Genomic DNA, 72,089 nt, shown 5'->3' with positions numbered 1-72,089 from the left:
CTGTAACATCAAGGCTTCGGTTACCTCGCTCGTATCGCAGCGGTGCAGGCCGGGTTTCAAAGCTTGAGGGTCCTTTAGAGGGTCCTGTTTGAAACGGCGAGCAGCTGTCAGTGACGAGAGTCTGCAGATCCATGTTTAACAGCCTCATCCTCATCCTCATCCTCATCCTCATCCTCACCGCAGCTCAAGACACCAGCAACTCATGAGAGAAAGACGGAGAGAAGCCATCACCCCTGTCGACCGCTAAACATTAGCATAGGAAAAAAGCTGTTTATTCCATTAAAACAGCAAATATCAATCTTCTAAATTAATGAAAATTAAAATAACCAGAATTATAGCTGTGAAAAATGTGTTCATTTCAGGACCAGCAGGAACAACAGTTAGCAGACTTTTCCATTTCTGTTCTCTTCTGTTTTATTCTATTCCATTCTGTTCCATTTATGTGTCTTAATGCTTGTGATTGGTGTATTTATCACTGACTGTTTGCTTTTCTTTATTAACATTTGAATGTTACTTTTTTAGTTTTTGCTGGGAAATCAAAATTGAAAACTGAAATTTCTGAAGTTATCATTCAGATTATTAGATTCTAGAATTATTACAATTTGAGACTTCATGGGTCAAAAACAATGAAAATAAACAATTGAGCCCTGAAATAAATAAATAAATAACACTTAGCATTGAGCCCTGAAACAAATTAATGTCTGACTGAATCAATCAATCAATCAATCAATCAATCAATCAATCAATCAATCAATCAATCAATCAATCAATCAATCAATCAATCAATCAATCAAATCAAATCAAATCAACCAATCAACCAATCAATCAATCAATCAATCAATCAACCAATCAATCAATCAATCAATCAATCAAATCAACCAACCAATCAACCAATCAATAAATCAACCAACCAATCAATCAATCAATCAATCAATCAATTAATAAATCAATCAATCAACCAATCAACCAATCAACCAATCAACCAATCAATCAATCAATTAATAAATCACTCAATCAACCAATCAATCAATCAATCCTTAGCATTGAGCCCTTATGTGATTTATAAACAAATTTATTTAAATAAATTGTAACATCACATTTAACACACACACACATTACATACAGAATATATATTTTAACATCAGAAAGTGACACACTTCATCTCTACATTCGATTAGATTTTGAGTTTTTGTACTTTTTACAGCTCAACTTTGTTTGATAAGAGAGTGTTATTTGTTAACACACGTTCTGTGTGAAACTAGTGCAGGAAAGCAGGAAACGCGCCCTGGAGGCTGCATTTCTCGCAGCTAATGCATGTTGATATTAGTGTTTGGATATGTTGGGAACAGGGCCGTGTTTGATTGACAGGCGGCTGCGGCTGGTAAAACACAACATCAGTCCGTCTGTGGCCTGGGGCTTCGCTATAATGCAGCTGAAGCAGAAACACAGCTCTGACAGACACAGCTTCTGTTTCTCTGCTTATTTCTGCATTCATGTTCATCACGGAGGAGAGTTATTGGATCAGTGGCTTTATAAGCCAATACACTAATAAACAAATAGTGTACTAAAATGCACCCTTGTACTATCATGCGTTTTAGTGTTTTTGCATGTGTGTTGACAGGCACTGCACTTTCTGCAGTGTGATGTGCTGCTGTCATGGGTTTGTCTCATACAGGAAAAGTTCTCATGAAAACAATTCCTTTAATTTACAGCACGTGCGCACACATGAATCTGTCCCTAACCTTTCTGTAATATTACACTCTTAATGAGCCACCAAGTGCCTGAAGTCAGTCATTTGCATAAACCCAGACCTCTCCATATAAGGGCTATAATTTTATAATCATCATAAGGCCACCCAGAGTGTGTTACACACATACACACACTCACATACACATACACAAACTCACACACACACACACACACACACACACACACACTCACAGACACATACACATACACATACACATACACACACTCACAGACACATACACACACTCACACTCACAGACACATACACTCACAGACACACACACACACACACACACACACACACACACACACACACACACACTCACAGACACATACACACACTCACACACACACACACACACACACACACACACACGCACACGCACACGCACACGCACACACACACACACTCACACACACACTCACAGACACATACTGTCACGAACAGGCTAGGAGACACGGAGGAGTAAGGTCAATACAGGGTTTATTGGGAAAGGTGCAAGGGTGAATGCTGGGTGGAGGAGCGGGAACAGGATCCAGGAAGGGGAGTCGGCGGTGCGCACTGCCGCGGGGAGGAACAGGACCAGGAAGAGCCAGGAGCGGTGGAGAACAGGAGCGGTGGAGACTAGGAGCGGTGGAGACTTGGAACAGGGGGAATCTGGAGGTCTGCAGGAAGGTAACACAAGGTTAGTAGTCAGGCTAGGTTCGGGTAGTGAACGGTAGACCGGACGAGGAAGGAGTGCTTGTGGTGAGTGGATATAGTGCTGTTCATTAGCCGGTGACAGGTGCGGGGAATCAGTACTCAGGTGATTGGGATCGGGCTAATGAAGGTGCAGGTGACTGTGATTCTCTGACATTACCCCCCCCTCCAGGGGCGGCTCCTGACGCCCTACCACGGCGACGGGGGCGGCCTCGGCCTCTGGGTGCGGGACGACTAGGGTGATTGCGGTGAAACTCTTCGAGGAGCAAGGGGTCGAGGATGTCGTCCCTGGCCACCCAGGATCTTTCCTCTGGGCCATACCCCTCCCAGTCCACCAGGTACTCGAGCCGGGCGCCCCGTCGCCGCGAGTCCAGGATGTTGCGGACCCGGTAGACCTCAGCCCCATCGATCATCTCCGGAGGAGGGGGTGCGTCCGGTCCCGTGGTTCCTGGTGTAGAGGGGGAGAAGGGTTTGAGTAGTGAGACGTGGAAGGTAGGGTGGATGCGATACCTGGGGGGGAGCTGAAGCTCATAGGTGACGTCGTTCACCTGCCTCTGGATCTTAAATGGACCAATGAAGCGGGGACTCAGCTTCTTGCAGGGCAGGCGGAGACGGATATCCTTGGTCGACAGCCAGACCCGATCTCCTGGCTGGTATTGGGGGGGTTCGGACCTCCGAATGTCCGCAAAGCGTTTATGTCTCCGCACTGCCCGCTGGAGATGGATGTGGGCTGAGTCCCAAACCCTCTCACTCTCGCGGAACCAGTGGTCCACAGCTGGAACTTCTGCGGGTTCCTCCGTCCAGGGGAATAGTGGGGGTTGGTAGCCGAGCATGCACTGGAACGGGGTGAGGCCGGTGGTGGATTGACGAAGGGAGTTCTGTGCATACTCGGCCCAGGGGAGAAAACGGCTCCAGCTGTGCTGATCGGGGGAGCAGTATGACCGGAGGTAGCGTCCGAGCTCCTGGATCTTACGCTCAGTCTGGCCGTTGGTTTGGGGGTGATAGCCCGAGGACAGGCTGACAGTGATTCCCAAGAGGCGGAAGAAGGATCTCCAGACCCGGGACACGAACTGAGGGCCACGGTCCGACACGATGTCTTCCGGTAGGCCGAAATTGCGGAACACATGGTGGAATAGGCATTCGGCGGTCTCCAATGCCGTGGGCAAGCCCCTGAGGGGGATGAGTTTGCAGGCCTTGGAGAAGCGGTCAACCACAACTAGGACACAGGTGTGGCCCTCAGACTCAGGGAGGTCGGTGACGAAGTCCACACCGAGATGGGACCAGGGCCTCTGGGGAATGGGCAGGGGAACCAGTTTGCCTGCGGGCAGATGGCGAGGAGACTGGGACATGGCACAGACTGAGCACCCTCGGACGTACCTGATGACATCCGCGGTCATACCGGGCCACCAGTACCGAGCTTGGAGGAGTGAGAGGGTTCGCTGGCTGCCTGGGTGTCCAGAGCCCGGTACTTCGTGAGCTGAGCCCAGAAGGGTGAGGCGTTGGGAGCGGGGCACATAAATTTTCCCTTCTGGGCCTCCCTGCGGGGCGGGTTCGGTGAGAGTGGCGTCACGGATGTTGTCGTTAAGTGTCCACTGGATGGGGCTGACTATGAGGGCTGGAGGGAGAATAGGCTCGGGGTCTGTGGGTGTTTCTGGGGCATGCAAGCGGGAGAGAGCATCGGCCTTGGTGTTGCGGATTCCGGGGCGGTAGGTGATAGTGAAGGAGAACCGAGTGAAGAAGAGGGCCCAGCGTGCTTGACGGGGGTTTAAGCGTTTGGCATCTCTTAGATACTGGAGGTTTTTATGGTCCGTGATGACGGTGAAGGGGCAGGCGGCTCCCTCCAGCCAGTGACGCCACTCCTCCAAGGCTAGTTTGATGGCCAGCAGCTCTCGATTGCCAATGTCGTAGTTTACCTCCGCAGGGGACAGCTTCCGCGAGAAGTAAGCGCAAGGATGGAGGCTGGGAGGCTCGTCGTGGTGTTGGGACAGCACGGCCCCGACTCCTGTGGTGGAGGCGTCGACTTCCACGACGAAGGGGAGCTGGGGATCCGGGTGGCGTAGGATAGGGGCCGTGCTGAAGGCTTCCTTGAGCTTTTGGAACGCTTCGTGGGCTTCGGGGCTCCAGGACAGAGACTTGGGCTTACCACGGAGCATGGAGGTGAGGGGTGACGACAGTCGACTGAATTGACAGATGAAGCGTCTGTAAAAGTTGGCGAAGCCCAAAAAGCGCTGTAGCTCCTTGACCGTCTGTGGCAGGGGCCAGTCCAGGATCGCTTGGACCTTCCCCTGGTCCATCTGGATTCCTTCGGGACTGATGGTATAGCCGAGGAACTGTACCGTGGAGCGATGGAACTCGCACTTCTCCAGTTTAAGGTAGAGCCGGTGCTCTCTGAGCCGCTGGAGGACCTGCTCAACGTGGTGGCGATGTTCGGCCAGGTTCCGGGAGTAAATCAGGATATCGTCGATGTAGACGATCACGAATTGGTGGAGGAACTCCCGGAACACCTCGTTCATGAAGCCTTGAAAGACGGACGGTGAGTTGGAGAGGCCGTACGGCATAACCCGGTACTCGTAGTGCCCAGATGGAGTGTGGAACGCCGTCTTCCACTCATCGCCCGCCCTTATCCTCACGAGGTTGTACGCGCTTCGCAGGTCCAACTTGGAGAAGATGCGGGCCCCACGGAGTTCCTCGAGGGCGGCCGGGACCAGGGGAAGCGGGTACGGGAGTTTGACTGTCTGCTCGTTGAGTGTGCGGTAATCTATACAGGGCCTCAAGCCTCCGTCCTTTTTGCCCACGAAGAAGAAGCTCGAGGCGGCGGGGGATGTTGACTGCCGGATAAAGCCTTGTTGAAGAGCCTCCTTGATGTACTCCTCCATTGCCTTGCGCTCCGGGATGGACAGGGGGTAGATCTTACCCTTAGGCAGTTTTGCTCCAGGCAGCAGGTCAATGGCACAGTCCCATGGCCGGTGCGGTGGTAGGCGAGTGGCTGCCTGTTTGCTGAATACATCCTGGAACGCCTGGTAGTCAGATGGGACGGTACACTTCACCTGGGGCTCAGGACTTTCTACTAGAGTGGAACAGACTGTCAGGGGGGCGGGGTTCGTAGGGATCCTCTGTACTGACTGCAGGCAGGACTGGGAACAAAACTCGCTCCAGCGAGTGACTTCGCATGGATCCCATCTGACTACTGGAGAATGGAGATTGAGCCATGGGCGTCCCAGGATGATATCCACCGTGGGCCCCTCCAGTACCAGAAAGGTGATGGACTCCTCGTGTAGACAGCCGACCCGGAGTGTTACGGGAGGAGAGCGATACCTCACTCTACCACGCCCCAGCGGTTTTCCCTGGATGGTCTCGACTCGGAGCTCCTGGGGTTGCCGCCTCCGGGGGAGATTGAGGTGGGTTAGTAGGGCTTGGGAAATGAAGTTCCCCGAGGAGCCCGAGTCGACCAGGGCGGAGACTGTAAGAGAGGAGTCTGGGGTGAGGAGTTGCACTGGCATCAGTGATAGTGAAGAAATATCTGGCTCAAGTTGAAGGGTACTCACCGCGGGGCGTGGAGGTCGGACGGGGCATTCCCGGATGAAGTGTCCTTGTTTCGCGCAGTAGAGGCATAGGTTGGCCGCGAGGCGGCGCGCACGTTCCATGCGGGAGAGGCGGGCGGTGTCTACGAGCATGGGTTCTGGTACTGGGGAGCTTGCAGCGGGTGAAGCTGACGGGGGGGCGGACTCATCCTCGAGGCAGGCGGTGAGGCGTTGAGAGATGCGAGAAGCGCGTTGCATGAAGGTTTCTAGTCCTACGCTGTCATCGTAGATGGCCATCTGGGCGCGCAGGCGGGGATTCAAGCCGAGGCGGTAGGCACTCAGTAAAGCTGCTTCGTTCCAGCCGCTTGTGGCCGCTAGAGTGCGAAACTCCAAGGTGTAGTCATCCACGGACGCCTCTCCTTGGCGTAGGCGAAGAAGACGATCCTGCACAGAGATGCGTCCCGCGGCGACTCCGAAGACCTCCTTGAAGTGGCTGGTGAACGCTTCGTAGGAGTTGATGATGGTGCTCTGCGCGTCCCAGATAGCCTGCGCCCATAGCAACGCCTTGCCGGACAGGAGGGAGGTAAGAAAAGCCACCTTCGATCTCTCGGTGGTGAACTTACGGGGTTGTGCCGCGATGTACAAGGACACTTGGAGCAGGAAGCCGCCACACCCCGCCGCATCACCCGCGTACTTGGATGGAATGGCCACGGGACTCTCAGAGGCAGGTGGTGGGACAGGTGGCGGAAGAAGGGAAGCCCGGAGAGTATTGACCAACTCCTCCAGCGTGTCGACGGCCGAGGGTGGCCGGGACTCCATGACACGCGGTGCTGTAGTTGGTCCGGTCTTCTGTCACGAACAGGCTAGGAGACACGGAGGAGTAAGGTCAATACAGGGTTTATTGGGAAAGGTGCAAGGGTGAATGCTGGGTGGAGGAGCGGGAACAGGATCCAGGAAGGGGAGTCGGCGGTGCGCACTGCCGCGGGGAGGAACAGGACCAGGAAGAGCCAGGAGCGGTGGAGAACAGGAGCGGTGGAGACTAGGAGCGGTGGAGACTTGGAACAGGGGGAATCTGGAGGTCTGCAGGAAGGTAACACAAGGTTAGTAGTCAGGCTAGGTTCGGGTAGTGAACGGTAGACCGGACGAGGAAGGAGTGCTTGTGGTGAGTGGATATAGTGCTGTTCATTAGCCGGTGACAGGTGCGGGGAATCAGTACTCAGGTGATTGGGATCGGGCTAATGAAGGTGCAGGTGACTGTGATTCTCTGACACATACACACACTCACACACACACACACACATACACACACACACACACACACATACACATACGCACACGCACACGCACACACACACACACACACACTCACACTCACACACACACACACACTCGCAGACACATACACATACACACACACACACACACTCGCAGACACACACACACTGACACACACACACTCACAGACACATACACAAATATACACACTCAAATTAATTGGTATGGTTATAACCATATAGCCTTAACAACTCAGAAAACTGAAATAAGAGGTTGAAATCAGATCAGACCCAGAAGAATTAAGCTCTGATAAAACATTCCTGTTCATTTTAGTTACTTTTTATATAACTTTGTAACAAAATGCTTTCTCTGTGTTCAGGTTTGACTGTAGTAATAATGATTCAAAAACCGATGCTTTAAATCAATATTTCAAACCAAACAAATAAAAAAATCTAAACCTTTACAAAATGTTGTCTAAATATATATCCAAACCCACAACTTAATACAAATAAGTATTTATGTCTAATCTATGGGCTAAACCATGGAATTGCAGATGTTTTTATCTTATTCTCACCAGATGGCACTAATCTGGCTCTATTTTAACATGAAATACTGCCATAATTAAAAAGTAATAGGAAATATTTGAAAAAAAAAAGTATTATTTTCAATGGGAAAATTTGATCATAATTATCGCATAAATATTAATTCGTACAATGAAATTCTCTCAAAATACAAAACAAAAAAACTAGATTAAACAAAAATATGTGTTACATTGATTTTACTGGGGGGGGGGGGGGGGGGGGGTGGGGGGGTGTCCGGCCACTTTTGACCGTGAAGATCACAAGTGTGCCTCCTACATAAGGAGCACCAGAGGGTTCAGGTCATATGGGGATGCATCAAGACACATTTCACAATTTGATTTGATTTTATTCCCAAGCTTTCAATGCGATTCAACTTTGATCTTGATTCAGTTTGGTTTGATTCAGGTGGATATATACGGGCAATTAGGTCCCGTAAATGCCGATTTTATTTATTTATTTATTAATCTCTCTCAACTAATGCTGTAAACTATACAGTAAACCCTGTTAGTTGGTACATTACTAGATTACAGTGACTTGTAAACAGTTTTTTTAAATGTGTTATGCAATAAATAAATGTATCATAACTTTTTAATGATATAATTATGATTCTGCTCCAGTTTGTCGTTTCAAAATAAATATCAAAGTAACTAAGATTATTGTGATTATTTAATGGCAGGAACAACACATAATGTTTGATTAAGCTTTGTTCACACATCAACTGAAAACAGCATAGACTGATTCTTGAGATTTAGAAATTGACATTGGCTCATCAACATGAGAATCAATTAAAATCGAGACATTGATATGTTTAACCCAGCCCTATAGTGTAATTACACACTATACATAAGTTGCTTGCAATTACGCATAATTTACATTTAAGCATTTGGCAGATGCTTTTATCAGCTGAAATGCATTTGAACACTTCTAGTTTTCCCTGGGAATCAAACCCATGACTTTGACGTTGCTAGTGCCAAGATCTGCTGTTTGGGCTAGACGAGGCCAGTTTACTGTTATTACTACAGTACACACATGAAATAAGGACACTGTCCAATAAAGTGTGACACGTCATGATTCCTGCATGAATCTTTTGTGCTGTCTGCTGTTTTCCACAGCTGGAATATGAACATGTTAACAGAGAACACATCAGAGCCTCAGTGTGCCAGAACAGGTAAGTCGAATACACCCTTTACCACGGTAATCTCTGAAGAGCCTCACAACACAATCAACGTGACCTTATCAAGATAGCTATGAACTTACACAACACTCCCTCCTAGCCACAAGCTCATTTGTCATTGAATCGTTGTGGTTTTCTATAATAAAGTCACACAGTCAGGCTTAAAATTCATATGGCCTTTTTTATGAAACCTGAGAACACTAATGATTTATTACTTGTTTAATAAACCATTGATAATAAAACACACCTTAAATTCAGACTTTAATTTGAATTTGTGAGACAAGCATGGCCAATACTGCACGGTTTGCTAGTAATTGTCTGCAGTTTCTGGTAATTGTGCTGCGTTTGCAAAGAGCGACTTCTGGAGTTTGTTTCTGAGAGGGAACAGAAGTGCTGCAGTGTATAAAACACAGTGTTTGATTGTGTGAAATGTCATCGGGATTGATTCTGCTCCTGCATTACCATTCTAATCAGTGGTGTAGAACCACGTGTAGAGAAACACACGCGCCCCGGGCTACCACGGAATTGGACAAGGCCCGGGAAATTGTGTCCGCACTCCAAACAAGTGTTAGGTGATTGTTTACTTCATGTCTTTAAATTGCATTTCTTCCGTTTTAATTCCTGCGGCGTCAGGAGAGTGACGGGCGGGGAGGTTTTCTCTGGCGAGGCGATGCCTCTCGGATGCTTACCGAATGCAAAAGTCACGACCCGAGGGCAGCAGCGACAGCCACTGACACCCGCGAATGCATGATATTATAACTCAATACAGCACTGTTTTCCACTTCAACAGCCGAGAACACGGCTTTAGCAAGGCTGTCCGATCCGCTTCTCATTTACAAGAGTCAAGAAAATGTTCTGCAGTAATATTTCCCTGCCATCACTGCAGCACACAACCACAGCCCATCGCATTGACCTCATGATTATTCCTCCACAGATCCTCTAAAATCATCACAACACCATGAGCAGTTATACTTGTGTCTGATCATGCACCACAGTAAATGTTGAACAAGGAATACTGCGTGGAAGCAAATGTAGTTCTTCTGTATATTCACATATGCTTTTCAGCTGAGAAGGGAAAGGATTATTTTTGAAGCACATCAATACATCAAACACATCTTTGGCAATGAATGAAGCTGAGGATTCAGAGGATTGTGATTCAGATGATGTTGTGGTTCAGGGTTACTTCATCAAAACGATGACTCTGTCCTCATTTACTCATGTTGATACAGACCCGTGGGATTTTCTCTCTTTTGTGGCACAAATAAGAACATATAATGGAAATATAATGCAGAAATGTTATGACCGGACCTTCCACCAACAATATTTATAGTATCCTTTTTAGTTTTGTTTAATAATATAATTTTGTTTTTTTTCAAACTTTTAGTCATTTTGATGTTTTGTCATTTTCATGTTTCTTTTTTTAATAGTTTTTTATAGTTTCTATTAACTTTTATTTCAGTTTTAGTTATTTTAGTACATCAAGTAAAACTAAATGACAATTGGAAATGTTGCAAATAAAATAAAATACATTTATGAAATAATGCAATAAAATAATAAATTAAATAATTTTAGATATTCAAATGTTCCGTAACATCACTGTTTATGGCAGTTTATCATAGTTATGATTTAAGTTCTTTAAAAAAAATAATAATAATAAATAAAGTTTATGTTTAGTTCACAAACAGAATTTAAAAGCAAATGATTGATTATTGAAATGTATGTAGGTTTTGGAGAACAGTCTCCAACTGGAGGCCTGTGTGCACACATCTCTTCTTCATACATAAGGACTTTCTCACAGAGGAAAAGCAAGAAAATATCAGACACAGGGTATCAGTCTATCTGCATGACAACCATTGACTCCGGCAGCTCAAGAGTCTTTGGCACCCTCTTGTGCTGATATTATTGAACCATATTACTGTAATGATCAGAGATCAGCCACAAGAGTGCGCCACAGCCTTTACACTAACCCTGTGAATGACCTGACACTGCAAAAATCACCAGCAGTAACTGTGTAGTTAAAATGCCCTTTAAGTTAATTACTTTAATATTAAACCTTACTAGCTGACAAAAAAAACAAAACCCTGCTAACCCCTGGAAACCTTTATGGGAGGTCTTTCTCCATGTTAACACCAGAGGACACTCTTTACAACACATATATTGGCTGCTATTTTTGATACATTTTATTGAACCTTTAGGCAAAGCATATATACAATATATATATATTTTTAATTGCATATGTGTTTTTGATGATTGTCATATTCGATGCATCCAGCGTTTATGTCTCATATAGTCTGATATAGTGAGAATATGAAGGAAAAAATAAATAACATAAAACCGGTAACATTTTATTCAGAGGTCCAAACTGAGCAAAACTATGATTTTGATGCAGATGCTGATACTGATACTATATGTATATGATGAAATTGTGATGTTTGTAATGTAAATCAATGAGATCCGTATAACAGCAGAGCAGATACTGACATAAGATTATCTAAATATCTGTCGTCTTTCTATATCTCCAATAATATGTCTTAGTAAGATGATATCTTATTGATCCAAACATATAATGCAATGCAATGCTGATTGAGTGATGAATAAATAAACGCTCCTCAGAAGATGTGAGATGAAGATCATTCCTCCGCTGAGGAACAGTGAAAGTAAAGCTTCTGGAAACAAACGCTCCTCAAAAGATCCTGATGATCAGATTTGAGACGCACTGATTTTTCTAGAAAATGATTGATGGAGAATCAAGTAAAGCTGAGCTGCTTCAGTCCAGTAAGAGTTCATCTGGAGATATAACTACAGTTATTCTGATGTTTACTTGATCAAAATCAGTCAAGATTTGACAGAAAAAAGACACTGAAGCAGCAGCTGAAGCTGGACGTCTGTACAGTTACTCATGAAAGAGGAAAGAGGGCATGTAGATTGTGTGCAACAGGTTTAACAGTAATGTTCTGTTCATGTTGATCATTTAGAGGCTGTAGAAATCCATGTATCAAATAGCTTTATATCAATCAGTCACATTTATTTCTATAGCACATTAAAAAATATCATATGTTGACAAAAATACTTTACATACCAGGACCTAACAAGTCATACAGCGTAAAAGCATGAGACAAGAGCACGAAATAAATATATAAATCACACAGATTAACAGATTTATACTTCTATATAGAACCATATCTATAGTTCTATATAGAAATGTTTGGGATTTTTAACTGATGATTCCCTCTCTTTTGGGGCTTTTTCTTTAGAGTCAAGTCCTGTCGTTGTTTTGAAGCAAGGAGATTGGTGCTACTTTCCTGTCAATGTTACATATTTATCTATATGCAGGTGCCTAAGTGTTAACAGCATTGGATTCTGTTCATGGAGCATTAAGGTTTATTACTAATTCAAAAGCCCCGGACCCATCATAGTTTGCTGCACTCTTGGGTTGGATGGCATCCTGTAGACTCCAGCACACATTTATATATTATTATGGGTTTGTTTCCCTCTTATTTGCAGCAGTATATCATTCAAAATGTTATGAAGAAAGATGGTCTTTGCTCACAAGATTGTCATCTTCCAAAACATCCCAAAAGTCAGATCAAATGGGTAAAAGGGCGATTAGTTATAGTTACGCTGCTCTGTTTGATTGGAACCAGTTACAAGATAAATGAGTTGATCTCTCTAAATGAATTTAAGTGTGTTTTAAATGATTTTGTTTTGGTTTACCTGATTGTAATTGTTTTGACTGATATGAGTGTTTTTTGTACAGTATATGTGAATTAATATTTGTGTTTTATGTTCAAATGTTTTCATGTTTTAAGTCCTGTCTTGTCCAGAACCCTCTTGTAAAAGAGATTTTAAAGAGGTAATGGGAAATCAAATCCCCTCGATCTTTTTACATATAACAGGTCATTGTACTATTAAAACATCCTGATCAGAACTCAAAACTTCGTCTAAAATCAGCTTATATTGAAGCCAACCTGCGGCAGCTTGTGGAATGTACCACTTTATGACGTAATAGTGTGGCTAAATCATTTTACCACAGATTCGTTTACAAACAAGGCACAATTCGATGCAGGATTTTCAGAAAGATTGAAATAAAAGACGATGCTGTGCGACTATATTGGATCCGACAGTAATAACTGTTTTCATTACAGGGTCACTATTGCTTTGTCTTTTATGACAGATGGTTTGATATGTATTGAGAGAGTTATGCATTGTTGACCTAAAACACAGTACCGTCCATCTGTGTAGGATGAACGCTGTGAAACATACACAACTATTAGCCAATCACAGCAGTGGGTGTTTACGGTTTAACAGAGTTCCAAGCCATTTAAACCCTTGAAAAATAGTAAAATCAAATACTGAATTCTAAGCCAATGGGGGACACTAACACAAGTGCAATATGTATATGTCCTAGTCAAAAGCCCAGAAGCAGCAGTTTGGACAAACTAGAGACTTGATAATGAGGCAGTGAATTACAGTAGTCCAGTCGAGATGTAATAAAAGCATGCACAACAACTTCCAAACCTTTAAAAGACAGAACAGGTTTATATGCTTATCAGACTTTAACTCAGCATCAAAAACACCACCAAGACTCCTTGCTTCATTGTGCATCCCAGACTTAAAGAGGCCTAGGTGATTCATTTTATGTTTAGTTGAACTCGGAGGGCCAAACAGTATCATGTTGGTCTTTCATTCATTTAGGAGGAGAAAATTGACTGCCATACATTTCTTAATGCCATTAAAGTAACCAAAGAGAGACTGTAAAGCCAAGTTATACTTTATAGGGAGATAAAGTGTCAGCATAAAGTTGATATGATAAATTGGGTTTCTGATAAACATTGGCCAGAGGAAGCATATAAATGGAAAATAATACCGGGCCCAATATAGATCTTTGTGGAACCCCTTCATTTAATGTTAGCAGAAGAAGAAGAACAATTTCCCAACAGAGATAGTTCTCCGTGTAAAATACAAAGCAAACCAGTTAAGATCATTCCCTTGAATCCCTGCCTACAGTCTTAAATGCTCCAGCGATCTTTTCATTTACTAGTGTCAAATGCAGCTGTATGATCATTTCACACTGTCCTGAATCAACAACAGGTTTCAACACACAAACGTTATTATTATTAACATGTAGGTCTCCAAAAAAGTAATGAACTTCATGATTTTCTAACTGTATAAGTGTGAACCTTAAAATATGAAGATGCAATGAGGAAGAAACATTACAAAACAACATTTAGCCCTGGCAACATTGGCATGATTGATATACAGAACAGAGAAACAAGAAGAAATGCTGTTTCATTATATATATCAACACACTACAGGCTCTTACACCAAGTATGAGAATGGCTCACTAACTCAGTTACTATTTTGACAACTCTTTCACTGAATTCATCAGAGAGTCCACTGAGTCAGCACATGACTGAACTGGAAAATCAATGTCAGTGTGTCACTGCTTCAGTGTACACATCCGTCTGATCTTTACTCTGCCACCAACAGAGTTACACAGTATGTACTGTATTCTAATTACTCTTCCTGAAAATAATGTAATGCTTTTTAAATGTATATAATTTGACTATAGTAACTGTCACTAAAATGATGTTACTTTAGTTACAAATGCAGTGATAAGAAAAAAAAATAAGTAAAATCATATTTTGCACAGCAGTGTCAAAGTAATCATATAACGTATAGATGCAATGAAAGTTTGCCTATCATATTTCAAAATGTTGCACTCGATTCCACATATTATAGTGACATCATAGTTTAGGAAAAGTCCAACTAGTAAAATGCGTATACAAGTTTAAGTCACAATAACACTAATATAAGTAATGAGTTACTCATCAGAATGATCTACTCTGCGTGGCATCGCGTTCTTCTTCTGAGGTAAATACAAGGCTTATTTCTCACAGCACATCTTCTTCCAAACAATGAAAAGTAGCCTAGATGAATCTTGCTGCTTTGTTTACAGAGGTGATGTGGTGTTTACATGTCTGTGCATTTCACATGGATGATTAGCACACTGTGTCTTGCTTTGGTTTCATAAGGATTACTTTAGGGTAGAGTGGGGGAAAAACTATTTTTCCCAAAATAACCACAAGATGAATTCAAGATGAATTGTTTACTGTAACTATGGACTATGTTGAGAAGAGTGATGTAGAAGTTTTCACTATGAAGCTTACACTGGTGATGTACCGGAGAGAAAATGAATTTCACAGTAAATGATCTATTTTTCAGCAGTAAGAAAAAAAGTGTTTTAAAGCTTGTTGTTGTGTAGAACATCACAGTTATATATGATATGAGAACAGAAGGGCCTGTAGAGAGTATGTTTTATTAGTGTGTGGGGTAAAATGCCCCAGGGGGCAATGGGCAATTACTGTAGTTATTCTGTTCTGAACAACAAATGTTTTTCCATCAAATCAATTCTAACTGGTTGGTTGAATAAGAATAGTTGAACGTTATATTTAAAAATGACCTCAAGTTAACATCAGGTAGCTAGTTAGCTAGCCAGTTATCATCAGCTAACTTTTCTTATTTTTTAATTTTTCAAATAGACTATTATAATTTTGTAATTCATAATTATTGATTATATTATTTTTTTTTTTTCATTTTAAGCTAAAACTGAATTCTTCAAAACACAATCTTTAATGATCCAAAACACTGAGCACGTAGGAGACAGAGAATGACAATTAATGGTGCGTTCAAGTCATGTCGGAGAGATTGTATTTACGAGTTGAACGCCACCACAAAGTCGTTATTACGAGTGGGACACTCAAAATTGTCTTTAAGCCCCGAGTTTCTGAGTTGGGGGTGTGTCAATGAGAAACACGGCGGAATCGATGGATGCAGTGTCTATAGCTGATGATAGTTTAGTTGTCCTATAAACTTAAATCATTTATTATTATTATTATTTAGTCATTTAGCAGATGCTTTTATCCAAAGCGACTTACAAATGAGGACAACAGAAGCAATCAATTGTAGTATTAAAAAAACTAAAAACAGATCCAAAACTAAAAGCTAAAACTTTATAAATACTACCTATACACATTTAAAAATAAAGACATTAAATAAAAATGACAAGTGCATACAACAAAACTTCAAAACTTAACATTTAAATGAAAAACAAAAAATAAAGCCCAAAAAATGTAAAATATTAAAGAACAAAAGGTTCTTTATATATATATATATATATATATATATATACATACACATTTATAAATTCAATATATTTCATTTCATTTTAGTTTGTTGAAGTATTAAAATAACTCAAATTAAATAAAACTAAAACTTAATAAAAGACCTATACAGAAATAATAAATTCAGACAATTTAACTAAAATTAAAATAAATAACAAACACAAATCAAACGACAGTAATTTCAGTAATCCTTAAAAATAACACTGCCAAACACACATGCTGAAAAACCAGAACTTATTTACACATGGTAAGAAATGGTTATAAAAACTGAAACAGAAGTGAAACAAGTACTAGTAAGAGAAGAAATCAAAAGCGATACTTATATCCTCTGCCGGTGTCCCTGTCCGGTGGAGTCACACGGTAGAGAAGATTGTCTCTCTTCGGTCATCACATCACATCACATCACAAAAAAATAAATAAATGGGGAAGTCGTGGCCTAATGGTTAGAGAGTTGGACTCGTGATCCAAAGGTTGCGGGTTCGAGTCTCGGGCCGGCAGGGATTGTAGGTGGGGGGAGTGAATGTCCAGCGCTCTCTCCACCCTCAATACCACGACTGAGGTGCCCTTGAGCAAGACACCAAACCCCCAACTGCTCCCCGGGCGCCGCAGCATAAATGCTGCCCACTGCTCCGGGTGTGTGTTCACGGTGTGTGTGTGTGTGTGTGTGTGTGTGTGTGTGTGTGTGTGTGTGTGTGTGTGCGTGTGCGTGTGTGTGTGTATGTTCACTGCTGTGTGTGTGTGTTCACTGCTGTGTGTGTGTGTGTGTGTGTGTGTGTGTATGTTCACTGCTGTGTGTGTGTGTTCACTGCTGTGTGTGTGTGTGAGTGTGTGTATGTTCACTGCTGTGTGTGTGTGTTCACTGCTGTGTGTGTGTGTATGTTCACTGCTGTGTGTGTGTGTTCACTGCTGTGTGTGTGTGTGTGTTCACTGCTGTGTGTGTGCACGTTGGATGAGTTAAATGCAGAGCATGAATTCCGAGTATGGGTCACCATACTTGGCTGAATGTCACTTCACTTCACATGAGGAGGCCTTCACACGACAACTGATGTGACCGCTGCTGCGGTAAACTAAGCTTGTTTATAACCATCTAACAAAATACCTAGCAGGCCACTTTCTCCTGAAGCTGAAACCTCCTCTCTATCTTCTGATGGTTCAGCCTTCTTCCGTTCCACTAGTCGCCGCAAGAAGAAAAAGAGTGTTGGTCACCATGAAGTCCTTAATGTTCTCAGGGAATCTGAGGAAGCTACTCAGCGACGTCATGATGAAATCATGGCACAGAGGGATGCATCACAGACAACTTTAGACACACTTATACAAACATTTCTGGAAAAGCAGTAGAATGTGTAACTGTAGTGTGCCAAAATTAGTTTTCCTGCATTTAAAAAACTGCATTTAAAAAGGTTTAATGGAGCACTTTTCAACATTTATGCCATTAAAGGGATAGTTCACCCATTCTGCTATCATTTACTCACCCTCATTCTTCAAAATATATTTTTTTATTTCAAAAGAAGAAAGAAACGTATTCAAGTTTGGAACAACATAAGGGTGAGTAAATGACGAAATTGTAATTTTTGGATGAACATATATTAACCTTTAACCTTGTTAATGAAAGATGTGATATAGTTCACGGTGCTAGACTCAAGTTGTTTTGTCACTTTCTTCAATGTAACTTTGTAATTTACAAGAGCCTTTCTCAAAAATAGTTCAAGCTCAGGCCTTACTCATTTATTGAAGACTGTTTACTTTAATTTCCTTAAATCCATGTTTTGAAAGTGTCAGGTGACACTGGTTTCATTTGTTGGTTTTGCAACATTATTGTTCAATGTTGTCATTAAGAAAATGTATACATTTTCATTTAATTTCATACAAAAGGAAGAATTCCTTCAATGTTTCAGTTTAAATTGTTTAATACATTTGTTTAAAAAAGTGGACAACAGTTGCAAAAATATATATATATAAAATAGTTTCTTGCATGACATAATATTGTTCAGTACCTTTTCACATTCTCATTCTTCTCATTCTCTGCCACAAAACAGATTTCTTGAAAATTCACAGTTCAAAACAATGACATGTTAATATAAAAACACAAATGCTACCCAATAATAAAATAAAGTGATATGTCTCAAAATATTTACATATTTATGCATGATGACAATATGGCGCCGCTGTGTTCGGACGCCGTCCAGGTCGCTCCGCTAAGATTGTGTTTTTATCTACTTTTTTACTTAGTTTTACTTTCTCTTTTTACACATTTCACGTCGGCACTGATCACCTATAACATAGAAACACTTTTGGACATTGGAAACCGCTACACTAACCTGTTCCAGGACACTTTATCCACGAATCCAGCATGGTCTCTGGAGATTCTTCTGAACGCAGAGATGAACAATACCCCCCCGAGGCGACGGATCAAGAAACACCGCGGGAAACGCGCTGGGATTCGAGATAGACTCAGGAAAAGGGCTCACTGTCCTCCTCTCCTGAGCATTCTGCTCGCTAATGTCCAATCCTTGGAGAATAAGATGGACGATCTTAGAGCCAGGATTAGTTTCCAACGGGACATAAGGGACTGCAACATCCTGTGTTTGTCAGAAACGTGGCTTTCGTCCTCGGTCCCGGACACTGCTGTAATGCCGAGTGATAACGTCTCTGTCTTTCGGACGGACAGAACAGCAGAGGCCGGTAAATCCAGGGGTGGAGGAGTATGTTTCATGATCAACAAGAAATGGTGTGATCCCAGGAATATCTCCATTCTGTCGCGTTCCTGCTCGCCTCATCTGGAATATCTTTCCATTATCTGCCGCCCATTGTATCTGCCCTGGGAGTTTTCATCGATCATAGTTACTGCTGTGTTCATTCCACCACAGGCGGACACTGGCTTGGCTTTGTCTAAGCTTCACGATGTGCTCAGCGGCTACATTAACAAACATCCTGACGCTGCCTTCATCATCGCGGGGGACTTTAACAAAGCCAACCTCAGACGGGTCATGCCGAACTTTTATGAACATGTATCCTGTCCAACTAGAGGACCAAACACACTGGATCACTGCTACTCTCAGTTCAAGAATGCCTACAAAGCCCGCTCACTACCGGCTTTTGGCAAATCGGACCATGCCACCATTTTCCTAACATTCAAAAAATAGTGTCAACATGCTTTTAGTAACACTTGTGTCTGTACTTTTCAGTGCCTCTCCATTTGTATGGCTTTTTATAAAATAAAAAATGCACAAATGTATATATTTAAGTCTTTGTTGTCTTATAAAATCACGTTAAATAATATTGGCACCTCATGAAAAGTCTAATTTGATATGTATGTTTTTATATGGTTCATCTGCCTGACTGCCAATCCATATAGGTGTATATGTGTTTTTTTTTCTCTAAGGTGTGGTCATATTTACTGTTGCTTGTCCAATTTTAATCAAATTTTTTTTACAAACAAACAAAGGCTCGTTCAGGATCCCCCGGTGCAGAGAGTAGTGACGCACTGGTCCAGAGGTTCGGAGGGCGCTAAAGAAAGTGAACGTCAGGATAGCAGCTGGACCTGATGGGATAACCGGCTGTGTTCTGAGGGTGTTCTGCGCTGATCAGCTCACTGGTTTGTTAACGTCTATCTTTAATGAGTCCCTTACTACCTCCATGGTTCCCACCTCATTTAAAAAATCCGTAATAATCCCTGTGCCTAAGAACAATAAACCCTCTTGCCTGAATGACTATCGCCCAGTTTCCCTCACATCTATAGTCATTAAGGTTTTTGAGAGACTTGTAAAGAGCCACATCTGCTCCTCCATCCCTGATACTCTGGACCCTCTTCAGTTTGCCTAAACAGATCCACGGACGATGCCATCTCTCACGTCCTCCACTCTTCCCTCACACACTTGGACAGCAACAATGGGAATTATGTAAGGCTGCTATTCATTGACTATAGCTCAGCTTTCAACACTATAGTCCCCATCAAGCTGGCATCTAAACTCACAGACCTCGGCCTAAACTCCTCACTCTGTGACTGGATTCAAGACTTCCTCACCGGCAGACCTCAAGTGGTGAAAGTTGGCCAGTTCACCTCAAACTCCATCACTCTGAACATAGGAGCCCCACAGGGCTGTGTCCTGAGTCCCCTGCTCTACTCTCTCTACACGCATGACTGCGTGTCCTCTCACAGCTCCACATCTATTGTCAAATTCGCTGATGACACTGTGGTTCTAGGCCTCATCTCCAACAACGATGAGACCGCATACTTGGATGAGGTAGAGAGACTCACATCATGGTGCCAGGACAACTGTCTCTCTCTGAATGTGAGCAAAACTAAAGAGCTGATCATGGACTTTAGGAAGAGACAGCAGCAGCCCTACACTCCTCTTATGATCAGTGGGACCCCTGTGGAGAGGGTGAGTAGCTTCAAGTACCTCGGCGTAAACATCTCCGAGAACCTGACTTGGACTACACACATCCAAACACAGGTTAAGAAAGCCAGGCAAAGACTGTACCATCTGCGACAGCTGAGGAAATTCAGGGTCTCACCAGCAATCCTGAAAACTTTCTATTCAGGGACCATAGAAAGTGTATTGACTCAGTGCATCTCAGTGTGGTATGGAAACAGCTCCAATCAGGACTGCAAAGCTCTACAGAGAGTTGTGCGCTTAGCTGAGCGCATCTCAGGGTCTGCTCTCCCCTCTCTGCAGGACATCTACCTCAAACGCTGCAAAAATAGAGCTGTTAAAATCTTCAAGGACTCAAATCACCCTGGTAACCAGCTATTCAATTTGCTTCCATCTGGTAAGCGCTTCCGTAGCCTGATGGCAAAAACTGAGAGACTTAGGAGGAGCTTCTTCCCCCAGGCCATCAGGCTCCTAAACTCTAACTCTGTGTCATAACATCACTTCACTCCATGTTAATATCACTATATCAATAGCTATTCATAATTTTTTTCTACCTCATATGCTGCTATTTAAATACCCTGTACAACTTTTTGCACATTCCTCTTATTACTATTTATGTCAACAACATACTGACCTGCACACTTATATTTATATCTATATTTTTTTATCTTTTATTTTATTCTTTTTATTTTTTTCTACTTTTCTTTTTCTTAATATTTGTATTCTATATAATTGCATTGTCCTTGGAGCGGACCTGACCTACATTTCAGTGCTGGTTATACTCTGTATAATTGTGTATGTGACAAATAAAACTCTTGAATCTCCTGATGTGTTCTGGAAATGTGTCAGGAATGCCTGCAATACAAGATTACAAGTTTTCATCCTGGATACGAGGGCATCCGTGGGAATGTCCTTTACATACATTTGATTGTCCCTCATATAAACTCATGTTGTACAGTGTGCATGCTGCCACAATTATTTTCACCAGAATGTCTATCCTTGTATTTTGGAGATCACGCATCCTTCTCCAGATGCACTTCATCCTCCCGAAGGCCTGCTCGACAGAGACCCTTCCATGGCTGATTTTCACATTTCTTTGCAGTTCATCATCGGTAAGCGCACCATTATCACGTTTGGGCGTAATGATGAAGGGATAGTCACCAGAGATATATGCTGTGTCACCTAAGAGGTAACTTGTGCCCATCTTCTGCTGCCAGTTTTCAAAAAATGTAGACGCTCGTAACATTCTTGAGTCATGTACTTTGCCTGGGACACCTGTAAAAATGTCTAGGAAGTGTCCTTGGTCATCCACAATGCCCTGTAGTAGAAGCGAATAGAAGCCTTTCCTATTCAGGTAATCGCCTCCTCTGATAGCTGGCCTTTGACATTTTATGTGACACCTATTATATGGCCCCAGTGATGGCCCTAATGCCACATAAGCGATAAAACACAGCTGAAATGACTCCTTTGTTGGAATCTGTGGGCCATGTTATGTACATGTGAGCAAGTGAGCAGGTGACTTCCAAAACCTCAAGGACAATATTATGAGCTGATCCACAGGAAACATTGAACTTATCTGAGATTTCTCTGAAGGAATTTTGATTGTACCACAAAAACACAAGGGCTTTCTGAACTACAGGAGGTTGGGCAAGACCTCCAGGCTGCTGGTCATCTGAAAGCCCAGATCTTTTCAGCTGATTAACAAAGTGGTTGAACTGCTCTCTACTGTGGGGATCCATGTTCAAAAGCACTTCCCATTCTAAACCAATGTACAGAACTCTGTGGGAACTGTAGTACTGTAGAACTGCATGTCTAGAGAGATTGCCAACGGAAAACATAAATCACAATACTTATAAGTATTAAGCAGGGACATTGTCAGGCTTTTTATTTACAAAAAAAATAAGCTTTTTGAATGTGACATGATTGTAATATAACAATTAGTAAGTTTGTATGCGATACAGATCAAAGTGGCTTCATAAATAATTTTTTTAAAATATTAAAAACGCAAAACACACCTGATGCAAATTCTTTGGTCTTCATTTTCTATAAGCAGAGTTAATAAACCATGTTGTATTTTCTTGTCATTTATTAAAAGAAGGTACACCGCCATCTTGTGCAGACTAAAATGACTTGAACGCACCTGGCGTGTAATTTTTACTTGTCAACTCGTAAGTGCGGACATCCCAGGAGGACTTGAATGCAGTATAAGACCGGACACAAAGGCAGAGAAGCACAGGACTGATCAACACTGGGGAAAACTAGATAATTAAAGACACAGGGGACAAATAAACTAATAATGAACAGGAAAAAACAAATAAGGACAAACAGGAACTAACCGGGAACAAACATGTGACATACCCTGATTTTGCAGTAAATATTTAAAGCTGCTTTGTCAGACTGGGGGGCGTTTAACCCCCCAAGAAAAACAAAATGCCCTCTTTATCTGTGTAACGAAAACTAGTCTTTCATGTCAGTATGTGTGTGAACTGAAGCAAACTAGTCTTGTTTGACTTTAGTAAACCTATAGAAAGCAACCCATAAATATGGGAACAAGTGGAAAGCACTGACCGGTGTTAATATGAAGATGAGCCCTGTCACCAAACACAGTCCTGCAATGCAGCTTGATTGTGTAACCTGTGGCGTGCTAAAACACCATGCCCACAGGAACACATAGAACAAAAAACATTGGCTGACACATTTGACAATCTGAAGGAAAAACAAAACAAAATAAATAATCGTTCAAAGAAAGGGAGTTGAAGAGACTCAGGAGTATAAAACCTTTTTTTTTTTTTTTACAAATATGCAAATATAATTATTTTTATGGAGAAACAGGAGTAAAGCAATTAAAAAAGTCAATTAAGATGTATCACATAGAAGTTAAAATATATGCATTAATTTATACCAATATTACACAAACATTGTTTCTGTCCAATAGAATTTGTAAATCTTTAATACTAAAACCACACAATTTTTACACACTTTTGCACAATTTGCTAAATTAGGCATACACCTTGTTTGTAAATGACAAGAACATTCCTGTACAAGTGCATCTTATCTTGGTTTTTAGAAATGGGTTTCTACACACACTCTCAGAGTTCATCTCAAGCGGCTCTTGGTTGTTTCTTTGGTAATCCAGTATATTGGGATGATTTATTTGTCATTTGTGCGACGGGCGCTGTAATTGCTGCTTGCAGCTGTTGTGGTGGAAATGAAAAACAGAAAATATATCTTACATTATTTATTGGGTTTCATAGTATTCTCTGGCGTGAAATGAGTTAAATGTGCACCAATTTTCAACATAATTGGAATAACAGACAATAAACAATATTCCACTCACAAGTGAAATTTACATTGATTTTATAGTCCTTTTGTTTTCTTCACGTCTCATATTTCAAACATGCTCTTCACTCTCATTGCTAAACCTTTATTAATTATTAGGTGCAGAATTGTTCAGTGTGGTGAAAAACAAAATACAGTAACTGTGGGCCAGCTGTAACCTTTGAATAATTGATAGAAATACAATAAATATTGAAACACTTTATTAAGCAAACTTAACCATTTTCAACAATTACTCGCGTTATCTCTTTGCCGGAGAGGATGGTGGATCCGCGCATGCGCAGTCACAGCGGAGCATCATATGGCGTGAGCGGATGAGGAGCGGCCCGCGCATGCGCACCGATTCTGTCCCTCCATGACATCCAGCGGGACTGAGCGACTGCTGCTGCTATCGTCAAATACATGATCCGCTTAATCCCGCAGCCCTGCTCGAGCTCCGGTACCGCTAGATAATAACGCGCTCGAGGCAGTGACGGTAACTGATCGGTGTTCGTCGAGGATGAGGCTGATCGAGACGCGTGCGGATGGAGAGGAGAAGCGCGAGCTGCCGCCTCCGTTCAGAAACCCGTTCGCGCACGAGCTGAGGTTCACGGCGGCGCAGAAGCTGCAGGTAGGTGTTTTCTGGAGCAGTGCTGTCCTCTCTGGCCTGCTGCTGCTGCTCTGGAAGCAGAGTTTCCTTCCTGTGCTACATGTTGCGCTCGGGATAAAGAGCCAATCAGGATCGAGGATCCGCCGTGACGAGCCTCACAGGCCTTTGTCTGAACCAGCAGCTTTCAAACATGGGCCACATCCATCCATCCATCTATCTCTCTATCTATCCATCTATCTGTCTATCTGTGATGGATGTGTGTTTGTCTGTGTCTGTGTGTGTGTGTGTGTGTGTGTGTGTGTGTGTTGTGTTTGTCTGGTGGAGCGGTGGATGTGTGTGTGTGTGTGTGTGTCTGTGTGTGTCCTGTGTGTTGTGTTTGTCTGGTGGATGTGTGTGTGTTGTGTGTCTGTGTCCTGTGTGTTGTGTTTGTCTGGTGGAGCAGTGGATGTGTGTGTGTGTGTGTTGTGTGTGTCCTGTGTGTTGTGTTTGTCTGGTGGAGTGGTGGATGTGTGTTTGTCTGTGTGTGTGTGTGTTGTGTTGTGTTTGTCTGGTGGAGTGGTGGATGTGTGTTTGTCTGTGTGTGTGTGTGTGTTGTGTTTGTCTGGTGGAGTGGTGGATGTGTGTTTGTCTGTGTGTGTGTGTGTGTGTGTGTGTTGTGTTTGTCTGGTGGAGCGGTGGATGTGTGTTTGTCTGTGTGTGTGTTGTGTGTGTGTTGTGTTTGTCTGGTGGAGCGGTGGATGTGTGTTTGTCTGTGTGTGTCTGTGTGTGTGTGTGTTGTGTGTGTGTGTGTGTCTGTGTCCAGTGTGTTGTGTTTGTCTGGTGGAGCAGTGGATGTGTGTTTGTCTGTGTGTGTGTGTGTGTGTGTTGTGTTTGTCTGGTGGATGTGTGTGTGTGTGTTGTGTTTGTCTGGTGGATGTGTGTGTGTGTCCAGTGTGTTGTGTTTGTCTGGTGGATGTGTGTGTGTGTCCAGTGTGTTGTGTTTGTCTGGTGGATGTGTGTGTGTGTCCAGTGTGTTGTGTTTGTCTGGTGGATGTGTGTGTGTGTCCAGTGTGTTGTGTTTGTCTGGTGGATGTGTGTGTGTGTGTGTGTGTGTGTTGTGTTTGTCTGGTGGATGTGTGTGTGTGTCCAGTGTGTTGTGTTTGTCTGGTGGAGCAGTGGATGTGTGGAAGGCTGGTTTTAGCTGTTCTCTGATCAGATTTTCTGGGTGAAGATAAGCACATGTGTTCACGGAGGACTCTAGAAATAAACTTCTAGTTAGTTTTCTAAGCGAAGTCTGAAACCACTACTTCAAATACTCCTGTGGTGTTGTTTTTCTAATGTAATGGCATTCATATTCAGCAGAACGATCTGAGGAAGCTGAATGTGGGATGTTTCAGTATCTGGTGAGTCTCTCAGCAGCATGAGCTACATCTCCTGCAGGATCTGAGATGATCCAGTCTTCAGCTTCAGCTGAAGAACTAAATCTGTTCTGTTAATAATGCAGAGAAGACTTCTGCAAATGCCATGTTTTCAGTGTTTTTAGCTGTAGTGATGCTCACGGTAGCCATTACTAAAGAGAAAGCCAGTTACTGCATAAGCGTCTCATGGTAATGTGAGTTCAGCACATGTAAAGGTGTGTGACCGCTTGTCTCTTCAAGGACTGCCAAGCAATTACCATGAACTGAAGCGACCTCTCCAGGATCCTTTAGCATCACTATGTTGAAGGCTTTGCTCCTGAAATCCTTTAAGTCTTCAGCTCTCTAATGATCATTCTTCAGTGTGATGGACTGGCCGGCAGCTGCATGCTCTGTTTCTCTGTCAGTAAGTTTTATCACTCGATGTTTTAATGTGACGGTGATATCAAAAGGACTTCTGTGGCAGGAGCTCTTTTATTCTCATCAAGCACAGGTTCCTGACCTTATTCTGCTCGTACAGTCCAGCTCCACTGCAATACACTTGACATCTCTGGTTTCTTGCTCTTTTTTTTTTTTTTTCTCTCCAAGGGCTGCTTTAAAACTTTATTTTATGCACACATTTAATGCTTGTTAACATCCTTTAGTTAGTGTGGGAATGTTTCTAATAGTGCAGATATGATCTGTCAGTGTGGATAACAGCCTCTCAGACTGCTCATGACCCAAGTATGTGAAGTGTTGTGCATCATGCTTGTGCTGGACTGCTGACCCTGTCATTCATTCCCAGACGGCTCCTGTCCTGTCACATCCATCTAGAACCACCAGTCACATGTGTTCAGACCGTTGTGCCCCTGAGGCACCATTATATGTTTGAAAAGCAATATTTCTGCCCTGGGTGTTGTGATTGGATCCATGATACACTGTTGTGATCGTTATATGCGGTCCCATCGTGTCTCGAAGGCTGTTTGCGTGGACGTCTTTGGGAGCCATTAGTAGCACAAACACAGCAGCTTTGTCTAATGTTGTGCTTTCGTTCTGCTTACTCCGCTTTCTGGAGTGTTTGCATTAGATTATTATGTGAATGTAAATCGGCTCCTTGAGGAATCATTATGATATAATGTTTAACTTGTTTACAAATGGCATAAGTGCATTAGATATTTACTGCAGAAGCAAATGCGTTGTGTCCTAGTGTTTATTACATCTGTCATGAGTGCTGATTTAAAGCGAGCGCATCCATTAGCAGTGTTCTCCTGAGAGGTTCAGTCATCTGCTGCTGTCTTGTGTTAAAGGGCCAGTTCATCCAAAACTAAACAGTCAAACTCCACAATATATAAAAGCTACCATAAAGTAGTTACAGGATAGCTTTGTGTGAGTAAAATGTAACTTATTTCCAGATAATCATGAGTCTGTGGTAAAAGTGTCCATGATAAAGAACATCTTTCCCAAACACATGTAATGGTTGTGTACTCTTTGTATTTGTCACGTTGGTTAAAGCCATGCAGGGCTCCAGACTAACATTTGAGAGCTGTACTTCTTTTAGTTCTTCAGATGGTGGGTCAGGAGTAGATCTGGTAGCGCTGGGGGTGGTGTGCGGGACTATTAAAAATATAGATCATTTAATCACAAAGTCTTTTTCTGAGCGCATACACCTGAAGCACGCGCACTAAAAAGCCTGTCTAACAGCGCCTGATTACTCAACTAACTTATCTTTTGCGCTAATACTGTCCAAACACACAAGGTTTACATACAGACTGAGTTGGTTATCTCTAAAATGAAAGTAAATAGTTAAGAGAGAAACAGATGCGTGCCTGTATATTAGATGCGTGCAGCTCTTAAAGGGACAGGACTAGGGATGGCTCGATACCATCATTTTGGCTTCGGTACGATACCAGAATGTAGTACCTCGGTATCGATAGCATAGGTGACAAATAACCAGCCTCAAAAGATAAGTGAATTTAAAAAAAAATATTATTAATAATAATAAAAACAGATTCATATGTTAATACATTTGTATCAAACTGTAACAAAAAACCTAAAGGGAACATAGGTTACATTTTGATGTTGGAGAGAACAAAAATAGGCTAACTGAAGTAATAAGATGAAAATATATTCAAATCTTATCTTTTCAGTGCAAACTAAATGTCTCCTAAAAAAAAAACCTACCGGAAACATAGGTTTCATTTTGAAGAAGTTTGAAGAAAGAAAATAGCACTGAAGTTGAGCAATTGATGCAACAAATGTTGCTTTATTGTAAAGTGTTATTCTAAGTCAAAGTAATATTCAAAATCATGTTATTATTTCTCTCTCAGATTGTTTTCAGATTTCAGACTCAACCAAAGAAAAAGCATTAAATATAAATCTCACTCTCTCACTTGCTTCATATTAGCGGTCGGCAGCGCGTCAGAAACATGCCCTTCATATCATTGATACTAAAATTAATATAGCAATATTGCTCAATTCATATCCAATTAAAATGTGATTGTATGAAATGCAAGTGTATATATTACGTGACCAAAACTTCATTGATTCTAGCGTGTCTCACATGCACATTTGAGCTTACTGTATTACATCTGAATGTGCGTTGATCAGATGTGAATAAAAGGTCAAATCTGAATCTATGAATGATGCACTCACCTGTCGATCGCTTAATTCTCTGAAAAGATCAGGATGAGCAAGCGACAAATGCTTAAAGATTTGATGTGTTCCTGTGGCAACATGATTTAGGCCTATAGCAACGCTTGCATACAGGTGCAGTAAGGCCAGTTCCTTCACCTTTGTCTTCTGTTTTTATCCAAAGTAATGCCATATTTCACTTCTACTGTTCTCTTTATTTATTCATTTTGAGTTTCATCTGTTTGATCCGTCGCGTTGTTCTGTTGTCACATTTACCGGTTGCACAGCAATTTGGGAAGCACTGCCACCTACAGGTGCATTTCGCAACAGCAGCGTATGAAATACCGAATTGAGCAAAATTATGATATCGTACCGTTTTAAATATAATATATACCGATATTTTTCCAGTATTGGTATACCGTCGGCAGAAACACACTTTCAGCAGCATATTCTGCTCTAGGACCTTCACACTTGCAGTCTTTTTTGACTAGAATAAGCATGGACGAACAAAAGTTTGCTTTCATAATGGCACGCTGAGGGCTTATTTTGTTTATATGCACACAAACTGTTAATGTTTAAGAGGCATTAGCAATCTTTCAGGTCATAAATTGGTGGTGTTTATTACATTTATGAACACAACTGAAGCCTAGCTAGCTGAGGTATGTGTTCTCAAAAGCACTTTACTTTTAAAGGTTTTCTTTGCAGTGTCTACATTCAGCTGGACTCTAATTTGAAGTCTTTTTGAAATGTTTTGTTTCAACTATACAAGTACTACAATAATCAGAAATACAGTCAATCTGTCCATAAGAGCTGTGCTGATACATCATATTTTCATTGGCTTGACTCTTGCACGTCGCAGTGGGTTCTTGAGTCTGGCAGCTGTGAGAATAAGCTTTTGTCACGTTCCTCGTGACCGTTTCCTGTACTTTGTGGCTGTATTTTAATGGTGATGCTTCTTCTTTTTAGTTTTGTTGTCATGCCTAATGCTCAGTGAGATGATTCCGACAGGCTTTGTTTTGCCTGTTTACTTTTGTTCACTTAGACGTTTCTAGATGTGTCTCTTAAATGCAGCAGCTCAGACTGAAAGTCTTCATGTTTTCTGCTTGTGAACCGAAGCTGAGGTCACTGAGACTCCAGATGAACTCCAGACCGGCTCTGCTTCTGGCCGTCCCGTCGGTTTCCAGCAGATCACGTTCCCCTCTTCACGGCGGGATTGAGCAGTGAATGGAAACGCTCAGTAATCAGAAACTGTGAGATCTCCTTGATCCAAAGGACAGGAAGACTGCAGCTCAGAATAACCAGGACACTTGAATCTACTTTGCATGACTTGAAGTTTTTAAAAGGAGGAGGCATTTCTTCAAATGTGTGGAATAGGTTTGAGACCTTCTGGGTCTTGTGCTGAAACTCTGATAATAGAAGTCAGTTCCCAAAAGGAAAGCTGTTTACTTTGTTTGTTGAGAAGTGTTTGAGTTCACTGAGAACACTTCCTATCTGAGTCTTTGGGTGCTTTCACACGGTCTCTGTCTCGGTGTGTTTGGATGATCTGAAGGCTGTTTTCTGAATCTGGGTGGCACCTGTCGTGTACCTCTCAGGAAATGATAAAAACCCTTTACATATGGTCAGACGCTTGCCTGTGTCATTATTAATGTTTTACTGAAATCAAGTTTGATCAAATTCAGATGGAGTTATGAGGTCAGTGGATGTCAGTGAAATGTGTTTTGTCCATCATTAGCACAGCTGTATCTGAGGAAGTGCACTGAGATATGTTTTCATTAGCAAGCAGCTCAGAGTTTATTGTGGCTATGTGAGCGTTCAGTTTTTCCTGTTGTCAAATACATTTGGCCACAATATGATGTTATAATAGATGAAGTGCTGTTTAAGACAGTTTAATAATGTAAACTTAACTGACTGGTTCACTTCCAGGTTAAGCAGAAGCCTCCTCTCTCTCCGCCTGTCAGAATAGGTTTAGTGTGTTTTACAAGCTCTGTGATTGATGACCGGGGAATGATTTGCTGACTCTCGTGACCTGCTTTATAAACCACACCAGAACAGAACCGCAGTCCGTATGACCTTAAGATGCGCTGTATTTTAAGACCTTTTTTGCAAGTTTAAGATGTACAAAACATTAATCTTGGTGCAGATGGAAACAGATGCTCGGCAGAATGACTCTCCTGTCAAGTTCTCTCCATCGGTTTTCTATAGAAACTAATTAGAAAATAAGACCAGCATCTCCATGTGTGTTCCACAGAGGCAAAGTCATACGGTTTGGATGAAGTACGTTTAATTAGGTTCTTTAGTAATGCAGTGAATATGAATTGAATTGCTTTTCCATCACATATTTTATGTTTCATGTAAAAATGATTTATAACATTAAGAATAGTCAGTGAAGAGCTAATGATGGATGTAATGTAATCATGTGCTTCCACAGTAATTAAAAGTCTAGTAAAGTGGTTTTAATATATTGTTACGCAGTTCATAGTTACGGGAAGGAGGAGGTGGGAACTGGCAGATGGTTAACATAATTAAACAAATAATTAATTAACTGAACCCAGACCCGACCTGGAGAATGACAAGACAGACTGAGGACACAAAGTGCTTTCAGAAGTCCATATTTCTTCAGCTTGTTCGTCTCGTTGTAGTTCCTCTTGAATGAGTGTGCTGCCTACAGGACTGGACTCTTCTAACAGTAGAAACATATAAGTGAGGGTATTGCTGCTGGGAGGTACTCTTGTCACTGTTGCTCTGTGTGAGTGTGAAAGCGCTGAAACTGAAGCTGTAGAGCTACTAGAACGTGATGAAGAACCCAGCCTGCTGCCATCAGCTCCCGCGTCTCACACGAGCATGACTTCAGCACTATATTCAGCAGCTTCGAGACCCTTTTAGCGGGTTTTGTTTGAAACCTAGCAGCTTTTCTGGATAAACGTTAGCTATGGTTTAGTTGTAAGATGATGTCTCTCTCGGCGTCTGTTCTGTGCAGTGAGCACAGCAGACTCGTCAATAAAGGAGTACGAAAAAAGCATTTCCAAGCACCTGTCGTTTACTGACTGTTTGAAATGAGAATTATGAGCATGGTTCGTCTGTTAATATTATGCACTTTTTTTGTTTATGTTTTGACGCAAGCAGTGAACGCAGCATGAGACAGAGCAGTAACATAGCCAAAACCACCACATATAGTCACTCTTTAGTGTAGATGTGTGATGATTTAACCAGACGGTGTCGCGATAATAAACGAGTGACTCCTGGTTAACATGTATTAATGGCTCGTGTTTAGTCACTATTTTGTGTGGGATTTTTCTTCAATATTCACTCATCGTGACAGTAAAATATAGGGCATTCTAAGTCAATCTACTGCAGTATTTCCTCTCTCAATCAGTAGAAAATGTGGCTAACATCATGCATGAAGAAAAAAAAAAAATCAAATTTTCCAGAAAAGTTCACTCCGGCTGGTAAAACGCCTTCAGACTCCCATTGGTCCATGGTGATGATGTAATAGGTGGGTGTGGCTTTGTGACCCCGCCTCTTTGGCATGGAATCTTCTCCTCTTCATTTGTTTAATTTGGTCTGTTGAGGTCAGACACACACAGTTGTGGACACACTGTAGAAACTGAAGCTGTATCTCTAAGTAACACTGACGTGGCAGCACTGCTTTTACCCCTAAGCGAAGAATGAAAATGTGCAATCACATTGTTCCAAACAAAAGAAGAGTTTTTTTTTCTTCATGCAGTTTCGTTCCATTCCAGATTATTGAGCATTTGAAGTTCTAATGTTGCGTGGATGTAGAAGTGATATTGTGTTATATTGCAATGCCGGTGCTGTTCCCTTCATGGAGGACTGTTGCTCTACGGAGTCGATCTGAGTGAATGGCATCATGAAGGAGCTGACGGCTGGTCAGCAGCTTGGTCTCAGTGATATTTCCAGCGTGAAGCTGGTGGAATCAGCAGATCGCTGTATTTTTAGCGAGCTCGTCCCACGCCTCAGCTAGCTGATATGGGATTTGGCAGCCTGTTGGATCAACTCAATTAAAGCAGCTCAGTGGAAAGCATGAAGGCATCCTGAACGTCCTCCAGCGCTGTTAATTGGTCACTTTGAAAGCTATCAATGTGCAAATGCAGTCGAGTGCTGATAAGAGCAAGGCAAATATTGACTGCTGATATCCTGTATCGCCGCTGCGCTGATAAGAGCCGCTTGTGTTTGATCATCAGGGTTCAGGGCCCCATGAAGCTGGTGTTTGTTTGTGTTGTAATGTGTCCCGTGTCACACCTCATCCTCGAGGATCTTGAGGCGTCTCAATCTCTGTGTTGTGGCATCTAACCTGCTCCCAGACGGCCTGGACTAGACCAATATAACAGCCAGGCCGCTTCGACACACGTAATGATTCACAGTCTGAAAACTGCCTTGTCAATAGAAAAATGCATGAATGACTTTTGCAAATCAGTTGATTCAGGGTTAAATGGCTGAGTTACATTATTTGTTTGGATATGCATGATTTCAACATTTTTTATTTGAAAAAGTAATTAAAAGCAGTCACCAATTAAATCTTATTTAACATTTAATGAATTATTAAATATTCTTTGGAGCAACAGTGTGTTTTATGCATGATTTATATATCTTTGATGTGCATGCTTTGTTTAACATTTGAATAAATCATCTTTTTACTTTTTTTCTTCCCTAAAATCCACCTACGACGTTAGTGAAGTTGTTTGATTAGTCATAATTTATGTTTGAATGATTATTTTGCACCCTCTCTATGAACGCTGGGCCAGACACACGCTTGAGACGAGTGTGGGAGTGCAGCGGTTGGTTAACGCTGGTCTGCTGGAAACTAACCTCAGGACTCCAGTCGTGTTTCTCAAGATGTTGCTGAGAGGAAGTGTTGAGATCTGAAAGTTTCACTCTGTTTGGACAGAATAATGAACTCTGAACTCTGTCGATTTGACCCTCGTGAGCTTTGAACAGGAATCACGTCTCTGATCTGTGGAAATGCTTCATTTAACAGCTGTGTGTGTGTGTGTGTGTTCTCTGCAGATCGGTTTGATGACGGTGACGCTCTTCCCCATCCGGCTCTTCATAGCGGCGTTCATGATGCTGCTGGCCTGGCCGTTTGCCTTCATCGCTTCGGTGGGCCGCTCCGAGACGACGGTGGAGCCGCAGTGCTTATGGAGAAAGTAAAGAGCTGCTCTGCTTCATTTCAGCTGAGAAGAACAACATTATTACTTGTTCAGATTCACAATGCTTCTTTGCGTATTTCCGTCACTCCTCTTGCTGGAGTGTTTCTAGTTTGTCTGTGCTGAGATGAATTTGACTTCAGATCCTCTATGTGGTAAATCAGGAAGTTGCTGAGAGAACTGAAGTGAGCAGCGCAGTGCAATTACAGCCAAACAGCTTCCGCTTCTGTCACCCAATGCAAATACAAGAGCGTTTCAAATGAGTCCTGCTTTAAACTCAGTGATTTTTACTGGTCTATAAAATACTTCTTAATATAAGAATGTTTAGATATTTTGGCTAGGAACGAGACAAAAAGGAATATAGTAAGAAAAGCATTTTTTGCAGTGTGTGTAATAATGTAAGAGGACAAAAGTAAACACTCAACTCTGTTACCAAATCAGCGTAATCATTCTAGGATGAATTCTTTCCAGAAGAGCTACTGAAGTGTTCTGGTGAAGAGCGGTGTTGTGCGGCTGACTGATGTGTTCAGACCGCTGTAGTGTTGTAGGCTGATCTGTGTGCTGTCTCTGTAGGCTGGTGGACGTGGTGCTCAGGACCATCATGCGGGTCATGTGGTTTGCCGGTGGTTTCCATTGGATCAGCATTAAGGGCAGACAGGCTCTGCCCGCCGAAGCACCCATCCTCACCCTCGGCCCGCACTCGTCCTACTTCGACGCCATTCCTGTCACCATGACCATGGCATCGATCGTAATGAAAGCGGAGAGCAAAGACATCCCGGTGTGGGGCAGTAAGTCTTCTGCTCTCTTCTGCTGCTTCTTAACAGCTGATGTTCTCATTCATTCATCCTTCTTTTGCCAATGTTGCTGTTACAAAAACAAAAATAATCCTAATTATTCTAAACTTTAGACCTGTAGTGTATAAAGTCAATAGTTTTGATTGATTGTGTCAGAATGCAGCGTAATGACAGATACACTGGTGTCTTTCTCTCCTCAAATGCATCCAGTTACCTTCAGGAAGACAGTACTAGCTCTGTTAGTTTTGCTCAAACAGCTGTTCTGAGTACAGTTTTAGGGTTTATTAGTCTGATTGACAAGCAGAAGCAGCTCACATGACAGCGTTCACATCAGCTCAAGTCATTTAGATAACAAATGCCACAAACCATCTAGTTTAGCAAGGTTAGTCACATTCAACCGTGCTTCATGATGCAGCGTTGAGACGGAGCGTGCACGGTTTGCAGATCACGGCTGAGTGCTGGTTTTGTGGCGATTAGATGAAGCTGGTTAGGGCTAATTTTGGTGTGGGTGCTAAGTCCCTGATGAACCGGCCGCTCTGAGCCTCTAATCCCCAGATAGTCTCTCGCAGTCATCTCAGTCCTCCACACTCCTCCAGAGCGGCTGAGGATGATGAGGAGGAGTTTCAGCCGCTGTAGGGGAGTGAAAGAGGAAGATCTGAGTCTGATTCTGTGACGTCTCAACAAAAAACACAGCTAATCATAGTAAACAGAGAAAAGCAAACAAAAGCTTTGTTTAATCGAGCAAATCATGCCACATTTCATTATATTAACACCACAGAGAAGTGAGACCGAGAAGTGTTTATTGCATCTGTAATACTGTAAAACAGTGACATATTATTACAGTTTAAAACAGCTGTTTTCTGTGTGAATATGTGTTAAACTGTAATGTATTTCTGTGATCTGCAGCTGTATTTTCAGCATCATTACTGCAGTCTTCAGTGTCACATGATCTTCAGAAATCATAATAATATACTGATTTACTGCTCAACAAACATTTCTAGTTATTATCAATGTTGAACACAGTTGTGCTGCACAATATTTTTGTGGAAACTGTGATATTTAATTTTTCTGGATTCACAGATGAATAGAAAGTTCAAAAGAACAGGATTTATTTGAAATATAAATATTTTGTAAGATTTTTAAATGTCTTTACTGTAACTTGATCAATTTAATGCAATTAATGAATGAATATACACATGAATTATGGTTTGTTTTTATCTGATGTATTGACTGTAAAGCATGTGTAATTCCACACAGCTCCTCAAATTATTAGAAGCTTGATGTGAAGAAAACAATATTAATCTTATTACATGGAGAATTACATTTTAGGTTGATCTTAACACCTCTAAAAACAATCTTCATGCAAAATAATGCTAGTTTTCTGTGCGATTCAAACTCTTCTCTCTGCTCAAGCGTGACAGGTTTGAGAGATTCGCTCCGTATCTTTTGTGTCACTCTGTCCTCGATGTGTCATTGAGTCCTGCAATCAGGCGGAGAGTAAAAATAGCTCCTCACCTTTAGAAAACCTTCATGCACCGCCACAGCAGGACCTCTGAAACGTGTCTCTGTCTCTCAGCTCTCATCAAATACATCCGGCCCGTGTTCGTGTCGCGGTCGGATCAGGACTCCAGGCGGAAGACGGTGGAGGAGATCAAGAGAAGAGCTCATTCAGGAGGAGAGTGGCCACAGGTACCATTACAGCTCACAGAGACGGTGCTTTCATTTAAAGAAGTCTTTACAGAGATGTGCTCACTTTAACATTATTAATAATATCTGAACCGTAACTTAAGTTCATTTTCATATTGTCAGCCATCATCAAATGTTGGTCTTTGCAAACTGATTTGTTGTTTGATCAAACGGTATAGAGGTAAAAACTAACACCACAAAACATGCCAGATTTCATCAGATTCAGTAATAATACTTACTGATGCTTGTGCTGTTGATTTGCATCTAAAACGATGTCACTTCCTGCAGAATAACGGCACGCTAAGGAAGTGACAAACACAGAAGGGAAAAATAACTGAAAAAAGTTCATCAATTAAAACTGTTCCCAAGAAAATATATGTTTGGAACATTTTGATTAAATAAGCAAAGAATATTAGTAATACATTGTTAGTTTCTGATTGTAACATGAACATCCAGTCAAATGAGAGCAGTGAAATAATTTCAGATTCACTCCATGTTCACTTTACTGATGCGTTGATGATTTGCAGCTGTAAACATTGTAGGGTTAATGTTTTGAACTATATGGGAGGTATTTTATCTTGCTGGATTTAAAAAACTTTTTTTCTTGCAATTCTGAGTCTGTATCTCACAAGTCTGTGCTCTTCTGATTTTTGGTTTCTGCCACAAAATGAAAAAAGTAATTGTGGCTTTATCTCACTTTATCAGCTTATTTTCTCAGAATTGTGAGTTTGTGACATCACAGTCCTGAAAAAAAGAAAACTCTGAATCGTGAGATAAAAAAGTTGGAATTACATGTATTTATTATTTTCTATCCCATCGCTCCATGTGTATGATTGTGAGTTTGTAGTTCTCTTTAAATCAGTTCCTCATATGTGAGTCATGTGTCGTCATGTCACTGCGGTTTATTTCCAGATTTGACTCTCTGGTGGTTTGGTGAATTGATTCATGATTGTGAACTGATCAGAAACTCTGCTTTCCAGATAATGATCTTTCCAGAAGGGACATGCACCAATAGAACCTGCCTGATCACATTCAAACCAGGTGTGTGTGTGTGAGAGAGAGAGAGCTAGTTGTGGGCGATATGCTCAATTGTCCTATCGTCAGCCTGTGAGATCGCCAATACACAATATTGTCGTGCTAGTTTAATTATTTACTTCCATAATTTCATTGCTGGAAAGTGAACCAAAGTGTACGGCTAAAAGAAGCCTTATGTGACTGAATTTGTATATAACACAATTGTTTTGATCGCAGCCATTCTAGTCAATGCTTGTGTTTATACCAGCCGTGCCACGGCATGTTTCTGAAGCGTCCCAGAAGCGGCTGTCCACGCTGCTTCGCTAAAGATAGGCGCCTAAAACATTTTTGATGGATAATAATAATAACAGTCTTGCTATTGTCAAAGGCATCAGCAAAAGGCGATATCTCTGACTATCGTCGATACATGATACCATCATCTGTCAGCACAGCCAGTGTGAGTGTGTGTGTGTGTGAGTGTGTGTGTGTGTGTGTGTGTGTGTGTGTGTGTATGTGTGTGTGCTCTTGCTGCCTAATGGGCAACCCTATATTTCAGAAGCAGCTGACAGCTGTTCATCCTAATGTGTTGCTGTTTGTGTGTGTGATTCAGGAGCATTCATTCCTGCGGTTCCTGTTCAGCCTGTCGTGATCCGCTACCCAAACAAACTGGTGAGACATCTGACTTTACACAGTATTACACACCAAACTGAAAGATTGTTCTTGATCTATAAGATCAGATTGGGCTTATGAACCTTGCAGGACAAAGTAATGTATGTTTCTTTAAAAGGATGTGCACATCCATAACTAATGATCTTCAAGTAATAATTAGTCGAGTAATGAAAGCTGTACTGATGTTCAGTAGACTGATATCTGACTGTGTTGTGTTTGATGCTGTGGAGCGTGCTGTCAGCAGGTGTGTTGTTCTGAGCTGTGTTTGTGTGCTGAATGCTGATGGATTGATGATGTGCTTCTCGTTACAGGACACTATCACATGGACGTGGCAGGGGCCCGGAGCGTAAGTGCCTAATTTCTCCACAGCTTTTCATAGCTGTAGTGCTAGATGGACATAAGGAGTGCAGGTGGAGCTTCACTGCCAAAGCAGAATATATTAAAGGAAGGAACCTTCATTTGGAAAACAGCACACGTCAGTGTAACTCTGCTCTTTTGCAGGTTTAAGATCCTGTGGTTGACTCTGTGTCAGCTTCACAATGAGTTCGAGATCGAGGTGAGTCTCTCTTCTGACATGTTTTGTGTTGTCATCTGAACCGTAGAAGATCTTCTGAAGAGCGTATGAGAGAGTGTCTGTGCAGAGCTCGTCTGTTTGATTAGGTGTTGTGAGGGTCCGTGAGGGTCCGTGAGGGGTTTGCAGTGGCTTTTAGAGAGGGTTGGGTATCGTTTGAATTCCATCAATTCTGATTCCAAATCTTATCAGTTTGGATTCCAATGTGCTTAAAGTCAAACATTTAGATATCAAACATATTTATTCTGTGTCTCTTTTTGCTGAACATTTAGTTACTGCTGAATACCATGAACAAAAATCAGCCGGCTACATAAAAACTGGACTCGATTAAGAGCTGTTTGTGTGCAAAATAGAGCTGCACAAGTCTGGATTTTTGTAGTTCTCACAATTTGGACGAAATTATATTAGACAACTAAACAAAATCTCATGTAATTTATTAGAATGATTCAATGACTCACTCATGGTTTGCTTGTTTCATTACTGGATGAATCGGTGTTTTTGAATGAATCTCTTGAATGAATGATTCAAATGCAAATACATTTTTAACAGCCCCTTTTTTCCACCTAAAAATAAAAGATGTGCACACAGGAATTGATAGGTGGAATTAAAATTTAAAGCATCCGATTCTGGAATTGGAATTGATTTTCAGTTCCCAACACTATTTTAGCACATCAATATGCACAGATACCTATGATTTCTGCAGTGCAGACAGAATTCAGGCATAAAAATGGAGTGTCACAGAACTTGCCTAATTTTAGCTGAATGATTCAAAATTCAGGCTGTGCACTTCAGATGTGATCTGGATGAATGTGTGTGAGCACTGCTGTGTGAATGTGGAGCTGCTTACTGTGTGTGTGTGTGTGTGTGTTTGCTCTACTACACACTGAAACGCATATAGTCTCACTATATTAACACATGAACTTCATCTGAGAGTCACTTCAGCAGCATTTCAGCATTTACTTTGAGAAAGACTATCAGCAGATACACACAGAAACTCAAAGATCTGCACTAAAACCCAACAACATAAAAGATCAGACAGAAAAGCCAGAAATATATTATTATTGCACATTAGAATGAACGTCTCCGTGTAATAATAATAATAACATTTAGTATTTTAAGGAATATCACATCATTTTCTGGCATGTTGCAATTTTAACAGTAAAGCTGTGTTGAGCAGCACTTTGTTTTCCAAAACAAGGTATTGTTACATTTTCATTTGATTACATTTTTAGAAATTCAGTTGATTTAGACTTGCTTTTTGGTTTATTACAATTTAATTAAAACAATTATAATTTAAATTATAAAAAAAAAAAGCTTTTTGTTGTTAATTTGTGTGAAGGAAGGGTTATTTAGGTGCCATGGTCTGCCAGCTCTCCTCAAGACACATGCGGTCGTTCACTCAGATTCACACAAGCTGAAGTTTATCAGGGTTAGTAATGTGAACAGAGCTCTAACTCTACACATGAGCAGAATATCAGTGATGCTCGACCTGGCAGAAGAGCAGAGGCTGTGATTAGACTGCTGATGTTAGTGTATCGGTGTCTGTGTTCTGGAGTGATTCCTGCAGATTCTCCAGACTCGTTCTTGTCATTAGAAGTCATGAAGCGGTGGTGGTGAAGTGGGACGAGGCGCTGCATGTTAATAGCGGTGATGTGACATGCTTTAGCGTGAGCTGCAGTCCAGCATGGACAGACTTTGCTGAATGCTGCAGTTTGTGTGGCTGGATTCACTTGAGCTGATTCACACAGACGAGTCTTCAGTGTGCTTTTCTCTTTCTCTCAGTATCTGCCCATTTACTCGCCCTCAGAGGAGGAGAAGAAGAACCCAGCGCTCTTCGCTCACAACGTGCGCCGCTTGATGGCAAAGTAAGATCTTGCTACTTCTCATGGCCTCAATCTCTAACTGTATTTACCCCAAAATATGTAAATATGTACATTACTTTGTAAAGATGTTTACATATTTGTGTTTTTGATTACCTGTTGTTGCCTGTTTAATTACTGTCCATATCAGAGGCGTTTCCTCCGAGGAGGCAAGGGAGGAAATGTCTCCTCAAAAAACTGGTTGAGAAAATATATTACAAAAATAAAACGCATAATACTAAATATGACATTAAAAGTATAAAAGTCACTCGTTTTTATAAAGTAACGCTCTCCAACAGTGACACCTGCAGCTAAAGGTACAGCTGAGGCTTGCCTCCCTTCAGTCAAAGCGTGCAGTGGGTTTACTGGGGCTAATTGAGAATGATTGGGTAAAAGTCACATGACAGGAGGCAATGCCTCCATCGCACTATAATTGGATATTATCGGTTATACACTGAACAAAATTATAAACGCAACACTTTTGTTTGTTCAATCATTTTGTTCAGTGTAACTGGATGTGATTGGTTCGTGCGATAAATCCCGCTTCTTGTTTTTGTGCGAGCTCTCGGCCTGAATGAACTTGAAGAAAATTATGGTGTTATTGACTAATTATAAAGTAAACAACTCACCCTCTTAAATATTACTGCTTTGTCACATCAAAATAAAACTTGAAATGGCCAGAAAACTTGATGACTGTCAGTTTTTAGTAAGCATTCAGCTCGATGAAATGAAATGTGTATCTTTGTGCCTTTATGACGATGACCCGGAAATAAGTTGACTATTAAAAAGAACAGCTGAACATCAGTTCACAAATAAAAAACAGTGTCTATTTGCACTGAGTGCAAATATCCCGCATTGTTAGCAGAGGCTATTTACACTTAGTCTAAATAGCATATCACTAAGAAAATATTGCTATTTTCACTTGCCGTAAAAAGCATCTAACTAAGATTAATAAATGGTGTTTATTAATCTTATGGTTTCTCTTTCGGTCGACTCGCTTTACATCTCACTATGGGAAACGGCTCTTGCGTGGCCATATATAAAGCCCTATACAATCATGCCCATCAGGTCCACGCTCTCGGGAAGCCTTCGCCCTTGTCCTGGGGGATGTGGATTCACTATTGCAGCTAGGGATCTGCATTTAGTATGCCCAGCGTGACTGGGTCCGGAGCATGCTCAAGCAGCATTACAGTCACCGGTCTCTGGTAATCAATGCAGCAAACTGTCTCCTGGGGTGCTGTGCAGGAGAGCGGTGTTTGTACAAGGTGTGTGTAGCGATCCCATACAGGGGAGAGATACCACAGCATCCCTGCAGGTAACAGAATATCCTATGCTGACGAGTTGGGCTGACCAGTTTATTCCTTCAGCTGAGCTGGGGGAACTGGTCCCTTTCAAGATGGAAATTAAGTCATTCTCTAAAGTACTACCAGACGACGACTCCATCACAGCCTTGAGAGATATGTCAGATGATGGCGAGGAGGAGGATGATGAGGATCTGTTTGCTCCCAGCCAGGGGTGGAAGAACAGTAGACGGTGTAAAACTGCACGAGGTTTGCCGTCGAGCAGCGAGCAGGCTTGGCATTGATTGGCCATCTGCTCTCCCTGCTGTAAAACCCTCGAGGCTAGATGGGAAGTTACTTGTCCCTACTAGCTTGACAGTTCACCAGACACTTCCACCTTTTTAGGACTGTATCTAGGGTTCATCTAGGGTTCCAGTATATGGCGTTTCCTCGCTGGACATGGCAGGCATGCAAGAGATGGGCAAGAGATCTCACATGGCGCCGATGGAGGCATCACTGGTGGGTAATCTGGATCTTCAATCGGTGGTCGGTTTATTCACGATCACTCCTAAGCTGCCTAAGATCTGATTGTTGCTCAGCGTCGATTTTTGAGAAGATTTATAAATCTTCTGCTCAAATGGGGCACGCTACCAACACGATCACTCTTCTGTTGGCTTACATTGCTGAGCTGGAGGGGAGATGACAGGGGCTTTGTCATAGGGAAAGAACTGAGCTGTGGATGGAAATTTGCTCATAAGGCTCATTTCCTAGATCAACCTGTAGATCAGGGTTCCTCAAATCTTTCCCTGGAGGGCCAATCTGCTGCAGAGTTTAGCTCCAACCCTGATCAAACTCCCCTACCTGTGATTTCTCTAATGATTTTCTAATGATCCTGAAGACTCTGATTAGCATGCTCAGGTGTGTTTGATTAGGGTTAGAGCTAAACTCTGCAGGAGTGGGCCAGATTTGAGGATGCCTGCTGTAGATCCTAAAGGTCTGTTTGGGCTGGTTATGGCAACAATGCAACCGCAAATCCCCATGAGTACAATAATGAGCATCAAAAGCACTCACCAGCCACCGCACATACCCTGGGGTTAAGTAGAGAAGCACCGTCACACACCTATTTCCCCTGTGTTGTTGAATCAAATAAAGCAGACTGAAGCACAAGAACATTGTGTAGTCTCTTGTTCTCCCGCCTTTCTAAATTTAAGGCCTCATACAAAACCTCCTGAACAAAGATTAAGTCACAATACGGTGTTACTCAAGCACCCTGTACAAACTGTATTGTTAAAAACACCTGCGATGCAAGGAGTAAGTCTACAGCAGTTTCATGTTTCACCACTAGAGGTCTCTCCAACATCATGTTTAAATGAGGTACATGACTTATTGGTACACCTAGACAATTTGGGTGAAATGCACAGACTTTCAGTGGTTACTGAACACAATCTAAAATGGGTACAGACTGCAATTGTGATAAAACCTCTGGGGTTCTCCGGAATAAGACAGTCAAAAGTGCAAGCAGAGAATGCAAATATTTTGAGGGAAGAGAGATTCTCTACTTCTCAATGAAGCAATTAAGAAGGTGCCAGCAGAAGAATCGAGCAAGGGATTCTTCAGCCAGTGCTTTCTGATCTCAAAGAAAGGGGGAGGCATACAGCCTATTCTGGACCTCGGAGAGACCTCAAATACCTGAGGAAATACAAATTCAGAATGCTGAAACACAAGTCCCTGCTCCATTCTATACAAAACGGTGATTGGTTCACCTCAGTAGATCTGAAAGATGCTTACTTCTATATTCAGATTCATCCCCAGCACAGACCATTTCTAAGGTTTGCAGCGTTCAGCGTTCGGCCTGTCTCTAGCCCCCTGTCTCACAACACCTCTGAGACATAAGGATATTAGCGTATCACGATGACAGGTTAATTTGTGCCAGGTCAAAGGAGATGGCAGAGCTGCATACAAGGGCAGTGTTAATGCATTTCAATGCTCTGGGGTTTGCAGTGAACCAGAAAAAGAGCTCAATAAAGGGGTCATCAGATGCAAAATTCACTTTACATGTTGTTTGAATATAAATGTATGTTGGAAATATGTGTACACATCCACCCTATAATGATAAAAATCCACCCGGGGTTTTTCCTTTTTTAATCCCTTTTTTAAAATCCCTTTTCTCAAGTCAGGCTGTTCTGAGATTCCTGTCAGAATGATGTAATTCTGCACAGACCGCTCCCATGACAGTTGCTTGACGAGGCCGTCTTACCTTAGACCCGCTCGAGTGAGCTGAGAGCTGCCCACCATTGTGTTGACTCCGGTGCAGGGGAAGACAAGATGACTGATTAAGCGATTGAGGTGTTTAGTTGTTGGATGTAATAATGAACATAGCGGTCGTCATTTACTCCCGTCATCTGAGCTGCTGAAGACACAGAGGATTAATGTTACTTTTGTTTTTGAAAGGAACGCGCCGATCCCCAATGTGCCTAAATGTGTTTGTTCGCGGGAATCATTTGTGATTCAGCTTCATCTACAGAAGAAGTGAGTCTAAGGGTTTTTTTAATTAATCTTTGCTAATCACCTTTTCTAATATGTGCTAGTTAGCAAGTTTCGCGGCTGAAGTTTACAGTCTGCTCGTCACCCCACGGAAGAGAGGGGCGGGTTCAGCAGAGCTCATTAGCATTTAAAGCAACATGGACTAGAACAGCGTGCTGAAAACAGAGCTGATTTTGACAGGGTAAAAAGGGGGTGTTTTTTTTTTTTTACACTACCATTTTCGGCTGTGTCTGGAGTTGCTGGGCCTCATGGCTTCAGTCATAGCAGTAGTGCCTTTGGGGCTGCTGTTCATGAGAGATTTTCAGAGATGGACTGCTTCTCTGAAATTATATTCCTCCAGACATCTGCACAGAAGGGTGTGCATCTCAGCCCAATGGCTCAAAGCTCTGCTCATCTGGTGGGACAGGACATTTCTGACAGAAGGTTTGCCAATGGGAGTGGTCTCAAATCGCAAGGTGGTCCCCACCGACACATCCTCACTGGGTTGGGGAGCGATTAATAGAAAGACAGCCTGTGAATGGGGTACAGACCGAGTCAGTCAAAATAATGCATATAAATTGTCTAGAAATCCTTCAATGCCCTCAAACACTTCCTCCCGCAGATAAAAGGCTGACATGTGTTAATCAGATCAGACAGCAAAGAGAGTGTTGTTGTGGAGCAAGAAGCACTTTCTGTCCCTCAGAGCGACACGTGTTCCAGGCCGAATCAATATCGGGGTAGATAAGATGTTGACAGGTTTAATGTCAGTGTCATTATTCTATCGTTATTTTAGTAACTTTTGAAATAAAAAGTATCTCACCTCTTCAAAGCGAACTACCCTGTCCTGCCAGATGTTATATCGTGCTCATAGCGTGCACTCCTATAGCACACGCGAACGCGGCTCCACACTGTATATCACTACTAAAGCACAGAAACTACGAGCATGCAATGCGTGAAATAGAAGTACAGTACCGATAAAGCGCATAACTGGTACTGCATGTGTTAGCTGGGAAGGATTTGCATGAAGGTATGATATTAATTCTATTCAGGAGCAATTTCCACATTTCATTAACAGTTCATGTTAGTATTGTTTACTCACCTGTTTCCATAACCCAAAAATAGCATGTTATTTTCATCTTGTCATTTTGTATATGTTTAAATGAGTGTGGTGGCTCATACCAACTTAATTGTGTTAACAAAAACTAGTTTGGGACTGCTATTTAAGAGACTTACCTTATAGGCTGTTATTTCAGTATTAGTCATATTCTTAACTTCATTTTTGTGAAATAAATTTGCTTTGGTTTTGTTTTTTTAAGAAATTGTGTATATATATATATTAATACACATATTGTACCTGAAAATAAAGCACTGTTTGTTTTATTTATATATTATGTGTATTTAGCAGATCATTCAATGAAATTGAATGAACAAATATAAAAATAAAACACTAGATAGACTGATTCCTAAAGCAACTGTATTAAAGTGTTTGTCAAGAATAGTGAGTGATTTTTCTCTGTTTTGTTAACGTTAAATGAATAGTTCCCCCAAAAATAAATATTCTGTCATCTGTCTGTCAATTCTGTCATAATGTTTTATTTTTATACCATCATTTACTCAAAAGTAGTTTTAAACCTGAATGAGTTTCTTTCTTCTGCTGAACATAAATGCTATTTTGAAGAAGGTGGAAAACCAATCAGTTGCTGGTCCTCAGTGACTTCCATAGGATTGTTCTTTCTATCAAAGCAACTGATTGGTTACCCTCATTCTTCAAAATATCTTATTTTGGGTTCAGCACAAGAAATGAATAGAGGTTTGGGAAACATGTGAGTGAGTAAATAATGACAGAAATTAAATTTTAGTGTGAACTATCCCTTTAATGACAGGCGACAGCATGTTTAGTGTCCTGTCTCTTTAAGAGCTGCACGCATCTAATACACAGACACGCATCCGTTTCTCTCTTAACTATTTACTTTCATTTTAGAGAGAATCAACTGAGTCTGTATGTAAACCTTGTGTGTTTTGACAGTATTAGCGCAAAAGATAAGCTAGTTGAGTAATCAGGCGCTGTTAGACAGGGTTTTAGTGCGCGTGCTTCAGGTGTATGTGCTCAGAAAAAGCGCACGTCAGACCAGCGCGCGAATTAAACATTTAACCAGCAAGGCTTGTGTGCAAATAATGTACTTTTGCGATCGCGAATAAGTGCAGTGTCCTGTCAGAGTAACTCTACTGCTGTATGTGGTGTTGTACAGTATATAGAGACGGAGACCAGAACTGTATTTGATATAATGTGTGCTGTAGCACGATACTACCATATTTCTTCAAAAGCAGATCGTGGAGACATTTTTATGGTCCACGATCAAACATCGTCATATTGCACACCCCTAATATATACAGTGCCCTCCAAAAGTATTGGAACAGTGAGGCCAATTCCTTTATTTTTGCGGTAGATTGAAAACGTTTGGGTTTGACATCAAAAGATGAATATGAGATGAGAGATTAACATTTCAGCTTTTATTGACAGGTATTTTCATCTGGATCTGATACACAATTTAGAAGATAGCACCTTTTGTTTGAACCCACCCATTTTTCATGTTACCAAAAGTATTGGAACAGATAGAATTAACACAGATTAAAGTGAAAAAGACTTTGCTTTCAATAACTGCATCAAGCCTGTGACCCATTGACATCACCAAACTTTAGCATTCTTCTTTTGTGATGCTTTTCCAGGCTTTCACCGCAGCCTCTTTCAGTTTTGGGGGGTTACTCCCTTCAGTCTCTTCTTTAGCAGGTAAAAAGCATACTCTACAGGGTTTAAGTGTGGAGATTGACTTGGCCAGTCTAAAACCTTCCACTTCTTGCCCCTGATGAACTCCTGTGTTGTTGTGGCACTATGTTTTGGTTCATTATCTTGCTGCATGATGAAGGATCTCCCAATCAGTTTGGTTGCATCTTTCTGTAAATTGTCAGACAAAATATTTCTGTAGACTTCTGAGTTAATTTTGCTGCTTCCATCATGTGTTACATCATTAATGAAGATTAATGAGCCTGTCCCAGAAGAAGCGATGAAAGCCCAAGCCATTACATTACTTGTGTAATGTGTACTATAATGTACACCTGTGTACACTGTGTTTCAGATGAGTATGTTTGGGATCATGAGCAGATCCTTTCTTTCTCCAAACTTTAGCCTTTCCATCACTTTGGTCCATAAAATCAGTCCATAAAACCTTGTCCCAGAATTTTTGAGGCTCGTCTCCTATTCTTCTTGCTAATGAGTGGTTTCTTCTGGTGTAGCCTCTGTTCTTGTGATCATGAAGTCTTCTGCGAACAGTAGATTGTGATACCTTCTCTCCTGCCCTCTGGAGGTTGTTGCTGATGTCACTAACAGTTGTTTTAGGGTCTTTCTTTGCAGCGGTCACAATGTTTCTGTCATCAACTGCAGATGTTTTCCTTGCTCTACCCGTTTGAGGTGTTACTTAGTACACCAGTGGTTTCTTTCTTCCTCAGGAGATTCCACATGCTTGTACTTTTTATATATATATATATATATATATATATATATATATATATATATATATATATATATATATATATATATATATATATATATATATATATATATATATATATATATATATATATATATATATATATATATATATATATATAAAAGTGTGTCGCGGCTTGATGACCATGGGAAAACTTGGGTCCCAAGGCCAAACCAGTTGAGAACCACTGCACTAGAGGATGTTGGGCCCTCAGGCCACCCTCATGAAGTCTGTTTCTGATTGTTTGGTCAGAGATATTCACACCAGTGGCCTGCTGGAGGTCATTTTGTAGGGCTCATCCTGTTCCTCCTTGCACAAAGGAGCAGATACCAGTCCTGCTGATGGGTTAAGGACCTTCTACGGCCCTGTCCAGCTCTCCTATAGTAACTGCCTGTCTACTGGAATCTCCTCCATGCTCTTGAGACTGTGCTGGGAGATACAGCAAAGCTTCTGGCAATGGCACGTATTGATGTGCCATCCTGGAGGAGTTGGACTGCCTGTGCAACCTCTGTAGGGTCCAGGTATCGCCTCATGCTACCAGTAGTGGCACTGACACTGAAATGCAAAACCAATGAAAAACGGTCAGAAAAGATGAGTAGGGAAAAAAATATCAGTGTCTTCCACCTGTAAAACCATTCCTATTGTGGGGGTCGTCTCATCTTGTGCACTTTAATTTCATTAACATGAAAGCAGCTGAAACTGATTAACAACCCCCTCTGCTACTTAACTGACCAGATCAATATCCCAGGTGTTTAACTGACTTGATGCTATACTCTGATTAAAAAGTGTTCCTTTAATTTTTTTGAGCATTGTATATCCCATAGTGAGATCAAGCGAAAGAGAACATTTGGTTATAGTTATAACCGTGGTTCTCTGAGGGAGATGAGTGAGACGTCTCACCAGAGGGCCCATTATTCTTATGCTCAGAGGAGCTATAAAGTATGCCATTCTGGGCCAGCGCTGCGGTTCCTATAGGAAGGGGCGGGGCTTCCCGAGAGCGTGGGCCTGATGGGCGTGATTGTATAGGGCTTCATGGGTGACCACACGAGGCGTTTCCCATAGTCTGATGTCTCGCTCATCTCCCTCAGACAACCAAGGTTATAATCATAACCAACTGTTTCTGCTGTCTTAAGGGCGCTGCAGGTCCCCGTCACAGACTACTCGTTTGAAGACTGTCAGCTGGCCATGGCGGAGGGTCAGATCCGGCTGCCCGTCGACACGTGTCTGCTGGAGTTCGCTAAACTGGTGCGCAGTCTGGGGTGAGTCTCGTTATCATTACAGATGCTGATGAGGAGAATCAGCAGAAGTTGAAATGGATGAAAATGACACTATGAAACACTACTTAAGTTTTAATTAAGTCTTCGTTATCAAAGAAAATTAGTTGAAGTGTACAATTTAACAACAAATTATAAAAGGAAAATAAAAATGGCATTCTTAAGAGCACTACGAAATCAGTTCTCGGTTTCCTCTTTTTTTTATAAATTTTTTAATTACTATGTATTTGAAACAAAATTGTTACAATTTCTTTGGATTCCATTGTTTTCTGTTTTAATTCAATTGTAGGTTAAATTTTAGTAATTAAAAAGCATGCATAATTAATTAAAATAATATAACTTACAATTTAATAATTTATTAAATGTTTAACAAAAGTGACATTTTTAGGGCCATATGATCCCCCCCCCCCCCCCCCCACCAATTTGGTTTATTTGTTACATTGTTTAATCCTTTTAATTTTTCTTGATTTTGCTGTAATGGTTTAATCAAATGTTAGTAATCAGAAAGAATGTCTAGTCACTTGAATGAATTAATTAAACAAAATTAATTTATTCAAATTCTTTTACAGTAGCGTTAAAGTTTTTTGTTTTGTTTTTTTGATCCTGAAATTCTGTTCTCTTATTTTTTCTGGTTTTATGATTTAATGCAAATTTATTATCAAAAACAGTGAGAGTTAAATGAAGGCATTAACACTTTTTAATATTTTAAAATGCAATAAAATAAACATTATTTTTTATTGTCGAACAAAGTGCTGCACATCACAGGTTTACTGTTAAAATCAAAACATGAAAGAAAAATCACAATGTTTCTTAAAGTTTTAATACATTTATTTTTGTATGACTGATAAGTACATTCTACTGCTTGATCCTGACAGACACTAGTGCATCTCATGATCTGATTGAGTGTGCAGCCCTGCTTTTGATGCATTCATAGAGCATTTGCATGACATTCTGGCTTATACAGTAGATTGCATGTTCTGACTGGCTTGTGTGATTTCTGCATGGCTGCACTGATGTGAGTGAATGCGTGCTGATGCTGGATGAGGTTTGTACTGAATTGCTCGTGTTGAATCTCAGGCTGAAGCGTGTGAGCTCAGAGAAGCTCCTGCAGGATTATGGGAAGCGAGCTTGTAAACTGCAGGGTCAGAGACTGAGTCTGGAGGATTTCGCCCAGTTCCTCGAGCTGCCCGTGTCAGACGAGCTCAGACACATGTTTGCTCTCTTTGACGAGGTAAATTAATATCCAGTTTTAATCATTCATGATCAGATGTGAATGTGTGACTGACTCGGATGTCTGTTTTGTTTGAGCTCAATGCCATGAAATATTTCTGTCTCGTTGAGCAGAATGGAGACCAGTCGATGGACGTCCGGGAGTTTGTGATCGCCTTCTCTGTGGTGTGTCGGCCTGCGAAAACACTGGACACCATCAGGCTGGCCTTCCAGGTCAGATGAGTAGATTTTTCCAGGTTTTCTGGAGTGATTGAATGTGATGGTGCTCAGCTGTGAGAGTCTGCTGGTTTCTGTGATGTCTCCAGATGTTTGAGGCAGAGGAGGACGGTGCGATCATCGAGAGAGAGCTGATGTGCATCTTGAGGACGGCGCTGGGCGTCGGAGAGCTCAAAGTCAGCCGTCTGTTCAGAGCCATTGATGAAGAGGACTCGGGCAAAATCACCTTCGGTAAGAGATATGTGTTCATACTCACAGCTGACCTGCTGTCTTTGTTCTTCTCCTGGATTTCTTGAGAATGAGTAAGATTCATCTGACGTGGCCTAGGATTGTGTAGATGAGAAGTTTGAATTAACACAATGACCTAGGGCTGCACAATTAATTTCAATACAAATCAATACATGCACTGAATGTTTCAGAGCGAAGGGATCCTTTACATATGTGAGTAACACAGGATTCAGTGTTCTTAGTGAGTCGCTTTAACATACTCAGGAAACTATTGTGCCAACCATCTTATCATCAGTTTTCCATCAAAGTAAATGTTTGATGGTTTATTGTTTGGAAATGAGGAAACTAAGATTAATGTTAGGTGAATATTAGCCATAAATGTTAGGATTGCAATTTTACAGTAATAATGTAATATAAAATGATTATTATGTCATATCTTTTCCTCAATACCCTGTTTTTGTGTTTTACAATGGAATATTGCAATAGTAATATTTCTTACGTTTATTTAGCCATTTTATATTAATATTGTAATTGTATTGTAATGTTTCTTATGTATATTATTATTATTATTATTTTATCACCATTTTGAGATATAATCACTTCGGCCAAAGATTGTGCAACCTTACAAACAAGCACAGCAATCTGGATTTGTTTTTTTTTGTTTTTTGCAATCATACATTTATCTGGAAAAAATGGTTTCATGCCTCATTCTGCTATTATTTGATGGAAAGTGCTAGCATATGTAAACACACAGCCCATTCTGTGTCTTTGACATAGTTCCCACCAGAGGTGTAAAGAGTACCGGAAAACCATACTTGAGTAAAACTACAGATACCTTACAGTGAAAATTACTCCAATTCCAAATGTAGAGAGTATAAGTTGCTAATATCTTTGATACTCAGTACAACTACAAAGTATCTGAAAAGATCCTCAAGTACAGTAATTACTTTTACTCCAATACTTTCCACCTCTGGTTCCCACAAGTCGCTCTTACCAGAAGCATCTGAATCATGTGTGAGTTATTTAGCCGCTGTCTGTCAGATGTTGTTGTCCTGCTCTGACTCTTGTTCCTCTGGCGTCTCCCGCTGGCAGAGAGCTTTAGGGAGTTTGCTGATCAGCATCCAGACTTCGCCGAGCAGTACCTCTACTCAGACAACGCAGGCTTCCGCAGCAGCTCCCCGTCCCACGCCGCCAACGGCTTCTGCGCCGACTTCAGCCCCAGAGAGCAGAAGAAGCTGGACTGAGCACCGCTGCAATGTTTACTTCCTGCTGTCCGTGACATTTGATTGGTTCCTTTACGCTTGCTGGTTTTCTCTTCCCCTCAGCATCACTATTTCAAAAGCAGATTGAAGGGAATTTGTTATTTGTGTTTTGTTGTTTGGTCAGAGAAATACTTGAAAGCCAAGCACTTATTTAATTTCTCATTGGGGGATTTATTTGTGTGACTGATGCTGACCAACTGCATGTTTTTTGTAATGCGGGATGAAAACGTTCAGTCAGTAATGAATGCAAGCGGTTTCTTGCGCTCTCATTCAGTCGCTCGTCTTTTGTTTTCCGTCTATCATGACTGTAGATGCCTTTATGAATTCATAAGTGAGTATTTGCATGGGCTCGATGTTTGATAACAGTATTACTCAGTATCTGATCTGATCGTTGAGCACCAGTGACCGATATCTGAACTCTGTCTCCTCCTGCTGGACGGACGTGAGCATCAGGTTTGAGGTGCAACATACGACTGGATTGAGTGCTGCTCTGAATCAGAATGAGCCAGTTTTATTATATTCTTATATCTCCTGGTTCCTTAATATTTTGTCCCTTCACTCAGGGGAAAGCGGCTAATGGTGTTTGTTTTGGGTGCGTTCGTGCGTTTTATTTATTTTCTCATCCTTTTGTACAGTCAGTTGCACATTTATCAATTTTGGACATCCAATAATCATTTCATGATCACATGGCAATCGGCTGTTTTTTTGGGGGGGGGGGGGTTCAGGTACTGAAATAAACTGCTAAAATCTTGCATTAATATGGACCAAATACAGAATAATGACACTGGTGTAGTTAGAGAGTTAGGAATCTGATCAATGCTATTCATTAGATATAGTCAATAATGGAGCGTTTACCTTTTGATAAATATATTCCTGTATTTTTCTATTTTTCACGCACAGATGCAAGTGAAAAATTTACTTCAAGTCCAATAATTTGGCCAATACTAGTGGCTTATTCTGATATTATAGTACATTTTGATCTGCATTTTACATCAAGTAAAGTCTTCCTTTGAGCTTCGGTTTCTTCACACTGATGTCACACCTGTGATTGGGCTGTTTTTGGGGCTGTTTTGGGGTAAATGGACGATTTGCTTTCATGCATTCTGCTTTAACACACACCTGAGTGAATAAACTGCCTGATGTGATTGAAAACATTTATTGAATCACATTTTTTTTCTTTCTTTTGAAGCACACAATGAGGCCGAAGTTAAGCAATATGAAGTTATTTACTTAAAGTTTGGTCTTAAATTTGATTTGCCATAAGGATTTCAAAAGTTGTCAGGGTTTATTTTGCTAAAAGATACTGTTATTATTCATACATTTTCTAAGATTATTTTCTGGTCGATGAGCTAATGTGAAGATGCCGGTTTGATTTCCTGAGGTTTGATCCATCTGGTCTCCACAACACCTCAGACGTCTGCCTTTATTACAGTCGGAGATGTTGGGTTCCCTCTTGACCTTTCTAGTGAAATCTGTCAGACCCGCGAAAGGACTTCACTGTCAGTTCTCAGTTCAACTCACATTTTTGGCAAAGCAATATTGTATCGATGTCACCACCTTTTTAAAAGTGATTTCTGGTATGTATTTTGAATATTCCGAGTGCTGGGCATTGTGTGAATTTTGATATACATAAAAGAATTTCCTCTCACTGCCATGACAGATTTGTGATCTAAAGTGTTATTTTCAGATTGATCTGATTAACTAGTATGATTAGCTTCTGTCTTTCTACACATCTGTGATGTTTTCCTCGCTGATGGCGCCATGTATGTAATTATTATTTTTTTTTTTTTCTTTCTAAAAACGATACAGATTTCACAAAGATTTTTGTTGGCCTTGAATTTCAATGTAATTTTAATGAGGAAAAGAGAATGTATTGACAATCCATTACAATCAGCAGTCAAAAGCACATATTTCAGTGGCGATAGTGTCAAACAGGAAGTGGTGAGCGGTGGATCTGGAGCCTGATGTACAGAGTCTCTGTGCTCATGACGGCTCCGGTGTCCAGCTCATCTCAGTCCATGCTTTTTCTAAATTTGATGTGTATTTACTCGTGCTGGCACTTTAGATTTTGAAGCTTTCTTTTCATTTATCCTCTGACAAATGTGATAGTTTGCTGGTGTTCATGTGAACGGTTACATGTTACAGTGATCACTTTCTGAATTACCGTGATCAGTTACAGTGTTACAGTGATCGTTTTCTGTGTTACAGTGATTGGTTATTGTTACCGTAATCAGTTACTGTCACAGTGATCAGTTTCTGTGTTACTGTTACTGTTACAGTGATTGGTTACTGTTACCGTAATCAGTTGCTGTTACAGTGATCAGTTTCTGTGTTACTGTTACAGTGATTGGTTACTGTTACCGTAATCAGTTGCTGTTACAGTGATCAGTTTCTGTGTTACTGTTACAGTGATTGGTTACTGTTACCGTAATCAGTTGCTGTTACAGTGACCAGTTTCTGTGTTACTGTTACAGTGATTGGTTACTGTTACTGTAATCAGTTGCTGTTACAGTGATCAGTTTCTGTGTTACTGTTACAGTGATTGGTTACTGTTACCGTAATCAGTTGCTGTTACAGTGACCAGTTACTGTTACTGTTACAGTGATTGGTTACTGTTACCGTAATCAGTTGCTGTTACAGTGATCAGTTTCTGTGTTACTGTTACCGTAATCAGTTGCTGTTACAGTGATCAGTTTCTGTGTTACTGTTACAGTGATTGGTTACTGTTACCGTAATCAGTTGCTGTTACAGTGACCATTTTCTGTGTTACTGTTACTGTTACAGTGATTGGTTACTGTTACCGTAATCAGTTGCTGTTACAGTGATCAGTTTCTGTTTTACAGCAATTGGTTACTATTTACATGTTACAGTGATCAGTTACCGTGTTACAGTGGCTTTGTTTTGATATGTACCCATACAGATGATACTGTATTGCGCAGAAAGGGATTGTGGGTTTGCTCTGGATCTGATGGAGTTGCAGTTCTTGGACATTGAACTAGTTCATACTTATCTGATGGGAATCATCGTCTTTGTGTTGGAAGTGAATCTCATGAAATCTTAAATGTTTGTCTAAACCCTAAAAGCCTTCATGTTCTTCATGTGAAGGTTATTTTTCAGACAATAAGTTTTTTTTTCGAGGTTTTTTCTTTTTTTTTCTTCTTTATTTTGTAACAAACACATTCACCCCAAATTCATATTATCATAATGAAGCAAACTATTATTTATGTGAAGAAAATAAAAAGTAATGCTGTTTTCAATGAAACAATCATTTTATTGATGTTTTAAATTAGACTAGTGAGAATAACAAAGCAAAACAGTCAAATGTGTATGAAATTGTCATGAAAATGTCAGATCAACGTATCTCAATTGTTTCATTTGCTTCAATGGCTGGAATATTATTGAATGAAATCATATGTCATAATCAGATGTTTGATCTGAGCAAACCTTAGTCTCCTTTCTCACAATCGGAAGCGGTGGTGATTTAAGATGGAAAGAGTTTTGTTTTTCATTGTTTTCATCAGAGAGATGCTGGGTCCTCATTTCATTAGATTACAAAACTGTCGTGTAACTTGATTTTTTTCAGCATAGTTTATTTGAAATACCTCACAGAAGACCTGCTCTGCTCTGTATCTGTAAATGTTTCTTTCTTTATTTCTCTGGTGTCTGTGACGCATGTCTAACTCTGAGCTGAAGAAGAAAGGCTGAACTCCTCCAGGTCATGTGTCTTTCTGATGGCTCTTCTGACACTCGTCCGGCTGAAGTAGATCTTAGCTCGGTTTTCTATTTTGCCCTGACTTTTATTTTCTAATGTATCAAAAGAGTCATTTTTCCAAGATTCCTGGGCTTGTCTGTTTTGACTGCAATGAAATGACTTCTCATTCTGACTCTTCAATAAAAAAGGGACACTTGACCACATTCTCTCTGGCTCTGCTTGTTTTCTGTCGTCCTCTAGAGGAGCGGATGGGCTTTTTCTCTGAAACGCCAGCCCTGCTGAGATCACATGAGCTTGTGTGATGATGGGTTCAGATTAGCATCATATAAAAGCAATAAAGATACAAGTTCAAGTAGTATTTCTTAACTAGCATATTGTCTTGTCAGGATTTCTGCAGATCATAAAAAGTCTTATTTTGCACTTCTGCAAATTAAATCTTAAAAAGGTCTTAAAACAATGAATATCTCCCTCAGTACTTTTGTTTTGTTTTCCAGTACAAAGATCTTAACATCCTTAAATCATGGTAGATTTGCTTGAGATGCAAAACAAAGATGAGACATCTTGTTTTCTGAGAAATTTGACAAAGTTAAGTGAATTTCTGCTTAAAACAAGAACAAATATTTGTCAATGGGAAATGAAAACTTGTTTTCTCTTTGAATTCATTTGATTTTTGATTTGACTGACACTTATTTGTCCTTTAGTCGTAATCTTCGTTTCATTAGTTTCTCTTCTGTCATTTTGCTTTTCATGTAAACGAATTTTGATTTAAGAATCTTTAGATGTTTTTTGGTAAGACTTTAGGGGTTCTCTAAGGGTTATTAGAGGGTATAATGCGTATAAATCACAGTTGAACCGCTGACGTCACATGGACTATTTTACCGATCTCCTTGCTATGTTTCTGGACCTTGATCGTGTTAGGATCCTTGCTGGCTATGGAGGACCAACGAGCTCTCAGATTTCATCAAAAACATCTTAATTTGTGTTCTGAAGATGAACGGATGTCTAACGGGTTTGGAACGACATGAGGGAGAGTAACAAATGACAGCATTTTCATTTTTGGGTGAACTATCCCTTTAAGAAAAACGTGGTCAGGTCAAAGTGTCTGAATAATTTTTGGTCACATGTTTTATAAATTTTACTGGTAGACCACTGTATGAAGAATTTCTGGGTATAATATGTCACATTATTTTGCTATACTGATTTTTATTTAGTTTAACTGTATATAATTTTATATTGGGTAAGATGACCTTAAATTTTGGTTCTCTTGACCATCGATGGAAACAAATCTCATCTGAGCACTTTTGATGAATGGAATATCGAAATATCATGGTTTAAACATTTGTGCCAAAATTCTAAAATCTTTTGATGAAACTGGTGAATAAAGAGTCATTGTTCAATGTTCAGATATGATTATTTCAAGAAACAGCATTCTAGTCTAATTGTGTTGTGTTCTGTGAGAGGAGTTGTGTTCATCTCCGTGTTTTGCTGAATATGTTTCAGGGCCACCTCAAGCATGGGGCCTTGGTTGCAATGTATTCATTGTCAAATTCCAAAATTTGTTTAATTGTAATTCTTAAAAAAATACCATTATTTTATTTGAAATAAAATAATATTTTAAGCTATCAGGCCATGTTACAACGTGCCAGATGTTATGATATATTGTCACATTTCACTTCCATTCTTTTGGGGTAAATAAAGAAAATAAAAAAGTATGCACTGTAATTATGAAACAAACCACATATTTGTACTAGACAAGTGTGAAATTAATGTGGGAAAAAATATATATTCTCTGAAGCCCATGTGGATTTATACGAACTGAGAAAGTCAAAGTATTATTTTTTGTTTTGTTTTGTTTTTTGTGTGAGTGCTTTTTTATTTTTTTTAAACGTATGTCTGTGAATGAATTGATTGATTTGTGCAGCGTATAGCTGGATGTCATGATTCTTTAATGGACTGATGTGATTGCATGCTCGGTCATGGATCAGCGTCTCCTGAAGCTCATCACTGTGTTTTCCCTGCTTCTCTCATAAATGCATGAGTGGATCTGATGAATAGTGAAAGATCACTGATTGACAACAGAGTTTCTCCTGCAGCATCCTTGTTCTCACAGAAGTGTCTTCATCAAATGAACTGCTCTTTTAATGTCTCCAGTCAGGTGTGCAGTGGAGAGCGGCTCTATGGAGGATTGTTTAAACGCAGTGAGTCTTACCATGACAGTGGCTCTGAGGAATCTCTCATCGTCTGAGAGAGAGAGAGAGACGTCTGGACCGCTCTGTCATACATCAGTCATATACCATACACTCACGGCTTTCTTCTGCCATAGACTTTTTTTTTTTTTCTTTTGTAACATGACTGTTTTTCTTCATTAAGACCCGAGCAGCAAGAGACTCGGTTTGGCATTAAATGTGAAATCTGCAGATCCCCATCAAACCTTCAATCTGTTTGATCATGTTAGCAGGTGGTGTGTGCTGAAAATGAATCTCTGAAAGGTGTTGATTATTGAATTAGCCCTGTCAGCCACTAATGATAATGATATTTGTTCAAAGGCCATGCTGGGATATGAATTACCACACGCCTGTGCCATTTGATAAACACCACATTATTTTCATGGTATCATGCTGTTTTGTAAAGGTACTGAAGAGTGCTATTTTAGTCATATTTATACTGTATACTTTATAGATTTTTTTAATTATTAATTTTAAATTAACTTATTTTTTATCAGTTTTCACTTTAATTTTACTTTCATTTGTTATATGATTTAGTTGTTTTTATTATTATTATTAAATATTTCCATTTAGGTTTAATTTATTTTCATTTTTAGTTTTAGTTTTTAACTTCTTTCCAGTTAGTAATTTTAGGGACTCAAATGAACCTTATTTCATTTGGCTGCAGGGTTTTCTTTCTTTTTTCTTTCATTCACTTTTGTCATGTTAATGAAAATGTTTTAATAGTTTTAGTAACAACAGTAACCCTGGTACTTAAAAAGTACAGTATATTGAGGAGACCAGGGCAAGTTGTCATTATTTTTCCAATTTTTTTGAACAGATATAACCCTAAAAGTATTAACTACAAAAAGAGATGTTGAATAATTCAACTGCACAAAAAACATGTTCAATTAAAAAAAAAAAAAAAAAAAAACTGAAGCATGTTGTCACGATGAGCTTTTCAGCTAAATGTAATCTTAAATGTAATTATGATGTTCATCAAACAACAATAAATGTAAAATATACTACAAAAAAATAAACAGTTTAGTCAAACATTTTTTCCAACATGCCACTGATAAAAATCCTCTCGTCCTGAGAACACGGTTCAGTCTCTCAGTTCATTCAAGCGTTCCCATCCACATCCACGTTTCTTGTGAAATTACCACATCATTATGTGGGTAGAATTGTTGCATAATTCCAAAGAAATAGATTATGATCCACAAATAAATGTAAATAGATTAACAAAAATTAAACATATTGACAAATAAATAGAACGAGATCCACAAATAAATCTTAGTTTCACAAACATAAATTAAATAAATAAAAACATAAAATGAGATTTGCAAATAAAAAAACATATTCACAAATATCTTCTTATGTCACAAATGTGCAATGACAAAGTTGAATCTAATCTAATCTAATCTAATCTAATCTAAACACAACTTTGCCAGGCATTCATTTGTGAATGGCTTTCTGTGCATTTGTGGATCGCTGCGCGCATTTGTGGATTTTTAAACATTTCTAGCATCAAGACGCTGACAATCCACAAATGCACAGACTGCACCCACCTGCATCTGCATCTAGGGCAAACAGCCTCACTTCGCTGACCAATCATAGCACGTTCTCGCTATAACCAATCACGTTTTGCTTTACAATCGGGGCAGGAAATATTAGGGCCATAAATATTGGTACAGTAAATGATGTTTAAAATTTGATTTCATTAGACCATTAGACTGTGTATCAAGCCAAGCCACAGTATTGTATTTAACGTGCCTTTGAAAATGCCAGAGAAACTGCGTTTTAAATCAAGGCTATGGGAACATCGATACTGGATACAAACACGTTATGGAAGCGTCATGTTATTCAAGATGGAAAGAAAAGCATCAGTGAGTAACTGACTAATAAATAACTAGATTCAACCTCATGAAAAACATATGAGTTTGTGTAATAAATTGCCATCACATAACAGCCAGCAGCGTTTCAGTTTTTCAGTCAAGCCGTTTAAATGAGGTATATGAACAGCTATGGATCTAACGATGTATACAAGCATTATCAGACTTACTAGTTTGGATTGTAAAAGTAACTTAACAGCATCCAAAGTAAATGCACGGCTTTTATCGTCCATGCACAAATCCCCAGTACACACTGCAATGAAGCTGAGGCTGCTACCCAGATGGTCATTTGGGTCCATATTCGATATTATACGTGTTATTATGCCCTAAATTTGTCACCACGATTGTGCTTTAAAAGGCCATGTTTTATGCCATGTCTACTCTGTTCGCTGTCACGCTGCAATTGGACGCATCAAAGCAAATGTGCGAATCGTTTGTCCTCGTCCAGTGTGGACAGTATCGCTGATTATAAAGATTTATATTTACCTTGGATGCATCGCGAGGGTATTACTGATGATTCTCAGGATCAATGATCATAAATTGTATATAATCCTAAATTTATCCTCATTCACTGATCCTGCTAGAAATAGAAAGAAGCCTTACACTCCAACAATCTTTTGGAGACAGGATTTTTTAACCACACAAACAACACTTCAGCTCAATTTGAACGAAGTGTCCATAGAATGAAGTTCCTTACGGGGTGCAAAATGAATCTGCTCCCGCCCTGATTGTAAAGCAAAACGTGATTGGTTATAGTGAGAACGTGCTATGATTGGTCAGCGAAGTGAGGCTGTTATCTGATTGGCTTGAGTACACGGTGGGTGGAGTCCACGCATTTGTGGATTGTCAGCGTCTTGACGCTAGAGATGTTTCAAAATCCACAAATGCACAGTGAGCGATCCACAAATGTGTACAGCAATCTACAAATACACAGAAGGTGATTCACAAATGAATGCCAGGCAAAGCTGTGTTTGTGACATAAGACGATATTTGTGAATTTAATTTATGTTTGTGAAACTCTATGTGAAATTGGATATTCTATTTATTTGTCAATATGTTTTATTTTTATATGTTTTCAATAAATAATATATTTATTTAGAATTATGCAACAATTCTACCTTCATACATAATCAATTTTGGCCATATAATGCTGTCAGTTTTCCTAAATTTTGTCAATTAATAATGTCTAATTACCTTTCGAAAATGGACTCCCACGTTGCGTAAACATGGGGAAACTCCTGTTATTCTGAATGTTGAATCCTGATTTGTTCACATTCATTTAGCTGCATGAACACATTAAATGTCAATTTTCTCCTTCAGTGCAAAGATGATTTCCTCGCTGGACACTAAAGAAGAAGAATGAAGAAGCCTGCTTACTCACCATAGAAGAGTACTGGCAGCAGAAAGATGTTCCTCTTCTGCGCTTCTGCGCTTCTCCCGTGCAGCCATCAAGGCAAACACAAAAAGTAATTTCCTAGAGCAAATTTACTAGGAGCAAATTTCAGCTGCGTCACTGCAAATGTCGTGCCATGAGTGTGGCTCGTTCAGGGCACCCCTGCATGCTTCAGATGGGCACAGTGAGTGTATCGTCCACACTGAGGCTGCACTTGCTGAGACAGACTGCTCTCACTGTGAGAGCATGAGTCTCGCCCTGCTTCACTCGTGGATCGCCATCTTCAACGAAGGCAGCCCCTCCTGCTCTCGCGTTTCTCCCCTCCCAGGAACCTTGGAGGAAGAAACAGCGGAGTCACAGAGCTGAGTAATCAGGCTCGAGTTAACTTACGCCGACACAGGTCCCACATGCTTCACTCTCCCCACTAGACTATGATTCACCAGTGCAATTCTCACGTGTGGATCAGTGCCCCTCATCTGCAGTGAGCAGTTTGGTCCCCTTTGGTGGATCTGTGGAAAAAGCTGTCGCTGATGACTCCATGTCACTGACAGCTTCAGATGCAGAGGATTGAATGTGCTCTGGATAGGATCCTGGCACCCTTCCCCTTAAAGAGTCAACACGGGTCAGCGTGGACAGCAAATTTGCATCCTCACCAGGGCTGTGGAGGAACTCGGCTTAGAACGGTGAGCTCCAGAAGAGCCTGCCTGCAGCCGTTTATTCAAATGGCCCATGTCAGGACATCATAAGCGAATCTCCCACCAAAGACGTCACAGTTCTTCCTGGAAGTTCAAGCACAGAGCCTTCACTGCAGCAAAGACCTCATTGCAGGCCATGCGCCACTTCCTGCCTAAGCCTTTTAAGCAGACCTGCCTACTGAAAAGAGCACTTCTCCTCTTCACAACAGTATGAATGTCAGTTTCCTGCCCCCGTACAGCAAACTGACACTCAAAAAGCTCAGACCCCTTGCGCCCGGCTCCAGGCTTGGGAAGCCACCCCCGGCATGTCAAGCTGGGTTCTGCAGACTATAGAATGAGGTTACTCGCTCCTGTTTGCTTGCAGACCCCTCGTTTCAGAGGTATTACTGAATACTGGTATAACTTCAGTACAGGACAACAATGAACATGTTCTCTGGTCCGAAGTGCAAAGTCTGCTTGCAAAAGGCACTGTTTTGCAGCCATTACTTCCTCGTTCCCAAGAAAGATGGTGGGCTGAGGCCTATCAATGACCTCAGACACCTGAACCGTGCCCTAATGAAATCCCGTTCAGAATGTTAATAATGAAGCAGATCCTCACACAAATATGCCCCAAGCACTGTTTTTTATTGGTGGATATGAAAGATGCTTACTTTTACATCCAAATAGCCCAGGCATGGGCAAACTCGGTCCTGGAGGGCCGGTGTCCCTGCAGAGTTTAGCTCCAACCCTGATTAAAAACTCTCCTGTAGCCATCTATTAATCCTCAAGAGACTGATTAACATATTCAGGTGTGTTTGATCAGGGTTGGAGCTAAACTCTGCAGGGACACCAGCCCTCCAGGACCGAGTTTGCCCATGCCTGAAATATCCCCTCATCACAGACCATTCTAGAGATTTGCGTTTGAGGGGGTGGCTTATCAATATACAGTCTTGCCTTTCAGACTGTCTCTGGCTCCATTCACTTTTACAAAGTGCATGGCTGTGGCTCTTTCCCCTCTGAGACAGATGGGAATCTGCATTATGAATTACCTTGACAATTGGCTTGTGTAAGTCAGATCGGATCAGGAAATTCCTGCTCCCAGATCACTGCTGCTCAGTCACCTTGTGTGCCTTATGGGAAAAAAGGAAACAAAAGGGAACACTCCAGTTACTAACGTAACCTCGGTTACCTGAAATAACAGGAATAAGTGTTGCGTAGCCTGCCATACTATGCAACTGCATGTTGATGGCTGTTTCTATCCGTCAAAACATTCTGTTGAAATTTCATTCAGTTCTGACTTATATATAAGCAGTTAGCTCCACCTGTTTTGGCAGGCTGAAATGCCATATGTTTGTGTAGCTACACAAACGTGAACAAATAAGGCTTCAGCACTCAGAGTTACAGGAGTTTCCACATAAACGTGTTTATGCGACGCTTATTCCTATTATCTCAGGGAACCGAGGCTACATTAGTAACCGGATGGTTTACCCTCTCACGGAAACTGCTGTATGTTCTGTGAACGGTGTTGAATTCTGATCTTCTTTACTGTCTGTTGAAGTGTTTTGGCAGAGTCAGATGAAGGTTTGTGTTCTCATCATCAACACAGGTCTTGTTGTTTGGCTGTGGATCTGTGATATGTGTGAAAGGGTAAGATGATAACCTCCGTTTGATCTGGTATTTGCTGCGCTGGAGCCAAACTGCTGTCTTACTTCAACAGATGCCGTCTTCAGATGATTAATGCTCAGCCTCAGGCCAAGATTACCACGCTGAAATATCATCACATCACCACAATCACGCCACACACTTCCACGTTCACTTCATTCATTGAGCAGTGCTGTGGGCCATTGAGATCTCCTCAGTGTCTCCCTGAGTGTTAGTGGAGAGCAAATTGATCTCTTGGTCCTCAGATGTTTCTCCTCTGTATTCTCACATGGTCTGCAATCAGATGATCTCAGTATAAACATTTCTCATCAAGTTTTTCTTGCTACTTTCCAAATTTATTTCATACAGTGAAAACTACTGGTGTAGGATTTACTTGAAATGCCTTTCACTTAGAAATTGCTTGTAAACTTCACAAACAATTATAGAGAAACAGCAGGTAGCACACTGAAATATGAGATTTGGAAGCAGAAAGACTGAGATAGTATTATCTTGTAAAATATACTTTAACGATCAATTTTTATTTATTTATTTCATTTTTTTTTTTACAGCTCTAGATCCAAAACGAGAACTTTAGCAGGTGTCCTTACCAAAGACCAACCGCATAAAATTAAAATGAGATATGTTTGGTTTTGTTTTCTTGTTTTAAGCATAAATCTAACCGTTTTGTTTCACTGTTAGACTGCTTATGTTTTCAGTTTATGCTTCAAGCAAGAAAATAAATAAATAAATAAATAAATAGACTGTTTTAAAAAGGGGAAGAAATGTTTGCAGGATAATCTCTGAAAGCAGCCTCATTGTCTCCTGGTGTTGCTTCTGCTCTGGATTTGAGGAGATTTATTGAACTGAAGGAGCAGATGAGGAGGTGTCAGAGAGTGGGAGGAGGAGGAGGAGACATGGGAAGGTGCTCGTCCTTCATATTCCATCTGCTGTGGTCAGTGGAAGAGTGTCTGCTTCTACCTGTGTGGGAGAAAGACCGTCCACTCTCATCATTCATGTCTGCATTCGCAAAGAATGGCCGTAATTATTGCACACGCTGACGAGGATCATCAACGCATGGAGAAGTAAGAGGCTGTTTGGAGAAGTGCTGTACCCCACACTAAAGGTAGAATTTTACTATGCTTTTACAATGTTTTCATGGCATGATTGCTATTTGGATCTCAGAAACTCAACAGGTGCTGCTTTTCTGAGAGTCAAACAGCTCAGGTTTTGTGCTCTTGTCTGGACTGCAGTTGATTTTGGCAGAAATTAGATTCAAACTATATGATTCTTGTGCTTTTCTTTTTTCATTTCAATATTGATGCTTAATTGTGGTCAGATTCATTTACTATTTTGTTGAATTTATTCTATACACTGAAAAAAAAATTGGGGTGAAAACATTTTCACCTAGAAACTGTAAGTAAATTTCACAGATAATTACAAGGAAACATTGAATTAAATGTGAAATTTGTGAAGTAGAAAGACTCAAATAGTATTTTCTCTGTACTACAATAATCTTTATTTTACTTTGAAATTAAAAAACAAAATATATATATATATATATATATATATATATATATATATATCAGTTAATTCAATCACATTTTGGTCTGTATTTAGCAAAATCAATAAAAATAAAACACTGTTAAAGAAAGAGAGACAATTGGAGTATGGTTTACAAGAAAATACTATTACACTATTTTTACTTCCAAAATGCATGTTTAATTCATACCTTTTGTGAAATTTACTAGCAAGTTTTTATTAAAAGCAGTTTCTTCACTATTTTTTGCCAGTGCATGAACATTATTTGTAAACAGTAATATGTAGGATATGTAGTTTAAAATGACTTTCATTGGTAGAAGAATTGATTTGATGATTAAATAATGTTTTGATTTGAGTAAAACACTTCATTTAGATACCCATGGCGTTTTCTAGAAGGATTTTGGCTGTTTTGAGACATTTATAACATGTTTATTACAACATAATAATACGTTTATTACAACATAATGACTATTTTGAAGTGCTTTCTCATCGAATGGCTCTACATGTGCTGTATTTGCTGGCTGTGGAATAGCTCGGTCTAGTTCAGAGTTTTAGCGAGCTCCGTCAGGTTTGGATGTCTGATCAATATGGCTGATTTGCTCCTCCCTCCGTCTCTCTCCTCCTCACGTCCATCTCTGCTCTCCTCATCCCGTCAGAGAGGCTTCTGTATCTGAGCCGCTCTCTCGTCCTCCACGGCCTGCCGGCGACCCATGCTAAGAGGCAGACTCCCGGTCACACACATGTCCTCGGCCATCACCCCCGTCAAACCCTCCGGCACCGCCGGCCCCAAAGAGGTGGAACTGATCCTGGTGAAGGAGCAGAATGGGGTGCAGTTCACCTCCTCGGCCCTGGTCAGTCCCAGCGGTCAGACGCACCCCTCCGGAGAGGAGCGTGAGACCTGGGGCAAGAAGATCGACTTCCTCCTGTCCGTCATCGGCTTCGCCGTGGATCTCGCCAACGTCTGGAGGTTCCCTTACCTGTGCTATAAAAACGGTGGAGGTGAGAGACGGACAAGTCTGAGATGTGCTTGAGATTGATTAAACTTTTACAAGAATATAGATTTTCTGTGGAAATCTGCCATTTACAGCTTTATTAGACGGTCTGAGAAATCAAGAGAGATGTTGATTTAAAATGTAAAAGCTTAACGATATAGAGCCTGTAAAACCTTGAAAAATGTTTTTGTCAGTTTGGACCAGGGTTATTATATTTAATAATAATAATAATAATACATTTGTAAAGCTTTAAAAATTACAGTTATCTTGTTTATTTTAGTTAGTTTAGTTCTCATTTTCATTTAGTTTAACTTGATATACTAAGATAACTAAAATTTAAATAAAAATGTATAAAAACTATATAGACAAATAAATAAAAATGTCACAATTCAAAATCTGAATAAAAACTATAATAGTATCTTAATAACACTAAACTATTTGCCATACTTTAAATCTTGATTACTTTTTTCATCTAAAACGTTTTTGCTTTTGCTTTAATGTTTAAAATTTGTTTGGTAGACGTCTAATATCTTTACAAAACTAAAATTTGTATTATTATTATGTTATTTTACAAAACTATAGTTTTAGTTATATTATTTGGCAAAACTAACATTTTAGTTGTTAATTAGATTATTGTAGTAGCAGTCAGAGAAGAGAGCAGTGCTCCTCTCAAATGCTGCTCTGTTTAGAGTGAATCTAGAGAAGAAGCGAGGGTTCATTTCTCATCATGACATGATTCCCAGACCTCCACTGGTGTTATATCAGCTTTTATCATCGTACTCTCACTCTAACATGTATATCTGAGTATGTTTGTGCGGCTGTGTCAGGTGCGTTCCTGGTGCCGTACCTCTTCTTCATGGTGATTGCTGGGATGCCGCTCTTCTATATGGAGTTAGCTCTGGGTCAGTACAACCGTGAAGGAGCAGCAGGAGTCTGGAAGATCTGCCCCATCTTCAAAGGTACGTGACCTTCAGAAAGTTTCCTTTAGTGTGTGATGTACTATGATCCTCTGGCCTGTGTAAGTCTTAAGGTGACAGCGCTGTTATGATCAGATGTTCACTGGCTATTGAGGCAGAAGGTGTTTGTGTTCCCGAAACAAACTCATCATGGCAAACGGTGGACAGGTGCTGTTTATCTCCAGCTCAAATCATCTGCAGTCAAATGGAAGACAGAAAAATTGGCTTTTAGTATGAAATTTGCCTGCCAGGCCTCAGTTGTTGGTGGATGGCAAATTTTGTGTCACTTCACTGGTATTGCATCATGACACCAGCATACGGAAGATACCGAGGCACCGTGACCTTTAGTTCTTCACTGCTCCTCAATAAACTAGATAGAACAATATTTGATGTATGGTTTGTTATGATCGGACAATATTTGTCTGAGATACAACTATTTGAAAATCTGGAATCTGAGGGAGCAAAAAAATCTAAATATTGAGAAAATCTCCTTTAAAGTTGTTCAAATGAAGTTCTTAGCCATGCATATTACTAATCAAAAATGAAGTTTTGATATAATTATGGTAGGAAATTTACTAAATATCTTCATGGAACATGATCTTAATATCCTAATGATTTTTGTCATAAAAGAGAAATGTATAATTTTGATCCATACAATGTATTGTTGTCTATTGCTACAGATATACCTGTGTTACTCATGACTGCTTTTGTGCTGCAGGGACACACACATATACATATATAAATATATATATAAAATATCAGCTAAGCAGCACTTCTGAGTTCCATTCAGTCTAACCTGCTGTACTAAAACAAATCAAAATGAAATAAAATGAATAAGAACTACATAGACATTTAAAAAATGAATAAAAATGATAAATACAAAACAAAATTACTAAAGCTTTAACAAAAATTAAAATGAAAACAGAAAATATAAAAACTAATTCAAAATATTAATAAAAACTATACTAGTATGAATGGTTTTGGACATATTTGGACACATTTAATCATGATCAAAAGATTTTGGATCTAAAGTCTTTGGCTTAAATGCTTTACATGAGATTTGTACACAATTTATTTACAAAACTAACACTTTAGTTAATTTTTAAATATATGTTTTAATGTGGTATAGCAGATTAAATATAAACAATAAAAAGCTTTCTGATATGGTAGGAGACGTGCTTTAAAGAAACTGATGTGCTGATCTGAAGAAGAGAATTGGGACTGTATTGCTCTCCAAATAATCACAGCTGCTTGTCTATAGTTGTTTTTATATATCAGCTGTTCTGGTGCTGGTTTGGTAGTATTGTTGATGCAAGGTGGATTTTAAGTGGGAAAATCATCTGAAGGTGATATCGGTCCATCACTGTGAATGCTCCTCAGCGGATACTGCATATCTAAACCTGGTGTAGAGCTAGATTGTGAACACTCTTCAGGGATGACAAAGCATCATCTATTTGCTAAAGACGCCTGTTTTGCGTGTCCGTAACGGCTGTCAAGCGTCTTGCAGAGAGAGAGAGAGAGAGAGAGACGGTGACGGACATTTTAATCACAAGCTTGGCTCTCTGTGAGCCTGGCACTCGAGGAGAGATTACTGTAATTAGCGCTGATCAACATGTTTCCTTCCTCAGGATCGATGGCCTGAGAGGGCCGGGAATCACACATGTGCTCACACATGTATGACGGGAGAATCCTGCTGTTTGCTTTCAGACAAAGAGCTCCGTTAGACGAGCCACGGGGTGTTTATGAGAACTAACTCTGGAAACTCAGGCTAGCTCTCAGTGTGGTTCACTGGCTGTGACTCTTTCTGTCGTCTTGACTGACTGATGTGCTGCAGGAACGTCTTCAGGAGTAAAGCCTGTAGTGAAAATAACTTAAAAATACTTTTTAAGAAGAGAAAATGCTGATCATCAGTGTCAGTAGGTCCAGATTAATATTATATGAGCTAATGAGTTACATGCAATGAGCGAAATCTATTTTGTTGTTATTGATATGGTTATTAATGATATTTGTGAATGCAATCAACATGAATGCTTGTAAAAAAATATTGTAAACGTTTATTTACTTGTCTTTCCATACAAAGAGTGAACATGATGTCACTTCCTGAGTGCAATGAGTAAAATCATGTTGTAACAGGGTCCTTTACAAACGTTTTTGTGCTAAATAAAAGTTAATGGAAAATTAATTTAAAAAGGTTAACTTAAATGAATTAGTTAAATGACAGTAAAATAAATTAATAATGATATTAAGATAAATTTGATAAGATAAATGCTCATTTCATTTGTGTCCTTTTAAATGAAGGCATTAAATAAATGACTAAATATACAAATATATGCACGAATGCATAAATGAATGATTATTGGAGTACAGAGAAAATACTATTTCAGTTTTTTTCTACTTCAAAATGTCATGTGTCAGTGTGTTACTTGCCTTTTTTATTATTATTAGTGAAATCCCTGCTGAAGAGTTTGTCTTAGACCAGGTCAGCTGATGTGTTTCCAGCAGGAGTATCTTCATGTTTCTGCTGGTTTTGCTCAGGCGTGGGCTTCACGGTGATCCTGATCTCGCTGTACGTGGGCTTCTACTATAACGTGATCATCGCCTGGGCTCTCTTCTACCTGTTCTCCTCCTTCTCCTCGGAGCTGCCCTGGATCAACTGCAACAACACCTGGAACAGTCCCAACTGCTCCGACCTCAACGCCACGCTGCTCAACGACACACACAAGTCCACGCCGGCGCTCGAGTACTTCGAGTACGTACTCATGTCCTTCACAAACACTGACCTGGGGCCGGCTGCAGAAACTGTTTAGACTAGTCTTCAAAATTTAGTCGTATCATTTTTGTTTTTTTCTTCAAGACTGGGCATAATTTTTTTAAATTCAACTATGAAAAGGTAGATTGGTCTCATTTGTATCGGAAAAGTAAGACTGATAACCCCTTGGTTAGTTTTTTTTTTTTTCAAAACTTTACACACAAATCTAAGAATTGCACACAAGATACAAAGTGCCTCACATCACAAAATGAAGCACTGCATTCAAAATATCACAAACACATCTCAAAAGCAAACATCTTTGTCATAATATTACAGTGTTTTTCAGCTGCGTCCACACAAAATCTTTCCTTGTCACACAGTTTCTGAAAGCTGACACTCAAACAGCAGAAGCACACACCAAATCTGCAAAACCAGACACTAATTCTCAGACTTTGACTCAGGTTTCAATTTCATAAAACACTTTTTGCCAAACACAACACACAATTCTCTACGTAACACACACAAATCTAACAGGAATTAATATTATGGCAAAGGTGTTTGCAAATGTTTGTCTTTGAGATGTGTTTGTGATATTTTGAATGCAGTGCTTCATTTTGCAAGAGATGTGAGGCATTTTGTGTTTTGTGTGCAATTCTTGGATTTGTGTGTAAAGTTTTGAAAAAAGAGTCAACGTATTGAAAATGTGTGTAAACAGCTGAAAAAAAACCCCCCAAAACAAGCAAAAAAACCCTGTAGTTGGTCAAGCTAGATCTTAAGACACAGTCTTAACAAGTTCATGCAACTGGCCCCTGAAGCCGTGGCTGTGGAGTATGATCATGTGTTGATGTTGATCTGCAGGCGAGGCATGCTGCATCTCCACGAGAGCACCGGCATCGATGACCTGGGTCTGCCGCGCTGGCAGCTCACCGCCTGCCTGGCCGTGGTCATCGTGGTGCTCTACTTCAGTCTGTGGAAGGGAGTCAAGACCTCAGGGAAGGTTCGAGATCTTACATGAACCTCCGGTGGTTTGCTGGTCTTCTGCTCTATCCAGACTGGTGTTTAGTGTGTAAGCACACAAAGCCCCTCTAAACCAAACCAGCCTGGCCAGACCAGGAGACCAGCAAACATCAAACAATCAATGTTTCTGATAGATTAGATGTGCTTGCAAACGTTTCACAACCCCATTCATATGTTCTTCACAAATCTACTTACAGCTGTCATGCAGCTGTTCCGTTCTAGAAATATAAGTGTATGTTTAGTTGTTTGGTAGTTTAAGCATCATATAAATGTGATGCATATATGTTGTACGGTGACATTAATGCCGTGTGTGTGTGTGTGTGTGTGTGTGTGTGTAGGTGGTGTGGATCACAGCCACGATGCCCTATGTTGTCCTCACCGTCCTGCTGCTGCGCGGCGTCACACTGCCTGGAGCCATCGATGGCATTAAAGCCTACCTGAGCGTGGACTTCCTGCGCCTGTGGGACGCTCAGGTACACACACACACACACACACACACACAGAGAGAGAGAGAGAGATACAAACACTTAAACACATACACATATGCATGCACTGACACACAACATACATATAAACGTTTACACACACGTTTACATTACTGTTTACAAATAGATGACAGTTGGTATGTTGTTGTTTTGTTAAAAGAATGTAATACTTTTATTCATCAAGGATGCATTAAATCTATCAAAAGTGACATTAAAGACATTTATAATGTCACTAAATGCTAATAGTGTAAATAAATGCTGTTGTTTTTTAACTAACTATTCATCTGTGAATCCTGAAAAAGTAAATGTATCGCAGTTTCCACAAAATATTGGACAGCACAACTGATTTCAACATTGATAACATTTACATTACATTTACATTTAGTCATTTAGCAGATGCTTTTATCCAAAGCGACTTACAAATGAGGACAACAGAAGCAATCAAAACCAACAAAAGAGCAACGATATGCAAGTGCTGTGACAAGTCTGTTAGATTAACACAGAACACGTAGCAAGGTTTATAACAATAATAATCAGAAATGTTTGTTGATCAGTAAATCAGTATATTATTATGATTTCTGAAGATCATGTGACACTGAAGACTGGAGTAATGATGCTGAAAATACAGCTGCAGATCACAGAAATACATTACACTTTAACACATATTCACATAGAAAACAGCTTTTTAAACTGTAATAATATTTCACATTTTTTTACAGTTTTGTTTTATCAAATAAATGCAGCCTTCTTTCAAAAACATTAAAAACTAAATCTTCTCAATCCCAAACTTATAAACAGTAGTGTATCTCATTATATATAGATTTTACATAGAAAAATAATATTAGTAATTGTAATAAAAGCCTAACCATACTACTAAAATAAGACAATAAAACACTATTCAATATCCAATAATTGATATTTAAATAATTTTAGCTTTGAAGTGTCCCAAAGCTTTTGTATGTTCTCAAAGGAAGGTTTTGTCAGATGTAACACACTTCTGGCATCTCTCTCTCACACACACTCTCTCTCT

General features: G+C 40.5%; 2 protein-coding genes and 1 pseudogene across 3 annotated transcripts in view; 2 read left to right on the top strand and 1 right to left on the bottom strand.

The window, feature by feature from the left end:
- Positions 1-21,428: 21,428 nt before the first annotated feature.
- LOC306878025 (putative nuclease HARBI1) lies at positions 21,429-22,299 on the bottom strand (annotated as a pseudogene). Its single transcript has one exon. The product of its transcript is annotated as a putative nuclease HARBI1 (transcript).
- A 1,875-nt stretch (positions 22,300-24,174) lies between these two features.
- On the top strand, positions 24,175-55,723 carry LOC306878472 (lysophosphatidylcholine acyltransferase 1-like). Its single transcript, XM_079430867.1, has 14 exons — positions 24,175-24,506; positions 33,515-33,654; positions 34,228-34,442; positions 36,025-36,137; positions 37,115-37,175; positions 37,759-37,817; positions 38,129-38,163; positions 38,319-38,373; positions 40,171-40,253; positions 48,729-48,854; positions 49,947-50,100; positions 50,214-50,312; positions 50,405-50,546; positions 51,636-55,723. The coding sequence occupies exons 1-14, from the start codon at positions 24,396-24,398 to the stop codon at positions 51,785-51,787; spliced, it is 1,545 nt and encodes a 514-aa protein (XP_079286993.1). The 5' UTR covers positions 24,175-24,395; the 3' UTR covers positions 51,788-55,723.
- Positions 55,724-65,570: 9,847 nt separating this feature from the next.
- Positions 65,571-72,089, top strand: part of LOC306877657 (sodium-dependent dopamine transporter-like) — a gene marked incomplete at its 5' end in the record, with an annotated part of 18,137 nt that continues 11,618 nt past the window's right edge. Inside the window, 5 exons of the mRNA XM_079429556.1 lie at positions 65,571-65,859; positions 66,680-66,811; positions 69,344-69,557; positions 70,416-70,554; positions 70,913-71,047. Coding sequence (XP_079285682.1) covers positions 65,571-65,859; positions 66,680-66,811; positions 69,344-69,557; positions 70,416-70,554; positions 70,913-71,047 — 909 coding nt within the window. The remainder of the gene's footprint in view (positions 65,860-66,679; positions 66,812-69,343; positions 69,558-70,415; positions 70,555-70,912; positions 71,048-72,089) is intronic.

The sequence above is a fragment of the Barbus barbus genome, assembly GCF_936440315.1.
Source record: "Barbus barbus genome assembly, chromosome: 12".
NCBI classification, from domain to species: domain Eukaryota; kingdom Metazoa; phylum Chordata; class Actinopteri; order Cypriniformes; family Cyprinidae; genus Barbus; species Barbus barbus.
The sequence above is the reverse complement of the archived record's forward strand: the minus strand, read 5'-3'. Positions and strand labels throughout refer to the sequence as shown.

Excerpts from the sequence above, each read along its gene's own strand:
- LOC306878472 (XM_079430867.1), top strand. The coding sequence starts at position 24,396 with ATGAGGCTGATCGAGACGCGTGCGGATGGAGAGGAGAAGCGCGAGCTG. Across the intron at positions 37,818-38,128 it reads TCCGCTACCCAAACAAACTG|GACACTATCACATGGACGTG; the intron begins GTGAGACATCTG and ends TTCTCGTTACAG. Across the intron at positions 48,855-49,946 it reads AAACTGGTGCGCAGTCTGGG|GCTGAAGCGTGTGAGCTCAG; the intron begins GTGAGTCTCGTT and ends GTTGAATCTCAG.